The following is a 72,089-nucleotide window of genomic DNA, read 5'->3' on the forward strand; positions in this document are numbered from 1 at the left end:
TTTTTTGGAAGGTGTTAAACAACCAACCAAATTATACTATGCAAATCATACTATGTTTTGCTTATAATAGTATAGTATAGATGTCTACATCTTGCAGATTCACCTCTCACTACATGCCGCTTGAACACCATTAAATAGATATTCAACAAAAATAACCCGACAGAACTCCAATCATGTTCACACCGAGAGGAACCTTCAAAATCAAACTACAGCATCCCGTTATCCCCCAAGATCCAATCCCAAACCATAGGCCACAATAGTATGATATTATATGTATGGATTTATTTTTGACACTTCCAAACCACCTCATAGTAATGGAATTAATTGGTTGCTTTATTTGCAAGATAATTATCTATTTTCTCCAAGGTGTGCTACTTGGTTTGACACCATCCAACAATTATCTATAAGTAAGCCCCCTCCCGGATAATATCTCCATCCCTTGTTATTCCTGGATTTTTAGAACTTGTAATGTATGTAAGGGATGCCTCATTGGCACAAGATGGGAGAAAGAATGAAATGACAAAAATGGTCAAAAGTAACCCCACTACTTACGTACTACTAGTGCAGGAGAGATGACATTGGATAATGAGATAAGGCTTCCAACAATGGACCTAATTGTTTGATCAAAAGATTTAGTCTTCGTAAAAAGTCTAAGATGCTACAGTGGATTACAGGCTAAATAGTCCGGTTGCAGAACATAGATCTTCAATAATTTTAATAAAATTAATAAATTAGGGATATTGGACATATATATTTTTTAGTGTTTTGATTGAGAATATGGGTGGTCTCCTAACCTTAGTTGTGAAAAATATTTTTTTATTAAATGAAAAATAAAAATTACAAGTAACTATGTGCCCCCAGTTCTCTAGGGATTGTATACTATGATAGAAATTAAACTTTATAATTTTAATATATGAAATTTTGTAAATTAAAAATTATTTATATATGTGAAAATACTCTTTAATCTATTTATACACATGATTTTTAGCTCATATTCGAAGGCCTTGTAATTATAATCTTAAAAAAGTTTAAATGCACAAGTTATTCCTCATCCTGCAAATGCCTGTTTACACAATATCAATATAGGTGTCTGTATGTATGTGAAACAAGAAAGATAAGTTTTCTGGGAAAGTTATTTTATTCAGCTTCTTGCGATACATATATAGAAGAGAACTACAGACTACAAAGAAGGAAACAAATAACTAAACATCCTAAAACAACTCCTCAACTACAGACTCAACTACTGAACTCCTAAAAACTCTCCCGCACGTTGCAGACTAATTCCCACAACCAGCAATAGTAAATAGATAAACCAAATAAACATAAATAAATAAATACCACAGTTTAGAGTAATTCCCACACATGTTCATGAACTAGTACTTTATAGAAGAATTGGGGGGAAATAATGAGTCGTAAAAGCCCCCAAACCAAAATAAGTTGTATTACTCAAAGTAATTTGGAATCTTGACAGGGATATCACTCTCTCTCTCTCTCAATAGAGTTACACTCTCTTTTTCTCAGCCCTCAACACAAGGGTTCTGAGCATGAAATTAGGGTTTCAAGCAGAAAGAGTGTTAAAGCTTAGAATTTAGATTTTCAAGCTTAGAGTTTGATTTATAAAGTGAAATATTAGGTCTTGATTTAGGTTTGAACACGAATTACAATATTAACTGTTCTAGTTATGATTCTCCCCCATTTCCATTTGTGTTTTGCAAATATTAATTTTTATGTTATTTATTTTATATGTAAGTATGTATAAATTTATGTGTATATCCCCCTTCTCTCTCTTCCTTTCTCTTTTTATGTGTCTTTCTTCCTCTCTCTCTATTTCTCTCTGTTACCTTTTCCGTCTCTTTTTATTATGTATTTGTTAAATTAAGTGTATTCTTATATGATTATTGTGTGATTGTATGATGTAATTTGATTGGACAATCATCAACGACTCATCCTTATCATTATAATGTCATTCTTCTTTCGGACGTGTTTATTTAAATTTATATAGGACCAACTCCAATTTGTTGGGATGGGTCCAGGATAAATAAGTTCATCATTTGCTATTGGTATGGACCATTTTCCCATTTTTTTTTTTGGTTTCTGCACCCAAATGCGTCCAAATCCGAGAACATGTTGTTTCACTACAACAAAAAAAAATTAAATTTCACCAACTAAAAGTCACCGACTTTAAATTCCACCAAATTCGGTGGAATTTAAGATCAACCGGAATTTTCTTTGTAGAATGAATAAAAGCCACCGCATGCGGTGGAATTTATGATCGGTCGCTTTTAATCGGTGGCATTTAATGTTGGCCGCCTTTTTATTTAAACGAATTCAATAGAGATAGGCGGAAAATTTCCCTCCTAACATTATAAAAATTGAAAACAACAAAAACAACCGAATTTGGTGGCTTTTGTATTAATATTAAATTTAAAATATTTTAATTTACCCATTTTTAAATATTATTAAAAGTAATACAAGGAAGAATGAAAGCAACATGCATTACATGTTTAAATTCTTTTGATCGAAATAAATACTTTCTAAAAAAATAGTGTAAAAGTTTCTAAATTTTTATTTATACATAGTTTCATTATTGAAAACTATATGTCTTTTTTAATTAATTAAAGAAGTAGTTATGTCTTTTATACATTATATAACCTTGATGTTAAACAAACTAATATTAAGATAAATACCACCCATTACAGTGTATCTCTCTCGACCGCTCTGGTTCATACAAGGGCATAATTCAGTACTGCACCACTGTTGTCAAAACTGAAGGTGTTCGAGATTTGCGAAAAGGATTGACTCCTTTTGATACTCATTTGACACTCAAGTATGCTGTAAGAATGGGCTCTAATATTGTACTTCAGACTGCTTTTAAGGATAAGCAGACCGGAGAGATTAGTAATCAAGGGAGGTTGTTTTCAGGGTTCGGGGTAGGTGTTCTTCACACTCCGGTATATATCTGTGTTGTAATCTGAAGAATGTGTGTTTAACTCGGACTGAGTTAACTCAGTCCATCTGCACCAGCAATAGAACCTGGTTCTTCATGCCCTCATGAATTGTTCTTCTTTTTTTTTGAAATATGTTATATTAAAATCGACCGATTTTGGTGTAATTTATTCTAGGACGGGAGATTCAAATTTTGACAAAATTTTGAATTTCAAATTTTAAGTTCTATAAAAGTGACCAAAGATCCGGTCGATTTTAAATAAATTCCACCGCAAAATTTAAATTTCACCCTCTTAAATTCCACCGACCGGCTCCGGTCGGTTTTATATTAAAATCCACCGAGTATGGTCGATTATAGCTAAATTCCACCAATATTTGTCGGTGGATTTTAGTGATTTTTGTTGTAATGTTTGGAGCTAGTAGTTTCTGCAGAAAGAATCACTACAAGAAACAAGGCTAAATTCGACCGAAAAAAATCAGTCGAATTTAGCTTAATTCGACCGCGCGCGGTCGAATTTACCTAAATTCGACCGATTTTGAATCGGTTGTAATAGAGGGAGTCGAATTTAGAAGTTCGGTCGTATTTAACTAAATTCGACCGTCGGATTACGACCGAAAAATTACAACCGTTTAAATTCGACTGTAAAAATTCGACCAAAGATGGTCAAATTTGATTCCAGCAGAATTTTACGTCAACTTTTCAAATTTTCGCTTGAAATTTGAAAATACCGCCAATTTTTTTTTATAATTTGAAATTCCCGCCAAAAATACTAAATTCAACCGTAACCGGTCACTTTTGAAATTCAACCGCTTTGAGTAAAAAAATAAATTCAACTATTTTTAATCAAAAAGTAACTTTGACTGTTTTTGGTCGAATATTAAACTCGACCGGTGTTTCTAAATTCGATTGTATTTATCCAACAAATGTCATTTAAACTCAACCAACGTTAGTCGAATTAAGAGCCAAAAAAAACATAATAGTGCTTATGACCAGCACTAATGATAGGCCATATTTATATACCTGTACACCCAAACGCAATTCACAGACTAACAAAGATATATGCTAACAAATCTAGTTAGCTTAACAAAAGTTACATTCCCTAAACGCTTAACAAAATAGCTAGTTAGCTTAGCTTTACAAAGGAGTTAGAAATTTCAGTGCTGACAGTTATATCCGGGTTATATCCAGTACCGAATAATAGTAGAAAGTTCAAATAAACCATTAGTTACATACCCGGAAATGTTTAAGAAAAGAGCTAGCTTTACAAAAGGGAAACTGAAGGTTCTAAATCCATCAGTCCATAAAAAGCTAAGCGTGTTCACTAGACCAAATAAAAAGACCTAGAGCAACGGATAGTTGTGTGCGTCAAGATCTTCATCTTCATATTCGCCTCCAACTCCGTCTTCATTGTCGCCTCCAACTGCATCTTTATTTCCATTATTGGAGGTGTTGTGCACCACCAATGCCTTCCCTAGCAGGGTCTCCTGCATCGGTACATAAACAAGTATACCAATATTTTGTTAATATAATAAAACCTATATAATTACCTTACAAAACAAAGCATACAGGCAACTAAATAAGCTGAATAAATATACTGATACTTATCAGAAAACATATATAGTCACCTGCATGCATGAAACTTGTAAAGTTTTAAGCATATATTATAAAATGCAAGTGTTTATAAACTAAACATGAAGGCAAGTATTGGTAACATGCTAGCAATTAATATAAATATATAACATAGAGCAGACTGCAAAATCGCACGTGAACAAAATAAAAAGTCAGTTTATATTTGTACATGAACTAGGCCACAGAGCATACAAACATAATTAAAAAACTTACTCCTCGTGGTAGGCCTTCATATTACAATGCATTGCAATTAATTAATCATTTTAACTGAACCTTAGAACCGATAACATAAATTCGTTATATTTTGAAATATAATTGTGTCTGTCACCTTGAGTCTCAATACTACAATTCAACATAATATTACCAAAAGAAGTGAATCAATACTTCATTTCAAATCAATATCAACCAAGACTGATCAAAACTGTAACTTCACAAACAATTTGACCCGTGACTAAGACTGGTCCAATTGTTGTTATTGAAGATAATGACAACCAGAGATTTGACACCATAAAACTGATCTTCATTCCTGGATCAGATTTGCATGTCATATGATTATTTAGTTTATAACTTGTTATTATCATATAATTATTATCACTAGATAATAATGATAATCTGCTTCACAGGTTTTTTGGCTTAACATTCTTCAAAAAAAAACTTCATCTTAAATAAATATATGGCTTTCTAGATCAAGTAATTTAAGTAAACAAAATATGTTACCTGTACAATGATCTTATCATTGTCCTTCAAGATCCCTTTTAGCGCAACACTTGCTGTCCGCACATAATTTTTGTGCTTTGATCGCTGACTCGGGTCTGGAAAAGCAGCAGTGGCCAGGTTACTCACTTTCTCGTCCAGAACAGATCGCATCACCTCCATGGGTAAAGAACGAACCATTTGTTTCACTTCTTCTAAGATCGTTGGCATCATAGAATAGATTTCTTCGGGAGCAACGTCAAATGATTCGTCAGAGTCTTTCATTTTTCTTTTTTTTAATAGCTTCATTGCATCTTGTGCTCCCATCAACTCCGCCAAGGTATCTTGGGGAAACAAGTTAACCCTCCCCTTAGTCGGGGGTCTCGCTCCAGCTAGCACAATCAGATTATTCTTCCGCTGAATTGCCCTTTGTGTACGTGGGGATGCCCCTTCATCAGCAGCTTCCAACTCATCTGCCAATTCAACTCGCACCTTTTTCAGTTTTCCCTATAATATATGAAAGGAAAATCACAAATAAAGCACTTCTCTATTAATTGACCCTAAAAACAAGCATTCAATTATAAATCAGTTTACTTAAAAATAAAATACAAACCTGTAGCTCTATCACAGCTGGTTCAGTAGGGTCGTACACGGTATTTATAAATTCCTCATCACTGATTGGCATCTCACCTTTAGCAATTCTGACTTCATCTATTTCCTGTCAGATGGAAAATAAATATAATAAATATTTTAATTATAAGTTGGTAATATTTTTAGTAAATTATAACTTATAAGTTATAGTTATTTATTAGAAAGTAGATAATTAAATGTAATAATTTTAAAAAATAAATAAAGAATTAAAAAAATGAAATTAGTGATGGGGTAAGGAGGTAGTAAGATGGAGATAATTAGTGATTTATTTTATTTTAGTAATTTGTTTATTAATTTCACCAGGCTGTAAGATTTAAGTAAAATCTGAATCAGTCAAAACATATTAAATTAAACACCTTTACTTCAGAACAGTTGTAGTGAAGCGTTATGTGTTTTATATTTGCATTAATGCTAAGTAATTAGTCTTGTTCTGGGAGGGCATCAACATAGATAGCAAAACATGAGAGATTAAAACCAAAATAAGAACTTATAATACAAAATCAAGGACATATCCACTCATACTTGCAAAAGATAAAAAAAACTACCTATTCTATTTACAAGATAGAATAATACCTGTCGTCTTTGTTCATATGGTTTTGCACCAGTACGAGAGGTAAATTTCATCTTTTCTCGGGCATTCTTGCCAGCATCCGACAATTTTTTAAATTCAGGTGTGCCCCAATACGCGCATATCGAATTCCATGCCCGCTGAGAGAAGTAATGAGGCTTGAATGCTTCACCTTTTATGTCGAGTTCTTCTTCAGTATATCCGCATTCAAATAAGACATTCAACTTCTTGAGCAGTCGGGCCCTCTCAGTACCAAGATAGGACTTAAAATTCCTATTCAGATGTGCTCTCACAGCTCCGTCCCCATCTTCTTCGAGAATCCCCTTCGGATAAATGTAGTACTCCTGTCAAAATAAATTGCTTAGATTTAAAATAAAAAAGCTTAGTAAAGTGTTTCAAATTAAAAAACATTCAGTCTCATATTAATTATTAGTAGCTAGAAACATGATAATATAAGACTAGTTAAACATTAGTAGTGGCTATATTTATTGCATGAATTGTGACAGTAGACTCAACAAAGTTAACTCAGGGTTGTCTTGCATTTTTAGTCCCACCAGCCACCACAGTTGTACTAGAGCAGTCGGTGTGATTTTAAAGTACTCAAATGAGTGTGATTATAAACTACGTTTAGGAGATTAACATGTGATACGCTAAAATGTACACTTACAATTTATATAGTCCTTAAAGAGAAAAAAACAAAACACAAACCGTGCATCATGTGAGTAAAAACCGTGAGAACTCTGGGAGCTACTTGCAAACTCTTATCTGAATGTTTTATTTCAGTTAAAAACAACACTAATGTCCACTAATTCTTATCTACACTTAACACAAACAAATCATAAAACCAGAAAACACACTTTTAGTCGCACAACGGGTCACACTTTTATTGAAAGATTGATTTACAATATCGAAGCAATAATTAGTGAATAAAATATATGATTTATAACCAATATATGTGATTTTAACCAAAATCATACACTTTGGTTTAAGCTACCTAATTTATATATTACTTGAAATGAAACAAGATATAAAAGTCTAAAAGTAAGTTCAAAAAAACAAGAAAGAAAGTAAACTCTAAACAAGAAAGAAAGAAAATGAAAAAGAAAGAAAACTCTAAACTCTAAACTCTAAAGGATGTTAAGAAAACAAGAATGAAACAAGAAAGTTGATCGAGGAGAATGAAATTAAGCATTACATCTGTTGAGAATAAATTAGAAGTAAAAACTCTAAACCCCAAGTAGTAGTTTACAAAGGCTGAAAGAAAAATAAAATTAAAATACTTACTTTAAAATAGTTGATACATCTGTTGTACCAAGCATTACGTGCAGCTCCCTTTGTAGAGATTGTATGTTCATCCCATTTCAGGCGAGCAAGGCGTGCCAATGTTTTCTTGGGTGTATTCCCCATAAAACTGTAAAAACATAATGAAAGTTTAGCAAGTTGATGTTAAAAACAAGCACTTTAAACATATATAATGCTTATTAAAAACAAGAACTTTAAAACAATTTATGGTTGTCAATCCAAATGTCAGCAAATTTCTTAATGTCAGCAAAAAGGCCAGGTCTTATCATCTCGATGGAGAACCCAACTCGGAAAAACCGAGCCACAGAACAAACCAGAACCAGAGATTTTTATTTAATCTAGAGGGGCCAATAAATGTAATCTGTAGCTAAACAATCTTTATTTACATCAATCTATATAATACTTGTAGCATCATCAGGTGTGTGCTTAGGTGTACATTCCTAACTAAGTTGGATTGCCTTGTCTAGTACAAACAATGCTCAATGTATAGAGGTATTTATCAACACCGCACCCTTCCATTGTGGCATTCACTTCCCAATTTTCATACTATTAGTTGAGTTACTGGTCTGATTTTAGTTTTAACAAAATAGTCTGAAATTTAGCTGACTGTTACTATATCATTAAACAACACACTAAAGTCTTATATGCTAAAACAGACTGAAGTATGAAAATCACTATTGCATGACTGACAATAATTAGAAAATTATATTGTGGTCTGCTAAGCTTCCTGCCCACCACTGAGGGAAGATTATAGCAAAAATATAATAGGAGATGAGACAATTAGCTTAATACAAAGTTTAATCCCAGCCCACTACTACTAATATTAGGTTTCATAATAAGATGGGGCTTTAAACAGTACTAAACTGAAACCTCAGCTCCTCCGCCTCCAAATTCAGTAACAAAAACCATCCAACAAACAAATTCAGTAACTCCCGACACACAGCAGTTACATACATAGTTTACACACAGGTATAGTTCATCTCCTTCATTTTTATTTGTATCCAATTAAGTTTTGTTTCTCAGTACACCCCACTAATTACATAACCCCCAAATAAGCCAAGAGAATGGTGAAAGAGAGAGCGCATTATAAAAATGTAAAAACCCCTAATTTCAAGGAAAGAGAGATGAACCTGTGAAGTTTTTATCAGCTTGATTGCATTCTTTGAGCGTTCATCAGCCATTGATTTTCTCAGTCGATAGCCGCCTCCTTCACCCTTATTAAACCCTAATTTTAATTGACAGCCGCTTGAGAGAGATGAAAGTGAGAGAAATGGGGTAAAATATGTTTATATATTTTATTTCAATTCTACCGAGATCGGTGGAAATTAGCCGTGTGAAACTTTTCGTTGTCATTCGGTCAAATTTAATGAACCAATATATTTTTTTCTCCAGAAGCTGTTGAAACCTCTGTTCTGCACTAATTCAACAGAAGATATCATTCATCTAATAAAATTAACAAATACTTGGCCATCTAGCAAAAAAAAATTGCCTAAATGTAAATTTTATAGAAAATTAGATAAAGAAATAATTGCTTTGACACAAATTTGATTGAAATAATTAAAATAAATTACACTAAATCATCATTATCGCTCAAGTCATCTTCATCCTCATTTTTGTCTTCGTCTTCGTCTTCTTCTTCATCTTCTTTATCTCTTTCACTTTCTTCTTCATTGTTGTAATCTACCGAATAGTCATTTTCAAACATTCTCAAGTCAACAAAAAAATTTGAGGGATCACGAATAATAACTCTTTCAACATGCGATGATGAAGCATTTGACACTTCATTTTGTAAAGCATCATCATTCATCCCGGTTTTTTCTTGAATTGACACACTTTCATCAACTAGTCGCCTCTTTGTTGTTAAAACCGTGTACCATGATGATTTTGCATTAGAAATGTTTGGTGCATAGTATACTTGATGAGCTTGGCTAGCCAACACAAACACGTCTTCGGCATTTAGTTTTGATTTAACATCTACGGTAGTCATCCAGTGTTTATCGACTTTCACATGTGTCGTGTGATCAAACCAATGACATTTGAAGATGATCACTTGATGCCCATTTTGATAAAAGAGTTTTAAAATTTCTTCTATCCTTCCATAGTAGTTACCATAATGTTCTTCGTAAGAAGTCCCTAGAAATAAAATGTATTAAATTGGAAAACAATGGGTAAAGAAAAATACAAGTTAGATATTAAGAAAAATAATTAAATTTCTCACCAATGACAACAACACCGGAATTTGGTGAAGTGAGCTCATTAGCATTTACACAATCAAATTTGTAACCATTGCACTTGCATGCTTTATAAGACTCCACTTTATACAACGGACCTCTTATTAGGTCTATAAATTTCTTGTTGAGCTCTTCGTCATCTTGTACCTAATAACATATGTGAGAAATATAATATGAGGAAAATTTGTGTATGTGTCTGTGTATAAATTATAATGCATACCCTTCTTTCGAGCCAATCTTTTAATTGTTCTTTTTGAAATTGTTCCTTTTCCGCATCATTCAAATGTGGGTATTGTCGTTGTACCAACTTTTGAAAACCCCTACATAATCAAGTTAAATAATAAAAACATCACATTTTGAACTAAAGTAATTTTAAAAAAGAAGTTATTTAAAAATAACTTACCTCAAGTACTTTCCAACCTCCGGCGAATTAATAAGAACATAGTATGCCACGAGTTCATATTCATCACAACTCAAGATTCTATCTCTAGTTCGTAGACTAGGATGTGTCGGATATGTGTAAACTTCTAACAAATTGGCATTATGAAACATTTGAGGGGCCTCATTTCGACGTAATTGATTATACATCAATCCATTCTTGGAATCAAAATATAACGTACAAAAGTGTACACATTCTTCCTCAATGTAGCGTTGTGCCATTGAACCCTCCGCTCGAGCTTTATTTCCAACCTTCAATTTCAAGTTGTGCAAGTATCTTTCAATAAAATACATCCAACGCCCATTGGCCGGGCCACCCAACTTACACTCAGTTGCTAAATGCAGTGGCAAATGCTCCATGGGATCAAAAAGACTAGGAGTAAAGACAGTTTCAAGCTTAGACATTATTGTCACTATATCTCTCTCCATTTTCTCTAAATCTGTGTATTTGAGACTAGACGAGCATAAATCTTGAAAGAAGTTGCACAATTCAATGATAGGATCAGACACATATTTCGGAAGTAGATCACGACAAACGATAGGCAACATTTTTTGCATGAAGACGTGACAATCGTGTGATTTCATCCCACGAATGCAATTTTTCTTCCAATTCACACACCTAGATATGTTTGAGGCATACCCGTCTGGGAGTTTCAATGAGACTATCCACTTATACAACTTTTGAACTTGTTCACTCGAAAGTACATATGGTGCATGTGGTTTTATACCATTATCTTGAATCCACAACTCACGGTGTACACCTAACTCTTGACAATCCTTTCTTGATTTGGTTTTATCTTTAGACTTCTTCGAATCATCAAGAATTGTGTAGAAAATATTGTCAAATACATTCTTTTCGGTGTGCATAATGTCAATGCTATGACGAAGGCTGAGTGTCTCCCAATATGGAAGCTCAAAAAATGGAGAACTGTGAGTCCAATTATGTGTCACACCATAATCTTTTGGTTTTTTCTTCGATGACTTTCCCGGTGGGGGAAACTGTATTTGCTCACACATGACCTTTGCACGTGACCCTGAATGTCGAGCACAAACTGATCGTGTCTCAACTCTTCCAAATCTCGTACTCCTTCTGAGAGGATCATCTGGCTCTAAAAAATACCGACCAGTTCCATAAAATGTTGTTTTACCACCATGTTTGAGTTGCTTACCTTTGACCTCTCCCATGCAAACTGGACATGCCAACTTACCTTTAGTGGACCACCCGCTAAGCATGGCAAGTGCAGGAAAGTCACTAATTGTCCACAAAAGTGCCGCCTTCATCATAAAATTTGTACGTGAGAACATGTCATATGTTTCCACTCCAGTATGCCACAACAATTTTAATTCATCAATTAATGGCCTGAGATAAACATGTAAGTCTTTTGTTGGATCCGTCGGTCCAGGAATGAGAAGAGGCATAAACATGTATGGAGCCTTAGTACACATGGATGGGGGAAGGTTGTACACAATAACCACCACAGGCCATACTGTATACTCCCTAGCGTGCTTATCGCGAAAGGGGTCAAATCCATCAGTAGAGAGCCCGAGTCTGACATTCCGAATCTCTTTTGAAAATCTTTGAAATCTTCGATCAAATTGTTTCCATTCATCTCCATCTGCCGGGTGACTTAATTCACCTTCAACTGCAATTCTATCATGGTACCATCTCATACATTTTGCAGTCTTCTCCGCCATGAATAAACGCTGCAATCTCATGGTAATAGGAAAGTAACGCAAGATTTTTCGAGGGATCTTTTGTTTTTTAGGATCTTTTTGCACTTTGTATCGGTCTTCTTTGCATATATCACACTTTGTCTTTTTGCTATGTTCCTTGTAAAATAACATACAATCATTCTCACAAGCATCAATCTTTTCATACTCCATATTCAATCCTTTAATCATCTTTCGCACGGTGTAGTAATTCTCAGGCAATTTATGATCATCAGGCAGTACTGATCCAATGAGGCGAAGCAAGTCATCAAAACCATTGTTACTACAATTATGCTTGTTTTTCCAATGAAGCAGCTTCATTACAAACTCCAGCGTTGTAAGATTGGCATTGTTCGGATAAATTGGTTCTGATGCAGTATTCACCATCTTGTAAAATTGTTTTGCTATTTCATTCGGTCCTTCCTCAAAATCCTCACAATCTTCGAAGGCATCATCATGTGCATCATGCATATCATCATCTTTGCAGCCCGTGTTAATATAACTTGTTCCGGCCTCGTTCCATGACATTTCTTTCTCCCCGTGACAATCCCATCTAATATACCATTGCATGATACCATGTCGATATAAATGTATTTTCACGGTACTAGGTTGCTTGTAGTATATATTACGACAATCTTTGCACGGACATCTTATAAGGCCATTATCTTCTTCTTCAAGATGCTCAATAGCAAATTTAATGAAATTATCCACACCAACTTTATATTCTTCCGTTATGTATTTTGCTTCATTAAATCGACTACGACCTATCCAACTACGATCGGATTCCATCTATAAATAACCACACATTGATATTAGGTGAATGCATTGCTAGACATAAAAAAGTAAACAACAACTAACAACTCAAAATTATAAACTTATTTTACTAATTATCCAAATATTTTAAGCCTAATATACAACAACCAAGTTAATTTTAGCAACAAATTCAAGTTACTCAAATCATTACATTAACACATAAATAATTGAAGAAATCAAGACATTAATAATAATCACATATAGAATTTAATGAACATAAAAATATATGAAAGCTTTAAAATTAAACTTACTTGAAAAAGAATGATGATCACATGAATGAATTTGATGAAAAAGGAGAGAAAATGATGAAATTGGGGGTGGGAAAGATGAGAAATACGGCTACTGGATGGAAAGAGGTAGTAGGGTTTCTAAAATGAACTCCTAAATTCAATGGAATACAGTTGAATTTATGACAAGGCTAAAAACGATATAAATCGGTCGAATTTAAGTTTCCACCTTTTTCAGCCGACTTTCTTTTTTTACCGCTTTCAGTCGAATTTAGCATTTTAGTAAATTTAACCGAATTCTGTCAAACAAAGTTTCCCGCCTTGTATAAAATTTCGGGGGGAAATGAGGGAAATTTCCCGCCAAATTAAAAACATATTTCGATTGCCTGCAGTCGAATTTAGTAAATTACATTAAATTTTATTTGGTGAGAAAATTCTTTCTTTTTTTCCTTTAGTCATAAATTCGACCCAATATTTTTTCGGTCGAATTTAACTTTAAATACGACCGATTTAAATTCGACCGTTTTATTTCCACTAGTTAAAGTTGAATTTGATATACGACTGCTAGCGGTCGAATATAGTATTTCACTAAATTCAACCGAATTCAGTTTAATAAAGTTTCCCGCTGTAAACTAAATTTGGAAGGAAATTTCCCGCTAAAATATAAAAATAAATTTCGATTGTCGGCGGTCGAATTTAGTAAATGGAAAAAAATAATTTGGCGGGAAACTTCCCGCTTTTTTTCCCACCATTTGTAAATTTGACCGAATTTTTTTCGGTCGAATTTTACTCTAAATACGACCGATTTAAATTCGACTGTTTTTATTTCAACTGGTTGAAGTTGAATTTATTTGTAAATTCGACCAATTAAATTCGACTATTAGATTTCGACCGGGGCCAGTCGAATTTAGCCGTGCCAAACCGTGTCGACCGCCTGCGGTCGAATTTAGACGCGGTCGAAATTGTATCAGTTGTAATTAACCCTATTTTCTTGTAGTGAATCTAGAAAGCATGTATTGGCAAGTGGTAATTTGACAACAATGTATTTTTTTAGTAATTTTTATGTAACATACTAATGATGGAAACTTTGCTACTTGGTTGTGGACTTGTATTTGTCTTGTGTTCTGCTCGTATTCCTTCAATGTCATATAAATTTATGCTTGACTAAATTTGATTGATTGGATATGGTCATTATGATCATTTATAACCATCGTCATCATTAAATTTACAAAAAGCCAACATTTATTAGTGAAGTTTTGGTCCCATTTATTCATTCACACTACAACAAATCTGGACATTTACGACGGCCAACTTACGACGAAAATAAATGTGCGCCTAACTTACGACGAAAATATTTTTTTATCGTAATTATTTACGATGGAAAATATTATATGTCGTAAGTTCATTATTTTATTAATAAAATTATCATCAGTTGAATAAAAACAGGATGGAGTCAGCCACGTAGAGGAACGACGCCATTCAACTTACGACGAAAATCTAATTCCGTCGTAAGTTAATTATTTTTATTAAAATTTTAACTTGAAATTAAATAAAAAAATATTTATTCTACATATACGACAAAATATTTGTGACGAAAAAGATCGGATTGTCCAATTTACGACAGAAATTAGAGTTCGTCATAAGTTATCAAAGAGGGAAATTCAACTTTTTTCCCAAATATTGGTGATAAATTTGACTTTTTTCAAATTTTTGGGAACTAGTAATTTATGAAGAATTTCGTCATAAATTAGCACCTAATTTATGATATTATCAATTTTTAAAAAATAATATTTCATGATCCAATCATATTAATGTCAATATTTATTTGTTTGGGTGACATATTAGAAATTTAAAAAAAAAATTGAATATTTTGATAAAAAATATTTAATGTGAAATATTGATTATATCATTAATATATTTATTTATTTATTTATTTATTTCTTATCATCCATATAGTTGGATCGATAAAAAATACTTTTAAAATAATCGAAAAATAAATTCAGAAGTAAACACTAGTTAGTTGTACTTGTCAAACTCATGCTTGACTGTTAAAATGGAAAACCAAATAAAATTATTTTGATATGAAATTTTGGTTATATCACTAAAATATATATTTATTGAAATCCATACGGTTGGATTGTCGAAAAATATTTTTTAAGTAATCGAAATACAAATTCAGGATTTAACAATAGTTAGATATACTAGTCAAACTCATGGTTGACTGTTTAAATGGAAAACCAAATAAAATTATTTTGATATGAAATTTTGTTTATATCACTAATATATATATATTTATTTACATTCATACGGTTGGATCGTTGAGAAATATATTTTAAATAATCGAAACACAAATTCAGAAGTAAACACTAGTTAGTTGTAATAGTCAAACTCATGCTTGACTATTAAAATGAAAAACCAAATAAAATTTTTTTGATATGAAATTTTGGTTATATGACTAATATTAATTTTTAATTTATTTTTAAAATAATCGAAACACCTATTCATGATTCAACACTAGTTAGTTGTACTAGTCAAACTCATGCTTGACTATTAAAATTGCAAAACAAATAAATTATTTTGATATCAAATTTTGATTATATCACTAATATATATATATTTATTGACATAGATATAGTTGGATTGTTGAGAAATATTTTTAAAATAGTCGCAGCACAAATTCAAAAGTAAACATTAGCTAGTTGTACTAGTCAAACTGATGTTTGACTGTTAAAATGGCAAACCAAATAAAATTACTTTTATATGAAATTTTGGTTATATCACTAAAATATATATTTTTTGAGATCAATACGGTTGGATCGTGGAGAACTATTTTTAAAATAATCGAAATACAAATTCAGGATTATACACTAGTTAGATGTACTGGTTAAACTCAAACCAAATAAAATTATTTTTATATGAAATTTTGGTTTTATCACTAATATATATTTATTGACATTCATATAATTGTATCATTGAGAAATATTTTTAAAAATAATCGAAACACAAATTCAGATGTAAAGACGAGTTAGTTGTACGAGTCAAACTCATGCTTGACTGTTAAAATGACAAACCAAATAAAATATTTTGATATGAAATTTTGGTTATATCACTAAAATATATATTTATTGACATCCATATGGTTGAATTGTTGAGAAATATTTTTAAAACAATCAAAATACAGATTCAAGATTAAACACTAGTTAGATATTAGTCAACTCATGCTTGACTGTTAAAATGGAAAACCAAATAAAATTATTTTGATATAAAATTTTGGTTCTATCACTAATATATATATTCATTGACATTTATACGGTTGTATCATTGAGAAATAATTTTAAAATAATCGAAACATAAATTCAGAAGTAAGCACTAGTTAGTTGTACTAGTTAAACTCATGCTTGACTGTTAAAATTGCAAAACAAATAAAATTATTTTGATATAAAATTTTGGTTATATCACTAATATATTTATATATATATATATTGACATCCATATGGTTGGATCGTTGAGAAATATTTTTAAAATAGTCGAAGCACAAATTCAAAAGTAAACACTAGCTAGTTGTACTAGTCAAACTAATGCTTGACTATTAAAATGACAAACCAAATAAAATTATTTTGATATGAAATTTTGGTTATATTACTAAAATATATATTTATTGAGATCCATATGGTTGGATCTTTGAGAAATATTTTTAAAATAATCGAAACACAAATTCAGAAGTAAATACTAGTTAGTTGTACTAGTGAAACTCATGTTTGACTGTTAAAATGACAAACCAAATAAAATATTTTGATGTGAAATTTTGGTTATATCACTAAAATATATATTTATTGACATCGGTAAGGTTGGATCGTTGAGAAATATTTTTAAAATAATCGAAATACAGATTCAGGATTAAATACTAGTTAGATGTATTAGTCAAACTCATGCTTAACTGTTAAAATGGAAAATCAAATAAAATTATTTTGATATGAAATTTTGGTTATATCACTAATATATATATTTATTGACATTCATACGGTTGGAACGTTGAGAAATATTTTTAAAATAATCGAAACACTAATTCAGAAGTAAACACTAGTTAGTTGTACTAGTCAAACTCATGCTTAACTGTTAAAATTGCAAAACAAATGAAATTATTTTGATATGAAATTTCGGTTATATCACTAATATATATATATATATATATGTATATATATATATATATATATCTATTGATATCCATCCGGTTTGATCGTTGAGAAATATTTTTAAAATAGTCGAAGCACTAATTTGAAAGTAAACACTAGCTAGTTGTACTAGTCAAACTGATGCTTAACTGTTAAAATTGTAAACCAAATAAAATTATTTTGATATAACATTTTGGTTATATCACTAAAATATATATTTATTAAGATCCATATGGTTGTATCGTTGAGAAATATTTTTAAAATAATCGAAATACAAATTCAGGATTAAATACTAGTTAGATGTACTAGTCAAACTCATGCTTTACTTTTAAAATGGAAAACCAAATAAAATTATTTTCATATGAAATTTTAGTTATATCACTAATATATATTTATTGATATTCATATGGTTGGATCATTGAGAAATATTTATAAAATAATTGAAACACAAATTCAGAAGTAAACACTAGTTAGTTGTACTAGTCGAACTAATGCTTCACTGTTAAAATAACAAATCAAATAAAATTATTTTGATATAAAATTTTGGTTATATCACTAAAATATATATTTATTGACATCTATATAGTTGGATCGTTGAGAAATATTTTTAAAATAATCGAAATACAAATTCAGGATTAAACACTAGTTAGATGTATTAGTCAAACTCGTGCTTCACTTTTAAAATAGAAAACCCAATAAAATTATTTTGATATGAAATTTTGGTTATATCACTAATATATATATTTATTAACATTAATACGGTTGGATCGTTGAGAAATATTTTTAAAATAATTGAAATACAAATTCAGGATTAAACACTAGTTAGATGTACTAGTCAAACTCATGCTTGACTGTTAAAATGGAAAATCAAATAAAATTATTTTGATATGAAATTTTGGTTATATCACTAATATATATATTTATTGACATTTATACAGTTGGATCGTTGAGAAATATTTTTAAAATAATCGAAACACAAATTCAGAAGTAAATACTAGTTAGTTGTACTAGTCAAACTCATGCTTAACTGTTAAAATGGCAAACCAAATAAAAACAATTTTTTATGAAATTTTGGTTATATGACTAATATATATATATCTATTGACATCCATATGGTTGGATTGTTGAAAATTATTTTTAAAATAATCGAAACAACAATTCAGGATTTAACACTAGTTAGTTGTAGTAGTCAAACTCATGCTTGACTATTAAAAGTGTAAAACAAATTAAATTATTTTGATATAAAATTTTGGTTATATCAGGAATATATATATATATATATATATATTAACATCCATACAGTTGGATCGTTGAGAAAAATGGCTATTTTTCGGGTTTCGGGTCATTTTCATAAGAAGTGAATTAGATAAAATTGTGTTTTTTAAATAATTTTAAAATTAATAAGTTATAACATTAATATTATATTAGTAAAAAAAGTATAGAACAAATAAATTACTGAGAGCGGCAAAATGACCGCCCTTTTACCCAAAATAATATCAGCATATCTTCTCGTATCTTCTTTTTAACAGACTAACCCTATATCTCTCCCTCTCTTTGGAAAGGAAAATAAGTGCGGCGACAAACTAGGGTTTCGGCTGCTCCTTCAGTCAAGGGGGTTCAGGACTTCCATTTGTAGCTTCTATTTTCAGATTTGATAGAGGGCTTATATCTTCATTGTATGTATGTTTATCTCTCAATTAAGGGGTTCGATTTAGGTATCCGTCTCTCTCTCATCTCGATTTGTATATATATTCCACCTTTCTACAACTCACTACTTCAATCATCTCAAACAACTTCCAATATTCATCCACGCCCCATTAAAATTCATAAAAAAGGGTCAAAGAATCACCCAATGGATTCCACAAATCAAGTAGCTGCAGCCTCGCCGGCCATCACCACCGAAACATTCACTGGAACTCTAGGCCGTCACCTAGCTCGCCGACTAGTCCAAATCGGAGTAAAAGACGTGTTCTCAGTTCCGTAAGTGCTCCTTCAATTCACTACCAATAGAGGATTTTTTTTGTTATTTTTTTTTGGTATTTGTTTGATTTGTTACAACATATGATGTTCCTAAATTAGTTGAGAAATTGTGTATATGTATTTGAGAAATTGGTTGAGCAAGTACAATGTCCTATTTTCGGTTTCTATTTCTATCAGCATTACTACGTCATGTATTTTTGGTTTCTATTTCTTGTGGATTACAGTACATATAGAGTCTTGCGTATTGCCTCCGTCAAGGCAGGCGACATAACTAGTAAAACAAAGAATGAAGTGAGTTTTTAATTTTGTAAAACTTTTTCTGTACACCCTGTGATTTCGACACTCAGCATTTGTATAAACAAATTTAATCATCTGCTTTTTCCTTAACTTTTTTTGTCAATGCAACATAAAGTTATATAGTTTGTTTTAGTAATCTATTATGTTTGTTGTATTTGATCTGAGTTGTGATGTATTTCTTGCTTTCGTTAAGTCTAGTAACATGTGTGTGTTTTTGTGTATGTTTGTATCTTTTTGTTAAAATGTAAACTAATGAAGGCTAATACTACCTACAAACTGCTGATTTGTATAACTGATCACTCTGTTTTGCAGTAGTAGTTTAGGTGGTTTGTGGCTAGTAGTAGCAGACTTAGTGGGTTGGAGGGGCCCTTCAGGTCGGCTGATTCTTATTTATTAAAGCCTTGGGCCCATAATCATGTGAAATGTAATTAGGTTTATTGCAATTAGATCTTTAAGTTTTTTGAAGGATTCAAGACAATGTAATGGTTGTATTTTACCATTGGATCTGCTTTATTCTCTTTAACATTAGTACTTATGCATGTTCTGGTTTCCTTTATATAATGTAGTATTCTCAAGAATCAGATTCACCTCCAAATTAGTTAGTGTGATTGCACATTCAATTATCATCTCATCCCTTGTTATTCTGGTCTTTTTTTGAGTTTAAGTAGTTTTTATTAATATATATGATGTTACGTTGAGCACTTTTTTCTCTTGAGTAGATAAGATGAAGTTTAGATATATATCTTTGATTTTCTTTTGTTCAAATAGCTGACTAGTTATGTGACCATTTCATATTTTTAACATATTTTTATCCATTCCAGGTTATGTACAGACCTATTAAGGATTTAAAAGGAATTCCTGGTGCCAAGTCTTTAGTAGTGTGCTTGAATGGATACCAGCGCCAGTATCGAGATGACATTATGATCTGGAGCTACTATTATGACTAAATTATAAATTGATTACATTACTATCAAAGAAAGAGTAGATCAGCTACATTAAATAGGATTGTTTGACTATGTTCTCTCTGACAGGACTCTCGTACTTCTGGAATTATTTTAGAAGACTTCGATACTGTCTTCAACAACAAATTCTATCACAGTCATCTTGATAATCTTAGTAAGTTGACATAAATATTGTTTTTTTCTGGGTTTATCACTTTGATGCGTTATAAAATAATCACCTTTTCTTTTTCTCATTTACAGTTTTGTCTTTTTACAGCTAATATCAACTTTTCAGCCATAGTTGCAGCTGCTTCCATTGTTGCACGATCACTGTACATACTTTCCGAGTGCTTCCATTATTGCACATCTTTAGTTGAAGAACTATTGGGTTGCTTGTTATCATGTGAGCCGGGATTATCTTATGATCTGGTGAAGCAGTATATTTTACACACCAGTTATTGCCCCAACCATTATGTTGGCGTCATCTTGGAGGAACCATCTTCAACTCCATATCTTGGTTATGTTGGTGATGTTCCAAGGTTCGTGTGGAATTTTCTGGAAGACAAGACATCCTTTTCGTCAAAAAATGATAGTACAGTCTGTTCGAAATATTGTAGAAATACAAGTGAATCATGCATAAGAGCCGAGACAGATTGGACGGAAGTATGTGTGATTACTACAATAAGGTATCATCTTAGCAGCACTACATAAAATATCAATGTAAGAGTATCTTAGCTACTGCAACCTTATTGCGGTGATCATTGTTTAATTGCTGACCTTTATGTAGAATTAGAAAATTTCATGATAGAAATGAAATTCAAATTTGTTGTTGAATGCTTTTGTGTCCAACCAATTTTATAAGATATTATATAATCACATGTTGAGGTTGTGGTTGAGGTTCGTTGTGGAACAAGGATTCTTTCCATATTTTGTGCCCATGCCGGTCCTAGACGAGTAAGAACTTATGTTTCTATTTTTTATTAAGCTACTATGTTGATCAACTCACACAATGCACCTGCACATGTACATATATTATAAAGATGTGTAGTAAACTACTGTAACTTTAGCACTTACATAATTCGGGTATCATTTGTAGGAGGTTTGCCTTTCCAATGTTAATGTGCAAATGCAAATGGTTTACAAGATGATTGTGAACTCCAGTTGCAAAAAAATGATAGGATGGAACTTGGGCCTCTTCATAAAATAGGAGCAAATTAGATTAGGTAGGAGAATTTACAATTCTGTATTATATACCCAAAGGTTAAATATCATTATAGAAGTTGAGTAGCTAAGAGAATATTTATGTAAATTATTATATTTTTAAGTTATGATTTGTATAATTGTGTGCATAATTGCTTGTTATAAAATTCAAATTTTAATTTTGTGTTGAATTGGGATACAATTGTATTTAGATTGGAATTGCAGATTGAACAGATTTAGAATTTATTTTGAAGAAATGGCTGGAACCAGAAAAGTAGCAGAAAGATGCATGCTTTTAGAGAATAAAACTTACGACGGAATTTCTGGGTTATTTACTACAGGTTGTTCATAATTGTTTAAGTAATTTATTAAAGGTGGGTCCCAAAAGATTTAAAATGACGATTTTTTCAGTCGGAAGATAACAACATACAACGATTATTTTCGTCGTAAGTTGATTTATTATTAAATTGTTAATGTGGGCCAGGTTCACCAACTTATAACGCAATTTTATCTTGTGACGAAAATTAAACTTACTATTCCACCAAAAATGACGATTTTTTTCCGTCGTAAATGGATTAGTTACGATGATCTCAGTTCAAAAAAACCGTCATAAATGGTCAGATTTCTTGTAGGGTTGATGAATGTAATTTTATACAAACACAATTTTCAAATATTAAAGCATTGTTGCATAAAATTGTGCTCTTCATGTTTTTGTTCAATTTCTTGCTTCTCTTTGTTCTGCACTTTATTTTATTCATATATATATAACTTTATAAATTTTTGGAATCTATTTTATTTATGCCATTTTCATTTTGATAACAATATGGCCTCCTCAAATTAAGTCAAGTGGGGTTTTTGATGGAGGAGAATTAAATGTGGCCTTTTTTCATCACAAAGTAAGTATATAAAGATGCGTTACATGTCTGTAATAGTGATTAATTTTTTTAGGTGTTGTGTAAGGTGTTTTCCAGGAAAGGAAAATAAATAAATTAGATAATGGGCCGTGTTCCTTTTTTTATATACTCTGTGAACATGCTAATAAAATTTGGTCTAGAAAATGACCAGGCTTTTGAAAATATTGTGCAAGGCTTGTTCATGGGATAAATTATGGTAAATGACTCTTCTTCTTAATTTTACCAGATAGGGATAACGTATCTATTGTCTACCTTTAACCATGTGTCCAATTTTTTTTTAAAAAAATTGGAGCTTTGGGTTTTTTTTGTTACACAGTCAACTATAAACGTTTTTGTTAAAATTTAAAAGTAAAAACCATGAAGTTGATGTAATGAACTACGCAATTAGAAGGTGAAGGTCAAAATCAAAAGGCTGAATGTGGAGGTTTAGTGCATTTATCTTTTACTTTGGGCCGAGTATTTCAGTGCTTTTATCTTTATTTGTCTATGGCTAAATTTCATATATGTATGCATTATTATTAAATTCCTAGTCATTCGAAAGTACAACCGTAATTGAATATTGTTTTATAGTTTCCTTCATATCTTGACATTAACCATTATTTACATCAATTAACTAATAGTCATTTCTAATTTTTGTACAATGAGAACAATGAACTTTGAGAGGAAAAACATATATTTGAAGAAAAAGATGAGCTGAAAACTAGTTAAGTATTATGAATGCACAACCAAAAAATCCAAGGAAAATCATTGTTCATGATAATGAAGGTAGAAGAAAAAGTGGTTACAAAGATGTGGAAAAACTTGATATAGATTTGCCTAGTTAGACAATATTTATGTCTTTACTTTTTTTAAGTAACGTCCCTTTATGTTGTTTTTATTTTAAAGTTGAGGATCATGAAATTTGGAATGATATTCATAATTATAATTGGTGCAATAAAAAAATAGCTAGTATGTTACATGAGTATATATATAAATTTTACAACATTAAAAAATTACAGGTGGGCCCCGAACATGAAGCCCTGTTGCGGGACCCATTTTTACACCAAATTATGCCTTTTTACAACACAAATATCGGATGTTGAGATTGGTATATAAAATGTTGTCATTGATACCTAGGGCAACAGTGAAAAGTCTAACACCACAAAAGTGTTGTCATTCATTTTTATTAGTTTACACAACATTATTTCCACTTTTTGCAATATTTTTGAGTTGTTGCAGAATGCCGTTTATGGATTAGTGTTGCCAGTCATCCATTTAATCGTCGAATATAAGAGCATCATTGTACTCCTAATCTATCAATCCTTGAATCTCTTTTTCATAAAATATTATATGAACTAATTCCATAACAATGTTAATTCTCATGTTGTAGGCTCTACTGACCTTGTCAGCTGCATACCCAACAAGAATTCCTTCATCTACCTTGGCTTCATACTTGTCAATATTTTCCCCGTGATTTCAAACAACAAAACATTAATATCCAAACCCAGAGCTGGATTTATCAGAGAGATATTCTGAGTATAACATGTAGTATTAATGGCTTTGGCCCAAAAATAGGCATATTCATTATGATTTCTATTTTTCGTTTCGACAACTCAAGTTTATTAAGGAGCTCTTGGTGCAAAAACCTCGTGATGGATTCCAGTCTTTTCACAGAACTCTGTCATAACCGTAATCTTGAATTCAGTTTCATTGTCAATTCTGATCCTTCTCACTTTTAAATTAGAGTTGTTATTGATTATCATGATGTGATTAATAATGATTTCACTGGTCTCATTCTTTGAACGCAGGAAGAAGGTTCGTCTAAGTGAATTTGGAAAAATTATCAACAATTACAAGATAGTATTTCTTCTTAGAGACATACATGACATTGACTGGTCCAAATAGATCCATGTGAAGAAGTTGCAAGGTTTGTCAATTGAGGAGACTCTCTTACTCTTGAAAGAAATTTTGTTCTTACCAAGTTGACAAGCATTATAGAGACCATATCTGGAAATTGTAAATTTGAATTTGTTGTTACTAAATCTTTCTTAACCAAATCATTCATTTTTGAAAAGTTTAATTGAGAATGTTTTTTATTACATAGTCAATCTTCATCAATACTTGCCTTAGTGAGAAGACATGTGTTAGAGTCCGCATCTGTTAAGTTCAAGTGAGCTATATAAACATTTTTCCTTTTCTGACTCTAGTTAATACCATTTTGTTATTTTTCTTATTTGTAACAACACATGCTTCCAGATCAAAGTCTACTTTGAGCTTTATTACATAATTGATGGGCACTAAGCAAGTTGTGCTTCAGTCCTTCAACTAGTGCTACTTAATCAATAAAGACATTTCTTTTTGCAATCAAACCATATCCCATAGTGTACCTTTTATTGTCATCTCCAAAGCTAATGTTTAGGTCAGCTTTCTCCTCCAGTTCTGTTAACAGGGATGAATAACCAGTCATGTGTCTTGAACAGCCGCTATCCACATACCATAGATTTTTCTTTCTTCCCTGCACACAATCAAAACAAACTCAATTCAACTTTTTACCCAAGTGTTTTTGGTCATGTTTTGTCTAATGCTTTTTTTGCCTTTTTACCATTTTTAAATTTAGGCTTTGGAGGGTCAAAATTCACTTTTTCCTTTGATATTTGAACAAGGTTAATAATGGTCAAGTCAGATGCAGAGTTTTTCGGATGCATGACATTTATGTGATAAGAAACACATTATTTATTTTAGGCATGTTCCATGACATGACATATGCGGAGAAGTAGGAACTAGAAATGAATGGCATGTTATTGCAGTTCTGATTAAACACATTTGGCATAGGCAAAGAATGCATGGCAGGAACATAAATTTTGGCATGGACATAGTAGGCGTAGGCATAGATTTGCAATTTACATATAACTAAAACTACCACACATAGCACAGAATTTTTTGGGAGCATATTTAATTAGAGTGTAGTTGTTTTATTTGTTAATAGTTATCTTGCCATTTCTATTATTCTTTCTCTTGAAGCCTATACTAGTCCTAGTCTTATCCTTCAAGTTTTTGTTGGATAAGTGACATATGTTCTGATGTTTATTCTGCTTGGTTTTTCTACCTTCACCAGGTACAAAGTTATTACTAACTAGATCATACTTCTCATTGAGTTTTTCCAGTTTGGAAGAACTCACCAGTTCCTTCAATAGATAGCTTATATTTGTTGATGTTTTCCGGTGACTCCAAAAATCACTAATATATTAAAGTTGTAATTTATCCCTATTTCCAGCACAATCACAAAAGGAATAATTTATCCCTATTTCCAGCACAATCACAATCCCTATTTAACTCTATCATTTTCTTTCTTGAGAGATATTAAAGTAACATTTAAATTATATAGTTCATATGTCATGTCATTAATAGATTTTTTTTTCATTCACTCATACTCAAATTAGATAGATCACTACTAATTACTTGATTGCTTGATGACCAAGCTTCAAGACCATCATCATTAGCCACTAGTGTCAGATAAACATACTCTATTTCTTCACCTAATTCACCACCATCAGCCCAGTCTTTTTTTGATGATGAAAGATTTCTTTTTTTGTCTTAATAGATCAAAATATTTCTTCTTATAATTCATAGCTTCACCACTTCTAAGGTTCTTCGACTTTCTCCATACATTTGCAAAATGTCCCACTATTCCACAATTGTAGCACTCGAATTTGGATTTATCAACTAAATACATATTAGAGCTGAACTCTTTGTTGAATAGCTTGAAGAAGAACTTTTTTTTTTGAATTTTAAATTAGAAAATCTTTTTAACATGAAGGTCATTTTTTCATCCAGCTGCTCTAAATCATCTGTTAAAGATGAGTCACTTTCAGCTTCAACTTCTTTAGGTTTTATTTTTTGATAATTTTGGTCTTGCTTCTTCAGATTCATTTGTTGCATATTGTAATTTTGCTTCCTCTTTCTTCTCACGGTGATTAGATGCAACAAGGGCTACAATCTGTCAATAGTGTATTCTTTGTAGTCATATGAGTTTCTAATAGAGACAGTTATTGACTTCCATTCATTTGGAAGAGATCTTAAAAACTTCAGGTTATAGTCTTTAACTTGATAAACTTTTCCATACAGGTTTAGTCTATTTAACATCTTTTGAAATCTATTGAATGTTTCACTGAATCCGTCACCAGGGATAAAGTGAAAGTACTGAAACTATTGTATGAAAAGTAATATCTTGTTCTTTTTATCTTGTTCATATCCTTCAAAAAGAGTTTGAATGGTATCCCAAATATTCTTAGCTATAGAGCTATTCCCAACATATTCAAACATGTCAAAATATATTCCATTGAATAGGACGTTCATAGTCCTCTTTTCTTTGCTGACCTCCTCCAGGTCATCTGGTGAGTAGTCATCTAGATGCTTTACAACAATTCTGTCAGAACCAATGGTTCTATCAGCTGTTGTATGTCCTATGATTGTCTTCATAGGAACATAAAGACCATTGTCTATACAATTAACAAAACTGTCATCTTGAGACATCAAGTGAAGCCTCATCTTTACCTTCCAGTGAAAATAAAATTCCTTGTCCAGAATTAGAATCTTTACACCAACATCCTTCTTACCCATGACAGATTGTATAGCTTTAATATTTTTAAACCCTATGTAAGTTGAGGGATTTCTTTTATACAAATTGTTAATTACGAACAATCAATACTTGGGTAATTTGTTGAAGAGGGGGGTTAAATACAAATTACTAATTTCAATATTTTCGAACATTAATAATTACTATACTGAAATAAATAAGCAGGACATAAAAAAAATTAGGTAGATTGTTTTTGACTTGCCAACCAAGTTATGTATTGAAGAAATAATATGTGCAAATTACAATAATTTCACAGCTTCTTTTAACAGTGTTTCTGTCAGAGATAGTGCTTTCAACTAAGATCTAAGAAAAAATCTATAAAAATATTTCTTAGAGAATACACTGCTACTACTTGGTTCATATATCACCAAGTTACAATTGCTTGTTAGACAACACATGACTCGGTCTTTGAGGTCCAACAATATCACTTCTGCACTCTCTTTCCTGTGAGGCTTAAAAGAAGAGGCTAAATTTAATCCTGATATATTGCTTCGAATATCCATCGAATTTGTCATGCATAGAAATGGAATGTTTCTTCTTCTTCAGAATTTATGATCACATGCACGTTTTGTCTTGGCTCCCACTTTTTAAACTGGGATCTTCTATCAGCCAATATGCTTGATATATGTGCTCTGTTACACTGTCAATGCTTTTTGCTACTTTATCCATTCATAGTATAATCTCCTTAGTAGTTTATAAACTGATCGATTATACATTAAAAGTCTGTTCTCCTTAGCCATTGATGGCTCACTTCACTTAATCAGAATTACATGGCATCGAGTATTTACAATTAACCATCATATTCTCTTTATCCATTAAGCCAGTGATGACAATGGAATAAATATTTATAACAACGACTATCCATTAAGATCTACGTGAAAAATGCTACAAAAACTTATCAGTAGATAAGCTACTCTACCAAAGGCTATCAAACAATAATAAATTTATCGTTGATAGCTCCACCAACTTAATGAATGATTGTGCTATATGTTTTGTCCATCATCAAAAATACATGTATTTTAACATTCTTTTCTGTATCAATCATTTTTTCAGCCTTACCGGCAAGAGAAATAACCAGTTTTTTAGGCTTGTATAGACCATCATAAATCCAGTTAGGATACACAAGATTTGTAGCTTCCAAACACATGGCTATCTTCACTTTACAAATAGGATACTCATTTACTTTCAGAATTGGAACTCAGGTGATTTCATATATTTTCATGTTGTTATTGATTTGGTTTATGACTGGTGGTGGTTGTTTTGGTTGATTTTTTTTGTCAAACATATTTGATTATTTCCTGGATCTTAAAATAATTTTTGTATCAACATCTTGCTCTCATACAAATCGTTAGGACTTAATGTATACTATATAGGGGGTAAATGAAGTATTTAACAATCAAATTGAAATTAAGAACTCAAATGCAAAGAACACTTTATATATTGATGATAAAAACTATTACAAAACTCTCTCAAAGGATGAACAAATATCCTTGAGAGCTGCTAGATTACATAAATGATATATCAATTATTGACATCTATAGTGTTAACCTAATCTATGCATATATTTCATAGTTACACAATCAATCTACGATTTATCAAATAAGAAAAATATAGTACATATCTCACTCTAGGATATATCAAATAAGGAAAAAAATTGTACATATCTTATAATTGATTTGTACAAATACTAAACTCCTACATCGACATATCTCTACAAATATTATCATTTTATGACAGTATCAATCATCTATTGATTTACAGCTTGGACAACACTGATATGAATATATCCTGATGAAATATATTGATAATGTCATCCTTTGTCAAACTCTGATATAATCTAGTCATAGACTCTGATGGAAAATTCTGATAGCTAAACACTGATATCAATTATTATATCCACTACGCCATAAGTACACATAGGCAACGGTTTTTATTGCAACATAGTGGTGAAAGCGTTGCATTACATTGAAGCTACTGTTGCTAATAACTGTTAGTGTTGCGCAGCATGCAAAAGTAGAGGTCATACCGTTCCATTAGATTTTTTTTATTTAATAAATGTTGACGTGGAAAATAAATCTAAGGTGGCATGCTGGGGACCCACGGGTGCTGATGTGGCATGCTAATGTGTCATGCCACGTCAGTATTTTGGGCCTCACATATTGGGACCCACTGGTGACGTGGCATGCTTACGTGACATGCTGACGTGGCATGCTGACGTGGCATCAGTGGGACCCACAAAGGATGACATCATCAATATATTTCATCAGTATATATTATGTCCACTACGCCATAAGTGCACATAGCCAACGGTTTTTATTGCAACATAGTGGTGAAAGCGTTGCATTACATTGAAGCTACCGTTGCTAATAACTGTTAGTGTTGCGCAGCATGCAACAGTAGAGGTCATAGTGTTGCATTAGATTTTTTTTTTTAATAAATGCTGACGTGAAAAATAAATCTAAGGTGGCATGCTGGGGACCCACGGGTGCTGATGTGGCATGCTGATGTGTCATGCCATGTCAACATTTTGGGCCCCATATATTGGGACCCACTGGTGACGTGGCATGCTGACGTGACACACATTGAGGCCCACCAGCTGACGTGGCACTTCAGGTGTTGCATTTGCTTTCTGGTATTGGAGTAGGTTATTTAGTGTTGCGTTAGTTATTGTACTATTCTTAAAATTTATTTGTTATATTCATGTTTTAATTTTTTTAAATAATTTTTAATAGATCTAGCCGTACGGATTTTGTTTCCTACTAGTTTTAGAGATGTGTAATTTTTTTTAAAAAAAAATAAATTTTACATCACATGGTTTTTAAATAGTCAAACCCCGATACACACGGGTTAACATTATGTAGTCTTGTTCCGGGTGGTGATTCTATTTTTTAAAAATTTTTGTTCAACGATCCAACCGTACGGATGATGATATCTTCTAATTTTAGAGATGTCTAAATGTTTTTTAAAAAATTTAGATTTTATATCGTATGTTTTTATAATAGTCAAATTACGGTCAACACGTGTTCCTATAACCAAGACTTGTTCCCAATGATGAATCTATTTTCGTAAAGTTCTTGTTCAATGATCCAACCGTACGTATGATGTTACCTTCTAATTTTAGAGATGCTTAAATTTTTTTATAAAAAAATTAGATTTTATATCACGTACTTTTTTAATAGTTAAATTACGGTCAACACTGGTTCATGTTACCTAGTATTGTCTCGAGTGATTATTCTATTTTTTTAAATTCTTGTTCAATGATCCAACCATACGGATGATGATACCTACTAATTTTAAAAATGTTTAATTTTTTTAAAAAAATTTAGATTTTATAGCGTGTGTTTTTATAATAGTCAAATTACGGTCAACACGGGTTCCAATAACCAAGTCTTATCCCGAGTGGTGATTCTATTTTTTTTTAAATTCCTGTTCAATGATCCAACCATATGGATGATATTACCTACTAATTTTTGAGATGTGTAATTTTTTTAAAAAAAATAGATTTTATATCGTGTGTTATAATAATAGTCAAATTACGGTCAACACCGGGTTCCTTGTAGATTCTTGTCCCGAATGATTTTTATTTTTTTGAAAATTCTTGTTCGACAATTCAATTATACAAATAATTGTTCCGATTAATTTTATCATTGTCGTATTATTTTGTCATATATTTTATATTAGTTATACAATATTCTTATAATATTTAAAATTGTAAATATTTAATAAAAAACTGAAAAAATAATTAAATGATTTTGAGACACAGATCTGCACATTTTCCCAGACCAAAAAATTGAGCGGCTATTTTGGGTTCAAAACCCTTTTCTATTTGGGTCAAACCCGACGCAGTGCATCAGTTTTAATCTCGTCCATAGATCTAACTGATTGGGTGAATCTTGGCCGTCCTTTAGTTAAATATATAAACCAAAATATCGACTGCTTATATCATTTTCACACAAATCTCTCTGCAGTCTCTCTCCATCTCTCTCGAACCCTCTCGCCACCGACCCTAAACCCTACCATTTTCCAGCTTCGTTCTTCTTCATTTCTCACCGGAAAATCTTTCAAAACACTCAGATACTACTATTTCATGGATTTTCTCTTTGATTTTTAGTTACATTCGGGCTACATGCCGAGTTTGATAAATCAAATCTCGATTTCGTCTCAAATTGTCAACATCGATCAATTGATGTTGAGACTACGAGCGAAATCTACATTTTTTTAAAGCCTAAATAATTTTTAAAACTCTCGATTTTGTTCAAAAATCTCGAAATTGATTCGATTTCATTTTCGATTTAAAAACCCTAGTTTCAAATCTGTTTGTTTTGATGATAAATCGGTTCGATTAAGCTTGAAGTGCTTTAGTTGATTGATTCGAAGTCGATTTTGTCAGAACCCCCAATTTTTTTTTGAAACCCTAGTTTTATCTCTATGAGTTTTGATTCGATTTAACTGTCGTTTGAGTGTTCATTACAGGAGAATGATGAAGCATGGTCGATTGCGGTTATTTGAAGATCATTCGCCATTGACAGTCACCGACTTCAATGTGGATTCTCGGCGCGTGGTTCGAATATGAGGTGCTCCTAGCTCCGATCTATGGGTTTTGGTAAGTCTCGAGAAGTTTTAAGGATATGTGTGGCTTAATATTGGCAAAAGATATGTAATACTTGATGTTCGAATTAAAAGTGAAGGCTGTTGTGGAATGCTGCGATTTTTTACTGAGATTTAGTTTATGATTTTTTTTATTTATGGTAAGTCCCCAGAAGACATCGATGCCTTGGGCTCGGGTAATTTCGAATGTGTTATTTGTTGGGATTCTTGTGGATATTGCTGTTTGGAGGCACTGTTTAGATGAAATATATATATATATATACACACGTTTGATGCTTACTTGACTGAATTGGATACTATTTAGTTGAGTTGTTTTGTGTATGCTACATGGTTGTGACTTGGCTGTTTGTAAAGATGCTTGCAAGTCGATATAATATTAGTTTCACTGTACACATCAGCCCCCATATTAAGACCCGGCCCGAGAGTCATTTATGAGCTCCTTGGTATCTGGATTCAAGGCCACTGTAGAAATTAGGAAGTTGTGGAAATTTTGAATTGTTTTTGGTGCTGTGGTGTGTTAGTATTTGTCTAGGAAATAATATTTTAAGTGGTGAATTGAGTCTTATGTGCTTAACTGGATAGGTGAATAGTAACTTGTCTTTTTGTAGTCTTAGCTATGTTCGTCCTTCAGTAGTAAGAATTAATAGATTCGGCGTTACTATTCTACGTTTCCTCTCTGTTTTTACTATTCTGTTTATTTTGATCTACAAGTTACATGCCACGCTTTGCTAATGACATTGGCTGATGTGAATTCTCTTATAAATAAGAACTTCTTTGACTTCAAAAAGACATCTGTGATAATTTAACTTTATTGCATGACTGAACTACAAGCATCAAGGGTTTATCCAGTGTTACTAATGACTTGTACATTTTATAACATAAATCGGTGTGAACCAAAATTTTCACATGTCTTGAGATGTTTCCAAGAATCTTTGCTTTTTTCTTGTAAAATTTTTCAAGTATGTATCTAGCTTTTGTTGGTTTCTACTTGAGTGTTATGACATTTTCGCCAAGAAGGGGGAATTTCCAATCAACGGGTACCTGGGTTACATGAAGCTTCCTATCTATACTATGACATTGTTGTTAATTCTTATTATAAACTGTATATTTGTGTTGTATTTGCAGTGCTTGCCTATTACCATCAACATCGGTACAAATAACCAAAAGTTGCTGGATGATGAGTTCATCATTGGGCTCAAACAAAAGAGGGCAACTGGGCAGATACTTTTTATCTTCTTTTCTGTAATTCATAGATATAATTACTTGTGGTCTACAACTATAAACTAATTTTGTATACATTCACATGCATCAAGGAATTTGCAGAGCTTCTGGAGGAGTTTATGTATGGAGCTAAGCAGAACTATGGAGAGAAAATCCTCATACAGGTCTGTTTGCAGTTTCAAACATTCAAGCAGATAATGGATTTTTATATGTTATAAATTCTAATCATTTGACATTGATTCTCAGTTTGAAGATTTTGCAAACCACAATGCTTTTGAACTTCTGTCAAAATATCTCACTAGTCATCTTGTGTTCAATGATGATATTCAGGTAGCAACTTTCTTTTCAAAAAATTTCTAAATGCAGTTGTACTATCTCTGTTCTACACGATGTTTGTTAAACTATAATTTTCTCCAACATAGGGTACAACATCTGTTCTTTTAGCCGGGCTCATTGCATCTCTAAAACTAGTTGTTGGTACCTCGGTTGACCATACATTCTTATTCCTCGGTGCTGGAGAGGTAATCCTATAAGCCCTTTATACAATTTGCATCTGGACTGTTTATTTCTATACTTAATGTACTGGCGAGAAGATCAAAAGTACTTAACTATTTGACTTGATGTAATTACAGACCCATACTCCTGTGGAAGAAAACAGCCTGAAGATTTGGAAGAAAACCGCAAGCAGCCATGGGCTCACGAGCACGAGCCTGTTAAAAGTCTTTTAGATGCTGTCAAGGAAAACATCACATCTCTATCTGAGTTTTAGTTTTTCCAATGAAACATTTAAAAAACTTTTTCCAATGCAAAGAAACAAATCATTGCAATGACTGGACAATGCCTTTATATTTCATCTCATTATGTTTTTTAAATCTTGCAAGGGAAATCTTGCAAGGGAAATCAAAGACCTCAATAGGAAGGCAGCTATAGATGTTAGCAGTGTTACAGGTAAAGAGTGGATATTGCGATGCAGATGGTGGCAAACCCGTCACTTCAGCTTAAGTATACTCGCGTCAGAACTTGAAGCAGGTTTCATTTTCCATATATATGTGATTTGGGCATCTGTCTTATCTTAAAGGTTTTATTTACTTGATTATAATAAGCTTAGTTGTGTGAAATAACATGTTGACTGAGCTTAATGTTAATTTTAAAATAGCTTATTGACTTTGTCAATTATTTTTATCCCTACAATGTAATTAAACGAATAATGGATATGCATGTTCTAACGTCAACAGGTGATACAAAGCTTGTAGCGTATCTAGCATGATCTATTGCATTTAGATAATCTGGTACTTAAAAGACGAATTGCAGTTTTCCATAGAAGTATCAACAGGCAATTTTAAATGTCTAATGCATATATTGTTTTGTTATTGTTGTGTATCTATGGTGTCTTTATGGGAAAATCACAAATCTGGCTAGCAAAATCTGTAAAATTTATTATATTTAAAAGCTTTTTGTGTAAAGGAAAAAGGTATATAATAATTTTACAGTATTGTTGAATATAAGAGATTAAATTCCAGCTGTACTGGGAAAAAAGAGAGGTCAAAGTTCATTAGGTTTTGAATGTGAAGTGGGTAGACTATATTCAATTCATATAAGCTGCCTATAAATTACAATTTGACAACTAGTGCTTTATAAAATTGTCTAAATTAGTATCATTAATATTAATCACAAGAATCTGGATTCTAGACCTATAGGGAAAACTAATTTTCTGCTGATTAGTCTTGCATGTTTTTAATTTATTGTTGTCAGATGGTGAATCTTGTTATTCTTATTCTGTTCATTTTTATTTTCTAGGCTAAAGTTCCATTTAGCTTCCTTGTATCAACATCGCCTCGGGGTCTGTTTTTAAAAGGTTTTCATTCGAAGATGTACCACGGTTTCCAGTGGTCAAGAGGAAAACGGTACTACAGTCATTCAAGGCACTCAAGACGCAACTTCTTAGTGACTTAGTTCTTTGGCATCTTTGTTCATTTGAAGAAAGATTTGATGTACTTTTGGTGTTTTAAATTTAGAATTGGGCGTATGTATTTTAATATTTTTTGTATGTTTAAAACTTGTTGGATTCCTGATATGGTTATTTTTGTTGGATGCTAGTTATGGCAGGTATCATGTAAAAACACACCAATTACGACCAAATTTTTATGTTTTCTAGTGTTGCATATTCCATAGTATGATGTTGCATATTGCTTTTCACTGTGTTATATTTGATTATAATATTGTTATAATTTAAAAAATGGTGTTGCATAATGTGGTATATATTGTTGCAATTGAATGAAAATAGCGTTGCATATGCATTAAAATGGTGTTGCATAAACAATGTGGGCCCCACATATGACGTGGAAAAAAGGGTCCCACTATTGATGTGGCATTGTGGGCCCCATATGCTGATGTGGCATTATAGTCCCCAATGCTTACGTGGCAGGATGAGACCCAGCTGACGTGGCATCCTGATGTGGCACTGGGGACCCTTTGCTGCTGATGTGGCATTTGATGTGTCAGTTGCCATGTAGGACCTAGTGTACTATCCTGTCAGGTCTAATGCAACACTTTCTGTTATTACCAATAGGTGATTTACGGTTGCAAAATCCACCTGATGCAATACTTTCAAGTGTTGCACAAAATGTTGCATTAGGTGTCTACGACCACTTCTACATTGGCAACCGTCCCTGGTGTTGCCTATTACCTTATGCAAAACAATTTGGGCCTTATGCAACTGCATAGTAGGGGTTGCCTATGTGCACAATTTGGGCCTTATGCAACTGTATAGTAGGGGTTGCCTATGTGCACTTATGGCGTATTGATCTAACAGAATAAGAAATCATTAAGCGTTGGATTAACTTAGGGAAATTAACACGATTTTTATTTGAAAAAAGGTTGTTGGACGAATAATGGAAATAGCATAAGAAGAATAGAAATGGTAAAGCACTCCGTAAAAGGAAAACAATTATAAACCCATTCTTAATAAGCCTACGAAGGCTTGTTTGAACTATGTTAATACTAATCATCTTGCTATTGTTTGTAAGAAGAATACATAAATAAATATTATTCCTCCTAAATCAAATTTTAGTAATAGAAGAGTTAGATATAGAGAATATGATCCTTGTTTTAATTTTGGTAGTATTTGGCATTCCCTTTACATATATAAAGAGTATCATTGTTTGTATTTTGACTATAATGAATAGAAACCCTCTTCAAATAAAAAAAAGTTATTTCTGCATGTCCAACTCCTAATATTAAGATTTTTAACATAAACTCTGATATAAAGACTTATGTTGCAAATGTTATCAAACATATTAAGGCCAAAGGATCCAAGCGAGTGTAGGTCCTTAAAAATTCAAAATAGTGACCTATCTAATTACAGGGTAACATGAATAATATCATAGTCCTCGACAATAGATTCTCAGAGCATATGACTGCAAATAAATCCATGCTATCAGAGTTTAAAGGGAAAGCTGGCCAAAGTTTAATGATAGAGATAGTAACATATGAAAGACTCCGGGATATGATAATACCAAACTTGGGAATGTAATTAGTAAAATTGCAGCTCTAGTTGCATGACTCAAGTATAATACGATAAGTATAATTCAAATCTCTGCTAGAGGTTACCATGTGGATTTTATGATATATATTATGAAATTATCAGCAAATCAAATTACAATATGGTCATTATGAGTAAATATATGGTAAATTATATGAAGGCAAGCTCTTCACAAATACTGATGGCTCTGCAATCTGTCTACTAATTAGTAGAGTATCTATGTTTGAATGCAGGAATTTAAATAAGAGACTTTCTTATTTGAACTTCGACAACATCAATAAACTTCTGAAGAAAGATCTTATAAGAGGATTTCCTATAGTATAGTTTACTCCTAATAGCATATGTCACTCATGCCAAAAAGCCAAACAAAGAAAATCTTCATTCAAGAGTAAGACTTATGTAACGACCGGGAAATTTACGTTGTATTATATCATACTTATTATAAAATATGTGTATTAATATGTCATTTATGTGTGATTATCTGTTAAACCCTAATTGTTATGTGTTACGTGTATTCCGTATCATTTCTGTATTTTTAAGGTATTTTTTAGATGTTTTATATCGTATTCATAGGTTTCATTTCAAACGTTTTATGACCCAAATGATGATTTTAAAGCCAGTATTTCAAATAAAATAATGGGACTTATTTTTCATCAAACGGCTTTTACAATCGCAATATTTTGAACATCTAGATATTTTATAAATTTTCTCGTTTTACGAAAAATGACTTTTCCGGGCCCCATTGGGTGTTAAAACCCCCACAAAAATCACATTTTTATTTTTATAAAATTATAGGACTTTTATTTATATAATTTCTTTGTATTTTTAAATTATTCACAAGTTTTGAGAATTTTTGGCATATATATTGTATATATAAAATATTTATAAATTAAATTTTAATACCCAAAAATTATGGAAATTAGGGCCAAATATTTTTATTAGGAGTATAATTAGACCCTTAATTTTTTTTAGGGGTATTATTTTACATAGTATAAATAGCTGATTTTTCAGTAATTAACTATTAATTAATTATAAAAAAATCAGAAAAATAAAAAGAAAGTTAAGAAAAGGAATTAGGGTTCTTGAGTGTTCTTGCGGATCAAAGCCGATTTGATCGTGATTCCGGTGACAGAAATTGAAGTGTAAGTAACCGATTTGAAGGCCAAAGCCTGTTCTATCAGATTATCACGCCAAAATTATCAACAGAGGTATTAATTTGTATTTCGTAATTTTCGGATTAATTACTTAAATTCGGGTTTCGTTTTTGGTTGTTTGTTTGATTATTCTATTAGTATAGATGTATAGATCGTCGTTTTGTGAGTCGATTGGCACCGGTTTTGTCGAGGTTGGTTCCGGGTTTGTGCTCGCCGGAAAACCGCCGTCGATGGCGGCTGTGCTTCGTGGTTGTGGCGTCGGGGACGATGGAGAACGAAGGGGATGGTTGGGAATCGATCACAGGGTGATTACAAGATTGATTTTGATAAAAAAACGAAGGAAAAAACGGGCTGATTTGACTGTGTTGCTTGCCGTTGTTTCGCCGGAATCGGGCTGCCGGCGTCGGAGTTTTTCTGGGCAGCAGTGTTCTTCGCGACCCGGGTTCGACCCGGTTTGCAACCCGGAAACGACCCGGGTTCAATCCTAAAAACCCAAACCCTAATTTTGTTTTTATGTTTCTCGATTTTTATATATTTATTTTATTTTCTGAAAATTAGAAATTAGTTTTAATAATTCTGATAATTAGATAAAAATTAGATTTAAATTCTGAAAAATGGTATTATTAATTTCAGAATTATTTTGTTAAGTTATAAATTCAAATGTAATTATTTAATTAATTATTTAAATATTTATCTAATTATTTATTAGTTATCTAATTAATTAATAATTAGGTAATTAATTAATAATTAGGTAATTAATTAATAAATAAGGATTAAAAATAATTAAATAATATGATTAATAATATAATAATTAGTTAATATTAAGAATAGTGATTCGATAATGAGAATTATTATTCGAGCGTTAGTTATTCGAATAATATTGCATTAATTGTTCGTATCGTATAATTAAATACCGATAATTAATTGATTAACGAATCGTTTAAATTCTAATAATAATATATTAGTTCGGTAGTATTCGAGAATAGTGCGTAGTTCCTAATTATGCGAGTAATTGATCGTTGAGTTGGTTTATAATTCGATTAATTCGTAGTTATTCGATAAATAGCATATCAGTTAATTAAATCGATTGATTATTTATAAATAATTGATCTAATCAAATAAATAATGATAAGTTGTAAATATTTGTAATAAATTATGATTAATCCTAATAATTAGGGATTAATTATTTTAAATTAGTAAATAATTATTTATTAATTATTTATTAGTTATTTATTTATCAAATATTTAAAAAAAATGATTAATTATTTCGATATTTAGTCACATAATTTTCGATAAATCGTAACTTCTTCATTTTAACTCCAAAAATTATAAAAAAATTATTTTTGAATTTGATTTTTCTTAAATAATTATTTAAAAATTATTTTGGGATTTAAAATTTGCAATAATTATTTATATTGAGTAATAAATTGAATTATCAGTGTTTAATTGATAATAATTCAACCGTTAGTCCGATTTGAGCGAAACGAAAGCCTGTTGACTTAGAAAAATGAATTCTTTTCACTAAAAATAATATAAAGACCTAATTTCTTCTCGAAATTAGTTGACTTTATTGATCACTTGATTATCAGTCGGAATGCGTGCCGAGACGAGTTCGAAAAATTCCGGAAAAATGGGAAATGAAGCAGAAGGTGATCAACGGAGCAATCAGCGAGTCGATTTCGATTCTAAAAAAATTATTTTAACTATAAAAATGTTTATTTGCTTATGTGCTTATGTGTATTATGTGGTTAATCGAGTCTTACTTGCTTATATATAATATTCGAGTCGGTTATAAGCGTATGGGTAGATAGTAGGAACAAAATGAAGTTGATTTAAGGCACAACCGAAGTAAAAATTGAATTAACCAGTCTATTTTGCTAACAGAAACTAAGCCAACAAGGCAGGTCAAGTAGGGGATAGACGGAAGTGATTTAATTGCAGTAAGTCGCACAGAAGGCAAGTTTCTCCTCTATTCTATTTTCCAGAATAGTGATATTCTCTTCAGATTCTTATTACATTTGCATTACTTTAATTCCTTTATTCATATCTCAGTCCGATTCTTGAATTATTCTTTTCTTTTGAATTTATTATTCATATTCCAGTTGTTACTCACAATTATTGATATATTCTGGTGATTAGAATATATCAAAGTATATCGATTATTCTGGTTCCTATTCCAGGGACTGGATAACATTACTTTTGGGGATTAAGTTTACTTAATCCTAAGGGCCGGGACATAATCGGATCCTTGAGATGGGTCGTAGTTCCTGGGTACCCAACGGGATCTATATAGTGAGATATAGATATGCATTGTATCCAGGATGATCAGCAGGGTATAGCTGCGAAATTGAGTCCAGTGTAGTTCGTTTGTATTCGCCAGCAATGGCCTTCTTTTGATTCTTATGAGGTTATATCTTTGCAGATATACCAGGGATACGGATTCAGTTATATTGCTTTAACATTGTGTATATTTTATAGACTTGTTGAGAAATTTTGGCTCACCCCTTTTTGTTGTTATTCACCTTATTATTTCAGTTAAGAAGGAATATGAAACCCGTCAGGACACGAGTGGTAAAGAAGCGGGTCAAGCCTCGGGATCCTCTTATACCCAAGGTGTTGATCCCAATCCAGGAAGAAAGCTTTGTGTTGCCCGAGCAGGTGGAGTGTTGATAGTTAGTATGTGTGTTTGAATAAAAGCTGAACTTAGTTTAAAATGAATTAGACAATGGTTTGTAATAAAGAAAGTTTGTGAGATTTTGAATGTTGGTTTGTAATAAAAGTAGTTAGTGGTTCTTATTTTCATACTTCAACCTAAAAAGGTCCTGGTAGTTATTAAGGGGTTTAGTTTCATTTCTTTATTATTTATTAATAAGCTTGTACAGGTTTAGTGATTAGCTCGTAACCCCCAGACTTATACCCCGGGTCTGGAGGGCGTTACAGTTTGGCATCAGAGCTGTAGGTTTGGTCCCCGAAAACAAGAACATTAGGATTAAGATAGGATAAAGAGATCACATAAGATAGGGATAGTCAGATTAGGAAGAATAGTGTTAGGCTTTAGGTCGGATTAGAATAGGAAAGTATAAATCTTAGGATTGTTTAGTGACCTTTTCTTTTTTTTGGTATATTATCAGATGGCATCTTCTGGTTATTCTGCATCTTCCGAGAGGACAGCTACTGGGTCAGCAGCACCAGTCATACCTCCAATATCTGAGCATATATTTCCTCCTTTACCACCTCTATCACCATTGCCACAGGAGCCGGTACCCCCAGTGCAGGGGATAGTTCATGACCCCATAGAGATGTTTGATCTTTTTGAGTTCTTCGAGCCGATAGTTCCTTTACCTATTGAGCATCAGTTTATACCGGGTATTGAGCAGGAGTTACCACCACCACCATTGTTACCTCCTTTACCAGTGCATGCCCCAGAGCCAGACATAGTTCAGATGATTCTAGTCGAGGGAATGGGAGAGCATGATGTGGATCTACAGCTAGGCTTACCACAGCCGGGTGCAGGTATTCCGAGGGTTCCTTCCCAGGAGTCAGTAGGTCAGGTTGCTCAGTCGCACATGGTACCATACCATGAGTATAGATTTATGAGGGATGATATGGAGTATTGGCGGGCACAGTGTCATGAGATTATGCATCTATTTGAGCAGAGGGACAGAGGACCGTTAGCGGCCCTATAGCCAGATTACTATATGAGGCAGCGACTGCAGTCGGTGTTGATGAGCGCTACTTGGGAGCTTGATGATTTGACTCATGATGGACCTCCTTATTTTGCAGAGTTCTACAGGGTTTTCCGCTTGGCACAAACTTTGGTCCAGGCACTTAGAGAGGAGCTTAGGCGTATTCCGCCTAGGTTCTGAGTCAGGGACAGTTGAGACAGTGACTTCAGAGTATAGATTTATATAGAGGCAACATAGTATGACCTAGTGAGTAGTGTGTATGTCTGTACTAGTAGTTTAACCTGTAGTAGGTTTTGACCTGTAGTAGTAGTATGACTTGTAGCCCCGTTGACTACCAGCGGAGCGAGACTTTTTGTATCAAGCATTTACACCTGAGGCTGGTGTTATATGTATAAACTGAACTTTTCATATTTCTTTTATTTAAATTTCAGTCTTTACAGTTTATAGCATTTACTTTCATTTTATTGTTTAACAGCTTTCCATATTATAATTCCTGTTGAAAAAAAAATAGGGGAAAAGAAAAAAACAGAAAAGAAAAGAATAAACATTTTATTTAACTGTTTACATTTCCAGTTTTTACATTTAGTAACTGTTTTCTTTAAATAAACCATGTTATTAATACAGGATAAATTGTTTTCCTCACATATTATCAATTGTTTATTAAACTGTTAAATAAATATCACTTGTTTTATTATCAGAAGAAGATGGCACCAAAAAGAAAGACTATGACTGAAACCTCTAACAACAATTTCGAAGGTCAGATTAATGAGACCATGAACCAAATATTCCATCTGATGCAACAAAAGATGCTAATGATGCAGCAGCAGATGTAGCATCAGCAACAGTAGATACAACAACAAATGTTACAACAGCCACCTCGTCCTGAGCCTCAACTTGTTGTTACTGTTAAGCAGTTTCAGTCAGTTAAACCTCCAGAATTTGATTGGTCTACTGATCCTATTAAAGCTACCATCTGGTTAAAGGAAATAGAGAAAGCCTTTGTATTAGTGAAGGTAGGTGAGGACCAGAAGACTGATTTTGCTAGTTACTTGTTGAAATGAGAGGCAAATTATTGGTGGGAATCTAAAAAGGCTCTAGAGGGTGAAGATGTTATTGCTTGGGATAAGTTTAAAGAGTTATTTTTAGAAAAGCATTTTCCTCGCTACATAAGGAATCAGATGTAGATAAAGTTTTTAGAGCTGAAGCAGGGAAGTATGTCTGTGATAGAGTATGAAGCCAAATTTAATGAGTTGGCTAGGTTTGTTCCGGAACAGGTTGACACTGAAGAGAAACGAGTGCAGAGATTTCAAGAGGGATTACGATCATGGATACGCAGACAAGTTGCAGTTTTTGAATTAACAACATATACCGCTGTAATTCAGAAAGTTTTGATCATCGAAGGGGAAAGTGAAAGATCTCAACGAGACAGAGGACAGGGAAGTTTCCAAGACCGTTCCAGCAGGAAGGCGGGATTTCAAGACCGGGTAAATTTGAATTTCAAAAGGATAGGATAGGGTACACAAAAAGTAGATAATCATTTCCAAGTCTCCAACTAGCAGGGAATTGTTAAAGTTCCAGTGCCGTATTACAAAACTTGTGGACGTAAGCATACCAGCGTATGTATTAAAGCAGATGTGACATGTTTCAAATGCAAGCAGAAAGGGCACTACTCTAACGAATGTCCGACAGGAAAAACAGCAGAAATCACTTGCTATCAATGTAGAAAGAAAGGGCATATCTCTATGAATTATAAAGGACCAACAATGGCAGCCAGTATTCTAAAAGTATTGGCATTACCTCCGCCACCACCGCCGAATCAACCTAGAGTAAGGACTTTTAACATGACCATGAAAGAAGCAGTACAAAATCCAAGTGTGATTGCAGATACGCTTTTGGTGAACTCCGTAAATTCAAAAGTATTAATTGATTCTGGAGCTACCCGTTCATTTATTTCTGAAGAATTTCTTGATAAGTTACATTGCGAAATTGAATGGTTGGGCGAGACGTTAATTATAAAATTAGCGAATGACGACCAAGTTCCAGTAGATCGAGTATGTCCTGCGTGTGATGTAGAAGTAGCTGGACATCATTTTTCTGTAGATTTAATTCCTTTTAAGCTAGGAGAATTTGATATCATTTTGGGGATGGATTGGTTAGCATGTCATAAGGCTCAGATAGATTGCGCGAATAAGAAAGTTGAATTGCGAACTGCGAAAAATGCAACGGTAATATTCAAGGGCGAAAAGAAGCAGAATAAATTTCTCACTGCAGTGCAGACCAAACGATTGCTTCGACAAGGATGTGAGGCGTACATAGCTTACATGTTAGATACTGAAAAAGGAAGTCCTAGAATAGAAAACATTCCAGTTGTATGTAAATTTCCGGACATCTTTCCAGACAAGCTTCCAGGATTACCGCCAGATTGAGAAATCGAGTTCACGATTGATCTAGCACCGGGTACAGAACCAGTTTCGAAAGCTCCGTATCGAATGGCTCCAGTCCAGATTAAAGAATTATCAATGCAACTGCAAGATCTTCTAGACCGAGGCATTATACGACCTAGTGTATCCCCATGGGGTGCACCAGTGTTATTTGTGAAGAAGAAAGATGGCAGCATGCGATGGTGCATTGACTATAGGGAATTGAATAAGCTCACTATTAAGAACAAGTATCCTTTACCGAGAATCAACGATTTGTTTGATCACCTAAAAGGAGCTGCATGGTTTTCGAAGATAGATTTGCGATCGGGTTATCATCAATTGAAGATTAAAGCTGAAGATATTCCAAAGACTGCGTTTGGGCATTACGATTTTTTGGTAATGGCATTCGGTTTGACAAAGGCGCCAGCAGTATTCATGGATTTAATGAACAGGGTATTCAAGAAATATTTGGACAAACTCGTGATTGTATTCATTGATGACATCTTAATTTACTCCAAGATGGAAGAAGAGAATGCGAAATACTTAAGAATAGCTTTGGAAATTTTGAGAAAAGAGCAACTGTACGCAAAATTCTTAAAATGTGAATTCTGGTTAAGGGAAGTACAATTTCTAGGGCATATTCGAATAGAAGGCATCCAAGTTGATCCAGCAAAGATTGACACTGTGTTGAATTGGGAAAGACCAAAGACGCCGACAGAAGTTCGAAGTTTCTTGGGATTGGCAGGGTATTATCGAAGATTTGTCAAAGATTTTGCAAAAATAGCAACGCCGCTGACCAAGTTAACTCGAAAAAGTGAAAAGTTTGAATGGAATGATAAGCGTGAAGAAAGTTTTCAAGAGTTAAAGAACCGGTTGTTGACCGTACCAGTACTTGCATTGCCGGACGAGCAAGGAAATTTCGTCATTTACAGTGATTCTTCGTATCGCGGGCTAGGATGTGTATTGATGCAACACGGTAACGTCATTGCATATGCTTCGAGACAAGTTAAACTTCATGAACAGAAATATCCTACGCATGATCTGGAATTGGCAGCGATCTTATTTGCACTGAAGCTTTGGAGACATTATTTCTACGGTGAAAAATGTGAAATCTACACGGATCATAAAAGTCTGAAGTATATCTTTACGCAAAAGGAACTGAACATGCGACAACGTTGATGGCTGGAATTGATTAAAGATTACAATGTCACAATCAGTTATCATCCAGGAAAAGCAAATGTTGTAGCGGATGCGCTAAGTAGAAAAGAAAGATTGAATCGGTTAACTTCATGCGAAGAATTGGCCAAGGAATTCGACAAATTAGAAATTGAGATTCGCATTCCCAATAAATCTGCAGAATCTATCTACACTATGACTTTCCAACCGGAGTTGTTAGAGAAGATTCGCCGCTGTCAAGATGAAGTGATGAGTCAAGATGACGACCTGACGGGAGAAGAGATCACAACTCACAAAGATAATGAAGGAATTTTATGCTTTGCATCGAGAAACTGGATCCCTAACGTGGCAGAATTAAAAGAAGAAATAATGCGGGATGCACATAATTCGAAGTATTCCATTCATCCAGGAAGCATAAAAATGTATCGTGATCTAAAAGAATACTTCTAGTGGCCGAATATGAAGAAGGAAATAGCAGAATGGGTGAGTAAATGCTACACATGCCAGCGACTTAAAGCGGAACATCAACATCCGAGCGGGTTATTGTAACCGTTAGACATTCCAGAATGGAAATGGGAACATCTAGCGATGGATTTTGTGGTAGGACTGCCAAGGACTAAGGCAAATCATGATGCGATATGGATAATCATTGACAGACTTACGAAGTCGGCACATTTTCTACCAATTAACGAAAGATTCTTGCTTGACAAATTAGTGCACATGTATCTCAAAGAAATTGTGATGCGACATGGAGTTCCAATATATATCATGTCTGATCGAGATCCTCGTTTCAACACAAGATTTTGGAGACAATTTCAAGAATGTCTTGGAACAAAATTAAACATGAGTACCGTTTATCATCCGCAAACCGACGGGCAAAGTGAAAGAACTATCCAAACGATTGAAGATATGCTGCGAGTTTGTGCGATCAATTTTGAAGGCAGTTGGGATGAGCATCTACCCCTAGTGGAATTTTCTTATAATAACAGCTATCACACCAGCATTGGAATGCCACCGTATGAAGCACTATATGGGAGAAAATGCAGATCACCAGTGCAGTTGGAGAAGGTAAAATTTTGGAAACGCAAATATGCAGACCAGGCAAGGAACGATATGGACTATCAGGAAGGGGAACACGTATTACTTAAAATATCGCCATGGAAAGGATTGACTAGATTTGTCAATAAGGGTAAATTGAAGCCACGATACGTTGGGCCATTTGAAATTTTAAAGAAAGTAGGAAAGCTTGCATACGAATTAGCGTTACCACCTCATATGCAACACATTCACAATGTGTTTCATGTGTCAATGCTTAAGCGATATAATCCTGATTCTAGGCATGTAATAGAGTATGAACCAATAGATATCTGACCAGATTTGTCTTTTGTAGAGCAGTCGGTAAGAATTTTAGATCGGCGAGAGAAACTGTTGAGAAATAAGTCTTTATATTTAGTGCGAGTGTTGTGGAGAAACCCAGTGCTTGAAGAATCAACCTGGGAACTTGAAAGTGAAATGTTAGAGAAATACCCTCAATTGTTTGCGTAGAAGATTCTGAGGACAGAATCCTATTAAGGGGGGGAGAATGTAACGACCGGGAAATTTACATTGTATTATATCATATTTATAATAAAATATGTGTATTAATATGTCATTTATGTGTGATTATCTGTTACACCCTAATTTTTAAGGTGTTACATGTATTCCGTATCATTTCTGTATTTTTAAGGTATTTTTCAGATATTTTATATCGTATTCATAGGTTTCATTTCAAACGTTTTATGACCCAAACAATGATTTTAAAGCCAGTATTTCAAATAAAATAATGGGCCTTATTTTTCATCAAACGGCTTTTATAATCGCAATATTCTGAACATCTAGATATTTTATAAATTTTCTCGTTTTACGAAAAATGACTTTTCCGGGCCCCATTGGGTGGTAAAAACCCCACAAAAATCATATTTTTATTTTTATAAATTATAGGACTTTTATTTATACCATTTCTTTGTATTTTTGAATTATTCACAATTTTTAGGAATTTTTGACATATATATTGTATATATAAAATATTTATAAATTAAATTTTAATACCCAAAAATTATGGAAATTAGGGCCAAATATTTTTATTAGGAGTTTAATTAGACCCTTAATTTTTTTTAGGGGTATTATTTTACATAGTATAAATAGCTGATTTTTCAGTAATTAACTATTAATTAATAATAAAAAAAATCAGAAAAATAAAAAGAAAGTTCAGAAAAGAATTAGGGTTCTTGAGTGTTCTTGCGGATCAAAGCCGATTTGATCGTGATTCCGGTGACAGAAATTGAAGTGTGAGTAACCGATTTGAAGCCCAAAGCCTGTTCTATCAGATTATCATGTCAAAATCATCAATAGAGGTATTAATTTGTATTTCGTAATTTTTGGATTAATTTCATGAATTCGGGTTTCGTTTTTTGTTGTTTGTTTGATGATTCTGTTAGTATCGATGTATAGATCATCGTTTTGTGAGTCGATTGGCACCAGTTTTGTCGAGGTTGGTTCCAGGTTTGTGCTCGCCGGAAAACCGCCGTCGATGGCGGCTGTGCTACGTGGTTGTGGCGTCGGGGACGATGGAGAACGAAGGGGACGGCTGGGAATCGATCACAGGGTGATTACAAGATTGATTTTGATAGAAAATGAAGGAAAAGACAGGCCGATTTGACTGTGTTGCTCACCGTTGTTTCGCCGGAATCGGGCTGCCGGCGTCGGAGTTTTTCTGGGCAGCAGTGTTCTTCGCGACCTGGGTTCGACCCGGTTTGCAACCCGGAAACGACCCGGGTTCGATCCTAAAAACCCAAACCCTAATTTTGTTTTTGTGTTTCTGGATTTTTATATATATATTTTATTTTCTGATAATTAGAAATTAGTTTTAATAATTCTGATAATTAGATAAAAATTAGATTTAAATTCTGAAAAATAGTATTATTAATTTCTGAATTATTTTGTTAAGTTATAAATTTGAATGTAATTATTTAATTATTTATGTAATTATTTATTAGTTATCTAATTAATTAATAATTAGGTAATTAATTAATAATTAGGTAATTAATTAATAAATAAGGATTAAAAATAATTAAATAATATGATTAATAATCTAATAATTAGTTAATATTACGAATAGTGATTCGATAATGAGAATTATTATTCGAGCGTTAGTTATTCGAATAATATTGCATTAATTGTTCGTATCGTATAATTAAATACCGATAATTATTTGATTAACGAATCGTTTAAATTCTAATAATAATATATCAGTTTGGTAGTATTCAAGAATAGTGCGTAGTTCGTAATTATGCGAGTAATTGATCGTTGAGTTGGTTTATAATTCGAGTAATTCGTAGTTATTCCATAAATAGCATATCAGTTAATTAAATCAATTGATTATTTGTAAATAATAGATCTAATCAAATAAATAACGATAAGTTGTAAATATTTGTAATAAATTGTGATTAATCCTAATAATTAGGGATTAATTATTTTAAATTCGTAAATAATTATTTATTAAATATTTATTAGTTATTTATTTATCAAATATTTAAAAAAATGATTAATTATTTCGATAATTAGTCACATGATTTTTGATAAATAATAACTTCTTCATTTTAACTCCAAAAATTATAAAAAATTTATTTTTGACTTTGATTTTTCTTAAATAATATTTAAAAATTATTCTGGGATTTAAAATTTGCAATAATTATTTATGTTGAGTAATAAATTGAATTATCAGTGTTTAATTGATAATAATTCAACCGTTAGTCCGATTTGAGCGAAACGAAAGTCTGTTGACCCAGAAAAATGAATTCTTTTCACAAAAAATAATATAAAGACCTAATTTCTTCTCGAAATTAGTGGACTTTATTGATCACTTGATTATCAGTCAGAATGCGTGCCGAGACGAGTTCGAAAAATTCCGGAAAAATGGGAAATGAAGCAGAAGGTGATCAACGGAGCAATCAGCGAGTCGATTTCGATTCTAAAAAAAATTATTTTAACTATAAAAACGATTATGTGCTTATGTGCTTATGTGTATTATGTGGTTAATCGAGTCTTACTTGCTTATATGTAATATTCGAGTCGGTTATAAGCGTATGGGTAGATAGTAGGAACAAAATGAAGTTGATTTAAGGCGCAACCGAAGTACAAAATGAATTAACCAGTCTATTTTGCTAACAGAAACTAATCCAGCAAGGCAGGTCAAGTAGGGGATAGACGGAAGTGATTTAATTGCAGTAAATCGCACATAAGGCAAGTTTCTCCTCTATTCTATTTTCCAGAATAGTGATATTCTCTTCAGATTCTTATTACATTTGCATTACTTTAATTCCTTTATTCATATCTCAGTTCGATTCTTGAATTATTCTTTTCATTTGAATTTATTATTCATATTCCAGTTGTTACTCATAATTATTGATATATTCTGGTGATTAGAATATATATCAAAGTATACCGATTGTTCCGGTTGCTATTCCAGGGACTGGATAACATTACTTTTGGGGATTAAGTTTACTTAATCCTAAGGACCGGGACATAATCGGATCCTTGAGATGGGCCGTAGTGGCTGGGTGCCCGACGGGATCTATATAGTGAGATATAGATCTGCACTGTATCCTGGCTGATCAACAGGGTATAGCTGCGAACTTGAGTCCAGTGTAGTTCTTTTGTATTCGCCAGCAATGGCCTTCTTTTGATTCTTATGAGGTTATATCTTTGCAGATATACCTCGGATACGGATTCAGTTATATTGCTTTAACATTGTGTATATTTTGTAGACTAGTTGAGCAATTTTGGCTCACCCCTTTTTGTTGTTATTCACCTTATTGTTTCAGTTAAGAAGGAATATGAAACCCGTCAGGACACGAGTGGTAAAGAAGCGGGTCAAGCCTCAGGATCCTCTTATACCCAAGGTGTTGATCCCAATCCAGGAAGAAAGCTTCGAGTTGCCCGAGCAGGTGGAGTGTTGATAGTTAGTATGTGTGTTTGAATAAAAGCTGAACTTAGTTTAAAATGAATTAGACAATGGTTTGTAATAAAGAAAGTTTGTGAGATTTTGAATGTTGGTTTGTAATAAAAGTACTTAGTGGTTCTTGTTTTCATACTTCAGCCTAAAAAATATCCTGGTAGTTATTAAGGGGTTTAGTTTCATTTCTTTATTATTTATTAATAAGCTTTTACAGGTTTGGTGATTAGCTCGTAACCCCAGACTTATACCCCGGGTCTGGAGGGCGTTACAACTTAATCCTCAATTATTGAACAATTTTCTTTATTACATAATGTTCTTTATGGTCCAGTAAATGTAATATCCATTGGAAAAAAGAGATTTGCACTTGTCATTGTTGATGAGTAGACTAGATACACCTGGGTGTATTTTCTGTATTTACACAAATGATGAGTCTCTATCAATTCTTCTTGAAAATATGAGAAAAATGATCAAAACATATCATGAAGATTATTAGAAATGATAATAGAACTGAATTCAAGAATAACACCATGCACTACTGATAAGTGGCATTTTATACCACTTAGAACGTCTTATAATGGCTTAAATTGATGTCTTGAAATCAGGTATTTTGTGTATTTGATGCGTTTTTTAGTGTTTTTGCATTTTGGGGTATAACTCGTGTATGTAGGAAGAATTCATCAGAAATAAGCCTGGGGAAGTGCTTGGCATTGGTTGTGGGAAGTTAGGAGTAGAACGCAGCAGAAATCTGGAGCAAAATGAGAAATTTTCCAGTAGTCTGTTGGGCGCTCGCTCAGGAATGCTTGCCGGCCGCTCAGGAGCTTGGGCACCCGCTCAGGAATGCTAGGCGGCCGCTCAGGGTCGAGAATTTTAAATACTGATTTTTTATAATCCTTATTCTGTTGGACTTCTAAGACGATTGGTTCTTGTGGGCTTCTATATAAGTAGTTCTCAGAGACGCTTCACAAAAAGGTGGTATCAAGCAAGGAGCAAGGAGAGAAGGAAGAAGATTATTTTAGCACATCGCAACAAAGAAGAGGAAGCATACATTTTCTTGTGATTCTTTTATTCGTTGTATCAGTGGATGCTAGCTTTAGTTACTTTGAACCTTATTACTCTTGTGGCGTGCTCTAGTTTTAATAAGTATTTTTATTAGTTTATATTGTGTGTTATCATCATGTTTTCATATGAACCCATGGTGACGATGAGTTCTGTCATGGGCTAATCATTATCATGGGGTCGTAACGGATTTACGATGGATTTCTTTAGTTAGTTGTTTAATACCTTAGTGTGTGATGATTGTATGATATCTAGCATAGGTTGCGCTTATTCGTCTTATGTGTGTCACAAACATATAAGATAGGGTGTTAATATCTTTTAAAGCGACGGTGGATCTTGAGATTTAGAACTTGCCATGCTAGCATAGGTTCATGTATGTGTATGCATGATTAGTGGGTGACTCTAACCGTTTTACTTGCCCTCTGTAATCATAAAGAATAACTTTTGTTTAAATCGTTATGTTGTCAAATTCTGTAGACATATAGGGTCTCAACATAATTGATGCCTATTCAACTTCTATCTTAATTGTGGATATTTGGTAGAATGGTATTAGTACAACGAAAGTTGGCTTTTATCAGTTTCGTGTTGTTCGATTAATATCATCACCGTTTCATGCTAAGGGTAATAATGATAACTATTAAAGGAAGTAGTAATGAAGTTATGATCTCTTGTGTGTTTAATTTTGGCGCCGTTGCCGGGGAACTCAGCGTATTTGTTTAGTTTATGTACTTGCCATCAGTGGTCATTAGGACTCATTGTTTCCGGTTATGTTTCAGGTACTCTAGCAAACGTTTATGCAAACACGTTCTCGCACTCACAAGAGAACTTTAGATACGGCTGAGGAGACAGACTCAGTTCTTGATATTCGGAGAAGATAGATTTTGAAGATTCTGATAAAGAAAGTGAGCAGAAAGAACCAGTAATCATTGGTGATCGTATAGTTCCAGCAGCAGATCCAGCTCTTATGGACTTTTCTTGGCCTAAAATTGATGACATTCAGTCAAGCATACTTCATCCAGCTATTCAGGCTAACACTTTTGAAATCAAGCCGTGCACTATTCAGATGGTGCAGAAATCTGTTTCTTTCGGAGGTGCTGTGACTAAAGACCCCAACATGCATATCAGGAATTTTGTCGAGATCTGTAGCAGTTTCAAATATAATGGTGTGACTGATGAGGCTATCAAGCTGAGGCTTTTCCCATTCTCTCTTAGGGATAAAGCTAAGGACTGGTTACATTCTGAACCAGTTGGGTCCATCACAACTTGCCAAGATCTTGCGCAAAAGTTTCTGGTGAAGTTCTATCCAATGGCGAAGACTGCATCTATGAGGAGTGCTTTTAATCAGTTTGCGCATCAACCAACAGAATCTATGGGCGAAGCTTGTGAGCGCTACAAGAAGATATTGAGAAAGTGTCCACATCATGGTATGCCTGACTGGATGGTGATCACTGGTTTCTATAATGGTTTGGGGGCCCAATATCGGCCCATGTTCGATGCAGTAGCTGGAGGCGCCTTGTGGGCCAAAAGCTATACCGAGGCTTATAATCTTATTGAAACTATGGCTTCAAATGAGCATCAAAACCCAACTCAAATGATGATGCCTGGGAAGGTAGCAGGTATTCTGGAAGTTGATGCAACTACATTTATTGCAGCGCAGCTCCTAGCGCTGTCTTTGAAGATGGATTCTTTAGCCAACTATGGAGTCAATCAGATAGCTATCGTCTGTGAGCTTTGTGCAGGTTCTCATGCTACGGATCAGTGTTCTTTTGATAATAAATCTGTTCAGTATGTGAACAATTATTAGCGACCACAGCAGCCTGTGCCAGAACTTATCATCCTAACAATAAAAATCATCCCAATTTCAGCTGAAGTAATAATCAGAATGTCGTTCAACAGCCATATCAGCAACCTGTAAGTAAATAGTTTAATCCACCTGGATTCCAGCAACCACAGCATTACGCTCAAAGGAAATTATATCCTCAACAAGGATGTGCTGCTCTACCTTCTAGTGCTGATTTCGAGGAGCTCAAGCTGTTGTGCAAAAGTCAGGCTGTTTCTATCAAGACCATGGAAAATCAAATCGGTCAATTAGCCAATGTTGTGTTCAATCGTTAACCTGGCATATTTCCCAGCGATACTGAAGTGTCAGGCAGGAAGGAAGCTAAGGAGCAAGTAAAGGCTGTCACCTTAAGGTCTGGAAAAGTTGTTGATGCTGAAAAAGCGAAAGATGGAGAAGCTAATTTTGTTGATGAAGAAGGGAAGCAGAAGGAGAAAGCGGCAGAACCAAGGAAGACTACTGTTGAACACACTCTGCCTGAGGTTAATACAGGGAAGAAACAACTCTATCCTCCACCACCTTTCCCTAAGAGATTGCAACAACAAAAATTGGATAAGTAGTTCGGTAAGTTTCTGGAGGTGTTCAAGAAACTTCACATCAACATACCTTTTGCTAAGGCTCTGGAGCAAATGCTTAGTTATGCAAAATTCATGAAAAGTATTCTTTCAAGGAAGGTAAAATTGGATGACCTTGATACAGTTGCTCTAACGGAAGAGTGCAGTGCTGTGCTGCAACAAAAATTACCTCCAAAGCTTAAAGATCCAGGTAGCTTCACCATTCCTTGCACCATTGGCAAGTTTTCTTTCGACAAATGCCTTTGCGATTTGGGAGCAAGCATCAATCTGATGCCATTGTCTATCTTCAAAAAGTTAAATTTTCCTGATCCAAAGCCCACCTATATGTCTCTACAATTGGTTGATCGTTCTATTACATACTCATGAGGCATCGTAGAGGACGTGTTAGGAAAGGTGGATAAGCTCTTCTTCCCTGCAGACTTTGTCATTTTAGATTACGAGGAAGATAAGAAGATTCCCATAATCTTGGGAAGACCTTTCTTGGCTACAAGTCATACCTTGATAGATGTGCAAAAAGGTGAACTTACTATGAGGGTGCAAGATCAGGATGTGATATTCAATGTATTCAAGGCGATAAAATTCCCTACAGAAGACGAGGAGTGCTTAAAGGTGGATTTGATTGATTCTGCGGTAACTTCAGAACTTGATCATGTGTTGATGTCTGATGCCTTAGAGAAAGCCTTAGTGGGGGATTTTGACAGTGAATATGAGGATGGCAATGAGCAACTACAATATCTAAATGCATCTCCTTGGAAGCGAAAGCTAGACATACCATTTCAATCTCTTGGTACTACTGATCTCAAGAATGCTGAGGGAAAGCTCAAACCATCTATTGAGGAAGCACCTATTTTGGAGCTCAAACCATTGCCTGGACACTTGAGGTATACTTTTTTAGGAGATGCATCTACTTTACCTATTATTATTGCATATGACCTTTCAGGTAGTGAGGAGGACAAGCTATTGAGGATCTTGTGAGAATTCAAATCGGCCATCGGATGGACTATAGCAGATATCAAAGGGATCAGCCCTTCGTACTGTATGCATAAAATTCTACTGGAGGAAGGTTGTAAGCCGACTGTTGAGCAACAACGAAGACTTAATCCTATCATGAAAGAAGTGGTGAAGAAGGAAATTCTGAAGTGGCTAGATTCAGAAATCATATATCTTATTTCTGACAGTTCTTGGGTCAACCCCGTGCAATGCACTACTAGAGAATTGAGCTTAGAAAACACTGCTAACATACCACTTGCTGGAAAGTGCTATGTAAGTTATGCACTTACATAATGTTTAATATACAAACGCTATACAAGTTATTTTATAAAAAATTTAAAATAAATAAAAATTATAAAAAAATAGTTAGATAGCGTTTGAGTGACAAACGCTATATTAGATTGAAGTTACATAGCGTTTATGGAAGTGACATAATAGTAAACGTTTTTTAAGTACTATTTTTTAATTTTTCATTTAAATTTTATTACTTCAGCAGCGCTTCTTATAAACGTTTTAGTAGTAAAACGTATCCTAAATAATTATGAATTTTTATTTTATTATAAATGGAGTACAGAGAATACCTATACCAATTCTCATCTCTTTCATTCATCTGCTCATAATTTTTAGATGCGTATTACCAATCGACTTGGTGTTTAATGGAGTAAGAGATTCAGTAATTTGGGTGGTTGTTTTTCTTGTGTTTGAAACCCTAATATTTTCGATTTGGGAATTAGGATTCAATCAATTTGTGAAACCAGAAATATTTATGCTTGTGTTCATATGTTAATCCAAGGTATTAAACCACTCCTGTAAAAGGTATGTAAATCTCCGTCTTATATTGTAAAAATTGTAATTTAAAGATTTGATTTAGGTTTTGTTAATCTCCGTTAATAGCCTTATCTATGATTTCAAACTTCTCTTGGCATTTTAATTTTAAATTAAAGGTTTTTACGATGATGTTTTTCTTCTATAATTTGATGTTGGATTTTAGTCTGTTGTGTTTTACAGTAGTTACTACACTCAATAGTAAGTTTATTGTGTAGTAAAGGTAAATTCTTAATCATCTATTTCATATGTTAAGGTAATGTAATTGGGGAATAGTCTGTTATGCAATTTGCATCGATTCATTGGGGGAATTGCATCCTTTTCTATGGACATCGATTACTTCTTCGGAAAGTAGGGTAGTTTCTCTGGATTACATTGCCTAAAATCTAATAAAGCCGATTCTTTCAATTGAGAGAGTTATGCAATTTCCGGATCTTCATTTTCTATGGCCTTCACTTTCTGAAACTACAAGTTAGGTATGTATTGTTAATACATTTACGGATGGATATATGTGTATATATGTACACGAATTAGTTTGTTGTAATTGGGAAAGTTACATACAAATACAAATTATTATGTTTTGGTTAGAGAAGTATCCTTATATGTAGTAATTACTAAGTATATGAAGTATTGTATTAGCTTTATGTATGTGATCTATCCTGTGTAATTTTGTAGTCAGTAATATATGCTGCAAGCTTTGTCCGAAATTTGAGTAGTTGAGATAGTTTGGTTCAAATACTCTTGATTAGTGATTATTTTGTGTACATATTCCTAAATATATATATCTTTGTTTCCAAGGTTCTTGTTCTCTTTCCACTGATTTTAAGAACTCATATCATTCCCTAGATTCAAGTTGTAATCAATTAGGTATTGTGTTTTCATAAATATTGTTAAACTTTAAGTAGAATCACAAATAAGTTGTTTTGAAAGTTAATCTTTGCAATGTAGTCTCTGGTCTAGACCATAAGAACTAAGGTTTTGGTAAAGAAAGTGCATGTACCTGTCAATTTCAATAAATGAAGTGTATACCTTTGTTATTGAATGATTATTTACCTTTGTTAGCTACTCTTTTTTCAACTAGTTTTAATCTGGGATAGAATTTCATATGATTATTGAATGGTGTCCATATATAGCCCGTAGTATACCTTATATTAAACCGTGTCCTTGTATAAACTATCTTATACCTGTAGTTAAGGTTTAAATTAATAACAAAAAAGCTCCTTTAGAATCTCTGAAGCAACTAGTTTGGAAGAATTACCAAAAAATAGATGTTAATTATCCACAAAATGACAAGAAAACTTCTTAATTTGTTTTTAGGGATAATTAATTAAAATAATAAATATTATTATGTTATATAGTTCACTAGAATGTAAATATGGTTCACTAGGGTATACATCTGGGACACACTGTTTGTAGAATTTTAGTCTATAATGGTTTGTGTTAGAACTAGAATATACATTTATATAATTTACCTGTTTTAACAGGTAGCTGGTGGATGTTTCCAAAGTGTGAATTTCGTGGCTTGACTATCTGAGACTACTCTCAGTGAGCTCCTCATATATAGCTTGTTACTTTCCTTTATTTGATTTCACTAATCACATCAACTTACTTGATTAAACTCCATATATCGGAACCATATTTTCGGCGACAAATACAATTTGAATACTGCAAGTTAATTGGGAATCTTAATATGTATACTTACTTGTACGATAGATTTTCTCCCAGACCCGTTTAGTAGGTTTGTAACTGCTTTTAAGTTTAATTTTATTAACCTAACACCGACTCCTTACCTGAACACCCATGTTTATTATTACTTCTTAACAAGACAACTATAATTAATACTCTTTGTAAGATGCAGGGTATTATCTATTGCATTAGTTGTAGTCTTTTTTGTAACAGGTTTTTTAAATAGTTGAAATTTTTTATACTCTGTTTCAGATTAAGCGATCATTTTCTTAATGTTAGCATATGGATCATAGATATGTTATAGCCCTGTTTATTATAAATGATAGTACAATATCTTTTGTCCAACCTTTTGCTTTGTATCTTAATTTGCTCCTAGGCCCCTTTTAGCAAAGTTTGTAATTGTTTTTTGGTTCAATTTACGATCCTTTTAGTTAGGTATCCAAATGACAGCAACTCATTCCTTTAACTATACTTATTATAAACTTTTTTTTTGGTTTGGCAGGCTCTAAATTTGATATGCTAACACCTTAATTTTAATTTTTTAGCTAACTTTTTATGGATGATGAATAATCTCTTTTTGTGATTTATTTTTAATGTCATGGATTATATTTTAATGAATTAGTTTGGTGAGTGATCAATGTCGTGAAGATTTGATAGAATGAGGTTGGTTTTGTTTTACAAAATCTCTTTGTGACAAGTTAAATTTTACTATATTATATTTGCAAGATTGTCTTGCAGGCACAGGTTGCTAACTAAAGTCATATTTGGTTCTTTTTTCTATCTTATTACATGCAGAGGGTCATAAGGATATCAAGAAATGCCTCGACAAATGGAGCGTGTTAGTGTTTTTCCTTTATGTGTTATTTTGACTTTAAATGCATCACTATTTGCCTCTAGGTTTTATTGTGTTACCACACTGTTGTATCATTAAGGCCTATTTACTATACTTGTTATCTTGGATCCAAAACCCAAAAGGCCTATTTAGTGTTACAGAGTTGTACATATTAAATGTACTATTTATTTTCCTCTTCTGCATATAGGTTAGTGTTTTTAAAAAATTATACTGTAGGTCATTAGCATGGTTGAATATGAAGCAAATTTTGCTAATTGTCAGGCTGCTAATTGAAAAATGAATGACAATTCGATGGGTGGTGCATACCTTGGGAGTTCTTGATGCACTGTTATCACTTGATCTGCTAGTCTCACACATAAGCTTACTACTAGGGTAATGATAAGTGATTACATTGGTGATGTACAATACCTTTATTTTTTAGTTTCTTATTGTTTAATTTGTTTTTCACCATACATAATTGATGGTTTTTAGATAAATAATGGCAATTTGGCTATCTGTAGATGTGCCAAGTACACAACCCCCAGGTCATTTTTGACGAGACTCGCGAGTTGATCATTACTTCCAAAGAAGATTTAGAGCGACTGGAAAATGTCTTTTTTATGTTAGATGGTGTGTTTTGACTTTAGTCTGAACATGTTTTGAAGCTATTTTGAAGCATACTTTTGGTTTTGGAAGATTCTTTTATCTTTTGAATCTACTCTATACTTTATAGCATGTCTTATTTACATTATTTTATTTGTATAAGTGATGTGAATCCCTTGATATTTAATGTTCTTGTACTTGTGATTGTTGTGATGTCTTTACCCTGGATGATTTCATGTTGCAGGTGCAGAGGAGGATGTGACTGAAGCAAATGGGAGTAATTTAGTAAAAAGAGAAAGAAAAAGAAATCCACCCAATTTGGATGTAGATGAAGTTCTGGAGGCAGGGTACTTGAAATCTATATTTCAAGTAATTTGTAGTTGTTATACTCTAGATTTCTTATGTTTTGTATAAATAACTGAGGTATATTTAATTTGCAACTGACCTGTGCTAATATCAAGGTCAATGTAAGTTGACATTTGGAATTTGATTTTATTATAGAGAAGAATATTAAGTTGTTGGTAGTCTTTGTTCGGATTTGAATTTGCTTTTCTAATTAATCATGTATTAATGAATTTCGATATTTAATGCATTTTACATGTTAAAAAATGGCAAAAAGTATTTAAATTATAATTTTTTTAAAAATATGAAGCTTGTATAGCGTTTCTATAACAATTATGTAAGTGATGTTATTTTAAATCAAATGACGTAAATAGCTTTCGTAAAAGTGCAATATAAGTAATACATGTGCTAGGATAACAGTTACTTACATAGCACTTATAAAAGTGTTATTTAAGTTAATGTACTTGGATAGCTCCTAAGCAAGCATTATGCATGTGAAATGAACTTGCATAGCACTCAAAAGCGCTATGTAAGCTCAAATATAAATGCTATGTAAGTTGAATTTTGTAGTAGTGATGTGTACCAAAGAAAAGAGGTATAACTGTGGTAGCAAATGAGAAGAACGAGCTCATCCCCACTCGAACAGTCACAAGATGGAGGGTATGCATGGATTACAGAAAGTTGAACAAAGCCACGAGGAAGGATCACTTCCCTCTTCCATTTATTGATCAGATACTTGACAGGTTGGCTGGTCATGAGTATTATTTTCTACTGGATGGCTATTCGGGGTATAATCAGATTTACATTGCATCAGAAGATCAAGAAAAGACGATCTTCACTTGTCCATTTGGCACATTTGCTTTTCGCAGACGGCAGGTTCATATATTGCAAGCAGGTTTTTTCTGGCCTACGTTGTTTAAGGATATGCATCAGTTCGTTTTAAGGTGTGATCGTTGCCAAAGAGTGGGGAATCTTACTAGAAAGGATGAGATGCCTTTAAATGTGATGCTTGAAGTCGAGGTCTTTGATGTTTGGGAAATCGATTTTATGGGACCATTTGCCTCATCCTGCAATAATCAGTACATCTTGCTGGCGGTAAATTATGTCTCGAAATGGGTAGAAGTCAAGGCTCTACCGAAGAATGATGCAAAGGTAGTGTTGAGTTTTCTCCATAAGCAGATATTCACAAGGTTTGGAACACCACGGGTAATCATAAGTGATGAGGGGTCGTATTTCTGTAATCGTAAGTTCACTTCTATGATGCAGCGCTACAATGTGAATCATCGTGTTACTATTGCCTATCATCCGCAAACGAATGGTCAAGCTGAAGTGTCTAATAGAGAGATCAAGCGCATTCTGGAGAAAGTTGTTTGTCCGTCAAGGAAGGATTGGTCTTTAAAGCTCGATGACGTTGTTTGGGCTTATAGAACAGCATACAAGACTCCACTTGGGATGTCCCCATTTCAACTTGTTTATGGTAAGGGATGTTATTTACCTGCGGAGCTTGAGCATAAGGGTTATTGGGCGTTGAAGAAGCATTACTATGGGGACACGGAAAACCGGGAAGTGGTTAGTGCTGTTTTACTGTCAACTTGATCGGGGTACTCTACGTCAAGCTAATGACGTAAAAGAAGCACTTCTTGGGAGACAACCCAAGACTTTAACCTTTAAGAACCTTTAGAAGTTAGTACCATATCAAAAAAAACCCAAAAAAAGTCAAAAAAATTGGGCAGGAAAAACTTTTTTTCCAGAAACCCCTTGGGCGCCCACTCAGGATTGTTGGGCGGCCGCTCAGGAGCTTAGGCGCCCGCTCAGGACCCTACTGTCAGAATTCTTTTTTCCTTATAAAAAAAATCAGAAAAACCGAAAAACAAAATACAAACCCACAACCCACATTTCATCTCCTACAAACCCCAATCCTACTCTAATTTTAACCCTAATTCCTACCCTATATATACACACAACCCCTCCATATACAATCCCATAAACATTCAACTTCAAAACTCTCTCCTACACTCAAAACACAACTCTTAAACACTTTTTCTCAATTTCAATGGCACCTAAGAGATCCCAAACTATTGATAGCAGCAGCACCGTTCCAACTGCTGATTCTTCAAGGGGAACTGTTGTGAGACCTCATTTGATGGATAGGGCTGCTGAGGAGGAGTATACTAGGCTTCTGACTAAGCCAATTTTGAGGGAGAGGGGATTTTTACCATCAGGGAGGGAGGGTGAGTTGTTACCGATGATTACGGAGAAAGGGTGGATTTCTTTTTGTGAGTCCTCGAAGGCGATTCCAATAAGTCTGGTTCACGAGTTTTATGCGAATGCCAAGGCTAAAAAGAATGGGTTTACTGTTGTTCATGGGCTTACTGTGGATTATCAGCCTGAGGCGATTCGCCGTGTTATTGGGCAGCGACAACGGAAGCCCACGGAGGAGAATTGGAATGAGAAGACCCCCAAGGACTTTGATTTGGATTTGATTTGTGCTACTCTCTTTCAGCCGGGAACTGTGTGGAAGTTCAAGACGGGATGTAACGAGTATCGTTCTTTTCCGGTGATTGCGATGAATAGGTATGCCCGTGCATGGAATGTCTTTCTTTGTGCTTATATTTTGCCTACTTCGCATACACATGAGGTTATAGTTGAGTGAGAAAGGTTGTTATGGGGGATCTTTAATGAGGAATATTATGTGGACTTTCGTTAGTTCATCTACCAATGGATTTTGAAGTTTTTGAGGGGGGTTAAACACATGAACATCCCTTATGCATCTACTGTCACGAAGCTGTGCAGAGCAGTGGGAGTTCATTGGTCTTCTCACGAGCAGCTGCAGATGCCGGCCACTCCTATAGACTCAGCGACTCTGAATGCGATGCAGGTTTGGACAGGTGGAGAGCCCGAGGAGCATGGTTTGGGATATCGTCTTCCAGGAGGACATGCAGCAGCTGGTGCTACCATGGCTAGGCCCGATCAGAGTCGTGATGAGGCAGGCTCTTCTAGAGCCCAGGAAGGTACTGGGATGGCTGATGCACAACATAGGAGGCTGTCGAGGAGGATGGATGCGATGTATGAGTCGCAGGGTAGGTTCGCTCAAGAGCTCACCCTTGCACTTGGGACTGCTTTTAGAGGCCTTGGAGCTGACATCCAGTGGCCCATTTTTTGTGAGGACTCTGCTTATCCGCCTCCTGACACTCCACCCTCTGAGGGTGATGATGATGATTTCTCCGAGTAGGTATACCCTGTGTTCCTTTCTACTACCTTCACTGCGGTCAGTGAAGATTTTAAGTTTGGGGGTAGTAGGTAAGGAATATTTTTGTCTGTGTGTCATGTAGTTTCATATTCATGATAGTTTAGTTCATTTAGTTGCATATTTTTTCCATATAATAGTTTTTTTTATTAGCTTTATTTATCATGTCACTTAGCTCATGCATATACCATGATTTCTTTTGTGTTGCTTTACCGATTGATTTGTGATATTGATGCAAGTGTAGTGATAGCGTTAGAGTGATAATTGAGTCTTGTAGGTTGACATGCATGCTAGAAATACTTGTAATTTCACTAATTCTTCGAGTATGCTTAAGGACTAGATGGTTGTCATGGTTTGATGGTTTTTGAGCTTAATCTATTGATTATTCTTAGAATTTATGATAGGCCCTTAATGATAAAAGGCATGAAAAGAAAAAATTGGAGTAAAAATTGAAATTCATTACTAATTGTGGCTAGGCGTCAAATGGCTAGTAGTCGACTCGTATTTTTATGTGAGTGGTCTAGGGTTGAGCAAGATGGAGCGAAACACACTTGCTCAGAAATTTGAAAAAAATAGAAAAAAAAGAAAAAAAATAAAATAAAGATTTAATGCATAATTGATCACGAGTGGGCTCTTTGGTATTCGAGTTATTAAGTTCTTAGGGGACTGTGTGCCTAGTGACCTAAGGCTTTTAGAGTCTGGGATCCGCTAACCTAACGCTCGCTAAATGGATGTCATTGCATAAGTCTTTTGTGGACCTCACTCATTGTACGGTCAAATAAGCATTTGTTGTGTGTTGAATAAAAGCATGATTCCGTAATAAGCTCCAGTGATCTTGAAGTGTTATAAGTCATTTTGTGCCTAGAATTTATTCTTCGTATAATCATGTGATTGCCTTGAGGATAATCGAGTTATGATAATTGATCTAGTTTTGAAGCATATCTGTAAGCATCCACACACACCACGTTTCTAGTTGTATGTTAGTTTGCATGATTTGGTTGATCTTTATTCGCCTTATTGCATTTGTTGAGGTGTCATGAGTTGGTTGGTTTAGTCATTGTGAGGGGGATCGCTATATTTCATGTAGATTGCATTCATGCATGTTTTTCTTTTATTTTTGAGTCTGTGATGCTTGAAGACAAGCATCGATTTAAGTTTGGGGTGTGATAAGTGGCATTTTATACCACTTAGAACATCTTATAATGGCTTGAATTGATGTCTTGAAATCAGGTATTTTGTGTATTTGATGCATTTTTTTTAGTGTTTTTGCATTTCAGGGTATAACTTGCGTATGTAGGAAGAATTCATCAGAAATAAGCCTAGGGAAGTGCTTGGAATTGGTTGTGGGAAGTTAGGAGCAGAACGCAGCAGAAATCGGGAGCAGAATGAGATATTTTCTAGTAGCCTGCTGGGCGCCTGCTCAGGAATGCTGGGCGGCCGCTCAGGGTCGATAATTTTAAATACTGATTTTTTTATAATCCTTATTCAGTTGGACTTCTGAGACGGCTGGCTCTTGCGTGCTTCTATATAAGTAGTTCTCAGAGACGCTTCACAAAAAGGTGGTATCAAGCGAGGAGCAAGGAGAGAAGGAAGAAGACCGTTTTAGCACATCGCAATGAAGAAGTGGAAGCATACGTTTTCTTGTGATTCTTTTATTCATTGTATCAGTGGATGCTAATTTTCTTTCCTTTGAACCTTATTACTCTTGTGACGTACTCTGCTTTTAATAAGTATTTTTATTAGTTTATATTGTGTGTTATCATCATGTTTTTATATGAACCCATGGTGACGATGAGTTCTGTCATGGGGTAATCGTGATCATGGGGTCGTAACGTATTTACTATGGATTTCTTTAGTTAGATGTTTAATACCTTAGTGTGTGATGATTGTATGATATCTAGCATAGGTTGCGCTTATCCATCTTATGTGTGTCCTGAACATATAAGATAGGCTGTTAATCTCTTGTGAAGCGAAAATGGATCTTGAGGTTTAGAACTTACCATACTAGCATAGGTTCATGTATGTGTATGCATGATTAGTGGGTAACTCTAACCGTTTTACTTGCCCTGTGTAATTATAAAGAATAACTTGTGTTTAAATCGTTATGTTGTCAAATTCTGTAGAGATATAGGGTCTCAACATAATTGATGCCTATTCAACTTCTATCTTAATTATGGATGTTTGGTAGAATGGTATTAGTACAACGAAAGTTGGCTTTTATCAGTTTCGTATTGTTCGATTAATATCATCACCATTTTATGCTAAGGGTAATAACGATAACTATTAAAGGAAGTAGTAATGAAGTTATGATCTCATGTGTGTTTAATATTCTGAATTCAAGTGCCAATTAATTGTTTAATTCTCGTAGTTAATTGTAGTTAATATTAGTTAATCAATTTAAGTGTTATTGTCTTGACATTGAAAAGTAATCATACATTGGTGAGTAAGTGTTAATTGAACATAATTAGTCTAAGTCTCTGTGGGAATGAACTAGAATTTATTCTATATTACTTGCGAACGCATATAATTACGTGAATTATTAGCGCGTGTTTTGTGCCTAACAACTACTAAAAATTCTCCCTACGATATCGGTGATTTAACATCGGTTATAAACGGCCCCGACGTTAAAATTAATTTTGACATCGGTTGTAACAAAAGTGATTTTGAACCCTTTTTTAACATCAGTTTTAGAACTAGTTGTTGTCTAATTTATCTTTTTAATAAGTACAAATATCCATGTACAGTTTCCCCCTTTTATTACATAAAATTTTTCTCTTTTAATTAAAATTTTATTTTCCCCTTTATAAAATATCTCGTACCCCCTTTTCTTACACAGTCCCCCGTATTTCACTTCTCTCTCTCTATTTTCTCTTCTCTTTCACCTCTCTCCCCTTTCACTTCTCTGTCTACTCATCCCTCTTTTCATCCCTCCATCTCTATTAGCCCTCTTTCACCTCTCATGTCTTTCAAAGAAGCATAAATCGAGCTTTAAAGGAGCACAAATCGAGATTGAAAGGTGGTTTAAAGCTTTGTCAACTCATATATGTTCGATTATATATGTAAAATTCTTTTTTTAACCCTACATTTCGATTTCTAATGTTTTCATATTTATTGTTCACAGTTAAACACCTTGAACCCTGTAGCTTGAAATCGAGGTAAACACCCTTAAATTTATTGTTTCTTTTTCTGGGCTTTCTTTTTTGAGTAATAAATTATTCATTATGTGTGTGTGTTTGTAGGTGGGCGTTTGTATGTGTGTGTTTTAATGATGTTCTGCAAAATTTTATACAAACTGTGTATGTATGAGGATGTGCTTATTACAGTCTTGGTAAATTTGTAATAATGGTTATTGTGCTTGAATGTCTTTTTTGAGTTTTGAATGTGCTTGAATGTGTTTTGCTTCTTGGTTTATGTGTATGCCGCTGTTTTTATTTTTCCTCTGATTTTATGTGTGTATGCCCCGATTATAGCCGACGGTGCTTGAATCGGCTCATTTCGACATGGGGTGCTCCGATTATAGCCAAAACAGTGAGCACCGTGCAAGCCTTACCAAAAATTTAATTTTTTCTAGAATTTAAATTAAATTATGTACTATAAACTCCAATCTTTTTCTTCTAAAAAATCTCTATTTCCTGCAATAAAGCATAAAAATTAATTAAATAACAATCCAATTTCGTACAAAATAAACTAAAAATATAGAGAAAATATGATCATAAAGATTATATATCATGCGTGTATCATACTTATTAGTTTGATTTGACAAGACAAGACTAAGCATCTGTCTAATGTGAATTGTGAATTGAGGACCACCCATGAAAAATATGTGCATAGCTAGCCACAATTACTGTAATGTGCTAGCAAGAGTTATAAGGAGTACGCAAGTCTCCAATGAGTATATATAATATACATCTTACTACAACGCATTTGATGGGTATTATGGACGATATCTTTCACGGTTCTAATTATGGAACCTTTGTTATAATTGATAAATTATTAAACATAATACAAAATAATGACGACTAGCTCATTGCCTCATTATTTTAAAAAACTATTATCTTTTATAAACACACCTTAAATTTTCAATTATATTACATCTCTTTTCAATATGAAATATTTTTTTATTAAAACATTTTAATTTTTTATTCAATTATGTTTCTTTTGATAAACACCTAAAAATACTATTTATACTAAATTTTCCCATTAGTACACATTTGAAAATACCTACATTGTATCTTTATTATATATCTTCCATTAATATTACTCTTACAATATATGTAACTCATGAATATACACTCAATTATTTCATATACAACATTTTTAGTCATTAATACAATTTAAACAAAATCTTGTACATTTTGCTGATGTAATATTTAATTTCAATATGATGAATGACATAAAGTAACATAACTAATTGTGAAAATAAGAGCTTTTTAAAAAGTTACCAAATTATTAAATATAATTTTAAATTGAAAACATCTAATTTACAAATAAGTATCTTATATAGATAGGTAGTATTGATGTCTATGTAGTACAAAAAAGGTTTATTAAAATATGTAAAAAATATTTATAAACAAGTATTTTAGCTTAAAAAAAATTGAAGGAAATTTATTAGTTTGGAAAAATGTGTTTTCAAATTAAGGTTGTATTCAAACTTTTAATAATTATATCTTCCATCCAATATCTACCTGATAAAACTTCAATTTGGGCCCCTCTGGTTGGTCCATATTTTAAATAGCCCATTGTTTATGCAATTTCACAAGATTTAATTTTTGATAGTCATGGTTGGTTGGTCCATATTTTAAATAGCCCATTATTAAGAAAATTTTAGAAGATTAAATTTTTGATAGTTATGGTTATATAAGTCGATATTATATCACAAGTTCATCCATCAAAAGATACTAACACAAATATTTTTTAAGTTCTCTTTTGGGGAAAAAACAAAAGGAGCTCCTTTTGTTTTCTTAACAAACATATATAACTAGAAACACAAATATTTTTTAAGATCTCTTTCCTCTCTAAAATAAAAAGAGCTATATGCCCTCTCTCAACCAAACAGTTTCAATTTTCGGTCAATCAAAAAATGGGTTGATATATTCATATTAACATCTGCCGTCATTTTTTCTCTCTCGTACATTTATCAATTCTTTAACATAATGGTTTCTATTAGGATTGATTATTTTGAGTTTAAAAACATTGTGGTTGATTTCACGTATGTCGTATTTATGAGATTGGTTTCTAAATTTTTAATTATGTGTAATTGTAACAGATCCACACATTCAGATCCAAATCTTATAGGTAATTTGGTAATTGTTAGGATAATAATATCTCTTTCATAAAAATAATTAATTAAGATTTCAATGTAAATAAATTGACAAAATTTAATATGGTTTATAATTAGGTAGATTTACTATAATGTAATGTTAAAATGATATCGATCTTCATATATTAAACTCTGTTACATATTATATGATAATTTATATCTTGATAAAATATTTATAGGAAATAATGAAGATAATGCTCCATAAAAGCACAACAAAACAAATCTTGGAAACAAGGTAATTTCTTGACCCAAATTTTTATCTTAGAGAATTATTTATTCTATAATTTATGTTAATATTTATATGATACACTCATGTAAATAAAGAATTTTTTTAGTTTAAACATAATATTTATATAATTAATCTTTATTTTCGTGAGCTACTTGTTAATTATTCTCATAAAAAAATTAAAATTCGATGATTGAGAAGAAATAATATATCTAATTCAATACTGATTAATTTTAAATAATTTGTGAATTTAGGCGAACCAAATAATTTATAATTTCTTGTTTATATTTCTATAACTGGTCTTATTTATTGTAATATGAAATCCTATATTTGGTAATCTTAAACCTATGAAGCTCTTTCATCTTTCAAATTAGACAAATATTAGTCATAGGTGCAAATACAATACTATATAAATACATGACATTAAAATAATTTTTACACATAAAAGTATATTAAATATCAAAAACTACTCATGGAAAATAAAAAAAATTAAAATCTTCCATATTTCTTTTAACTTTCATAGGAATTTCATATGATAGTAAAAAAAAATTAGTTCTTGAGTAAAAACCATGCAAAAATATATAGTTTAAGTATATGTATAAATTTATTTGTGGATTATACATTACCTCATATTTTAGTACATAAATACATATAGTATTACTTTATCTCTTTCATCCCTAATTATTTAAATAATTATTTAAATAAAATAAGAAAACAAACCTATTATTATGTCCACTCCCTAATTCGGTGTTTTATTTATTTCAAAAAGTTTGTTTTGATATTTAAAATATAACACCACAAGGTTACTTTGACTTCTAATCAATATAATTATAAATTACTCTGTGCGCATCAAAATGAAAGATAATTACAATCCATATGTAATGAAGTTTCACAATAAATAATATTACAACATATTTTATGTGTAATTTTTGTGCAAAAAACAATCATGAGGACTACATAATATATTTGGAGGTACTTCTGTCTTCTCGGGCACCAGAGGCTTTAGCTATGTATTAGAAGTCTCCAAATAACAAGACATGTAAAGCTTTGTATCAATCATGTGCCCCTGTATTGCCGACTTGTATAAAAAACTTAGCTCATAGGTCATTCATTGCACCATGATGATACATATTTTAAGTATGGATTATGCCGTAAGGTGAATTGGATGTGGAAATAATAATTATCTTCCTCATTTCAAAGATGTATCTTTTGTTTATGAGACTGTTTTTAGGCTAAATATTTATATGTATATTTAGTTTTCACCTACTTGTAATATTTTAATTTTTGATAAAAATAAATTGTACTATTATTTGGAATTTGTGAACTAAAAAAATATCTTATTTGTACAAGAGACATTATTAAAATGAATTGTGTAACTCCCTAGTTTTGATGATTACAACACAGCAAGCCATCATGTTTGCAGGATATATCAGCTTAATGTCTTTGGTGTTTAAGTATCATGATACAGTAATCTTTCTCAGCAAGCTATGATCACAATTTTCAGAATAACAGCAAGTGAAGATGCATAGTCCAAAATCAACATGGAAGTCGATTTTAAAGGAGAATATTCACGAACTTCTGTTAGTAAATTGTAAGGACTTCTCTATTATATTATACGTGATTTCTATATATTAGAGCTCACATATAAAATATTTTCAAATACTAAAACAGTTTTCCTTTTTTAAAGGAGTTTGTTTTCTTTTCAAACTCTATCTCCTACCAACCTGTTTAAAACGTTTGATAGTCTTTTAAAATAGAAAAAACTTTTTCTGATCGTTTTTCTTTCTTTTTCTCTTCTATCAAACGGATACGTGAACGTTGAAAATAATCATAACTAATTTAAAGGTTAGAATTGGATTCTAACCGTTAGTAAATTGTTGAGATTGTTTTGAACGTTAGTGTATATTTATATGAAGTTTCTAAAATACTCCCGAGCTCTTAATTATATATCCATGTTATATCTTAGAGAGTCTATAGTTTGAGTTGTAATTACTTTTTCATTCGATTTGTGTTGTTCAATTTGTATTGATTAGTTGCTGGATAGTTGGCTAAGGGAAAGAAGGGTTTGGTGAACTAGTGCTAGAGAAGTTTATAGTAAGGGGTCGTATCTGAAACAGGGTTTCAGCAAGCCATTATCAGCAAGTCGGATAAAGGGAAATATATTGTTCTATCTTGTAGTTGTAACTTTTATTGATCAATAATATATTCTGTTACCAAGTTGGTAAGGGACGATGACGTAGACCATAGGGGCTTAGGGGTCGAACCTCGCTAGTGTTCTATTTACTTTTATGTACATTATTTTTTGCATTGCATTTAGTCATCTCAACTTACTATCATTGTCAAATTATAGTAAGCTATTATCGGGTAAAATTTAAAAGTAATCCTAGTTAGCCATAATCACCTATTCACCCCCTCTATGTGTATTTTCAAATTATACTATTATTTGAAATTTGTGAAAAAAGAAACAAATTTCTTATATGCACAAGAGATATTAACATGTTAAGAGTGAATAAATATGATTAGCTAATTTGTTAGTTGATTATTTTGTAAGATTATGATTAGCTATTTTCGTAAACTGTTTTGAAATTGGTGGATTACTTTTGTTGAATTATTTTTGGGTAATTATGTTATTTTTGTTGTATCATTTCATTACAAAACAAAGTTCGCTTCTTTGTTTTGGTTGTATTAATGAAAGTGAATAACCCAATAAATTTTATCACTTGCCCATTTGCATCTTGCTAACATGCTTATTTAAAGAGAAAAAAAAAACATTTTTCAGTTTTATAATGTAATTCGAAGTCATAATACAATATTTACTAAGTCATGTCCATATATGACTATGTTAAAAAAGTCCAAAATTTTCTAAAATAGTACGGTAGAAACTTCTCCCATGCTTTATTATTAATGACCTTCTTTTCGCTTATTCTGGTGTCTCTTTCCCAATTTATAATAATAAAAAAAATTAATACACAAAATTATTGTAGGAGTTAATATTTAATATAATCTTTTTAATCAAAATTATTGTAAGAGTTAACATTTGAAGTAGTCATCTTAATTTTTATTTAAGCTCATTAGCTTAAAATAGTTATCTAAGAGTATCACCAACCATAATAGCTAAAATACTTAGCTATATCATCATTATCTAAAATTTTGTTAAATGTGTAAGGTCATTTATATAATATAAATATAATATGAATATATGTTTGTATTGATGTGCAAAACTAGGTTAAAATAAGGTAGAAAGTTGACAAAAGATGTTTTGGCTAATGACTAGAGGATCAACACATATAGAAGATGAGATACAGGATATCTAAATTTTTTGCTAACAGGTATCATGGTTGGAATAGTATATTTTTTAGCTAATATATATATAACTCTGCCACCTACACTTTTTAACTAACAAGGTGATGGTTGGAGATACTCTAACACCAACTATTAAACAACCAAAATAGTATTTATTAACAAGATAGCAGGTAGTAGTTATTAATGAATGCCTTCCTAACAGTTACCCAAAGAGTTGTCATATATATATATATATACTACTAGTGAATAGATAACTGATGTTAATGTTAAAATTCTTTTAAAGATTAGTTATTTTTTAAATGATGTTAATACTTATATTATCAGTCAATAAACTAACAGTTGTCGCTCGATTTTTACGTGAATTAGACATCGGTTTCATATTAATTTTTCTTAAACATTGGTTTAAAATTTCAACCCGTTGTCGATGATTAATTTTAAAAGATTAAAAAATATGTGCTTACTCGTGCTTTTCTCTTATGAACACCCAAAATATTATCACCTTTTTTCACAATTATTTCCCTCAACATCAAATCTATTCCCATCTCTTTTCTCACACTTTCACTCCCCGCCTCTCTCCCCACTCATTTTTCTTTCACGATCTCCCGCTAAGTATAACCTAAGTATGAACATCTCGAATCTCAGACTCACATCCCTTTTTTTCAGTTTAATTAATATTGTTTAATACCCGTCCACTAAGTAATTTATTCAATTATTAAAATATGATCCATAAATTAATGTTAATAAATATAATATTGTATGAAGTATGTTGTGTATTGTGGATGTGCACTACTGAAAAAAAATTCAATCTACATCATTTTGAGCTCATGTACCAAATTCTAAAAACCGATGTGTAGGTGGTTGTATTAGAAAAGTCCTTAATTTTTACATTGATTTTAGACCCATGTGAAAAACTACATAACTCATCGTTTTAGCTAAATAACCGATGCTTTAGACACACACATCAGCTAGTAGCCGATGTGAATAACAAGAACAGATGTCAATTTCCTTATACAAATATACTTCTCTAAATAGAAATAATGTATTATACATATTAAGATATCAATAAATTACTGATGTATGTGGTTACATATTAACAAGCAAAATCAATTATATATAT

The 72,089-nt window shown here is 32.8% G+C and overlaps 1 protein-coding gene, 2 long non-coding RNA genes and 1 pseudogene across 4 annotated transcripts; 2 read left to right on the forward strand and 2 right to left on the reverse strand.

Annotated features, from left to right (window-relative positions):
• Positions 1–9,849: 9,849 nt before the first annotated feature.
• LOC141697393 (uncharacterized) lies at positions 9,850–10,534 on the reverse strand. The gene is made up of 4 exons (XR_012564690.1): positions 10,425–10,534; positions 10,242–10,341; positions 10,009–10,168; positions 9,850–9,923 (listed from the first exon to the last, which is right to left on the reverse strand). It is a non-coding gene; the product is annotated as an uncharacterized LOC141697393 (long non-coding RNA).
• A 166-nt stretch (positions 10,535–10,700) lies between these two features.
• On the reverse strand, positions 10,701–12,958 carry LOC141696252 (uncharacterized). The gene is made up of 2 exons (XM_074500418.1): positions 10,786–12,958; positions 10,701–10,711 (listed from the first exon to the last, which is right to left on the reverse strand). The coding sequence occupies exons 1-2, from the start codon at positions 12,956–12,958 to the stop codon at positions 10,701–10,703; spliced, it is 2,184 nt and encodes a 727-aa protein (XP_074356519.1).
• Positions 12,959–18,922: 5,964 nt separating this feature from the next.
• On the forward strand, positions 18,923–21,967 carry LOC141697713 (uncharacterized). 2 transcript variants are annotated; one of them, XR_012564831.1, is made up of 4 exons: positions 18,923–19,361; positions 20,480–20,774; positions 20,877–21,553; positions 21,696–21,966. It is a non-coding gene; the product is annotated as an uncharacterized LOC141697713 (long non-coding RNA). The 2 variants fall into 2 exon arrangements; XR_012564830.1 differs by having other exon boundaries at positions 20,877–21,967.
• A 9,841-nt stretch (positions 21,968–31,808) lies between these two features.
• On the forward strand, positions 31,809–35,881 carry LOC141696253 (NADP-dependent malic enzyme-like; annotated as a pseudogene).
• Positions 35,882–72,089: the final 36,208 nt, after the last annotated feature.

This window comes from Apium graveolens, chromosome 11 (genome assembly GCF_009905375.1).
Source record: "Apium graveolens cultivar Ventura chromosome 11, ASM990537v1, whole genome shotgun sequence".
Classification (NCBI taxonomy): Eukaryota; Viridiplantae; Streptophyta; class Magnoliopsida; order Apiales; family Apiaceae; genus Apium; species Apium graveolens.

Bases quoted from the DNA above. Each gene is read 5' to 3' on its own strand.
- LOC141696252 (XM_074500418.1), bottom strand. From the start codon at position 12,958: ATGGAATCCGATCGTAGTTGGATAGGTCGTAGTCGATTTAATGAAGCA.